This window comes from Aedes albopictus, chromosome 1, assembly GCF_035046485.1.
Source record: "Aedes albopictus strain Foshan chromosome 1, AalbF5, whole genome shotgun sequence".
NCBI classification, from domain to species: Eukaryota; Metazoa; Arthropoda; class Insecta; order Diptera; family Culicidae; genus Aedes; species Aedes albopictus.
Window position 1 is genome coordinate 147,267,090 of NC_085136.1, and position 71,244 is coordinate 147,338,333.

The 71,244-nt window shown below is 39.6% G+C and overlaps 5 protein-coding genes and 2 long non-coding RNA genes across 10 annotated transcripts in view; 1 reads left to right on the forward strand and 6 right to left on the reverse strand.

Moving 5' to 3' along the window:
- Positions 1-4,266: 4,266 nt before the first annotated feature.
- On the forward strand, positions 4,267-4,926 carry LOC134285764 (uncharacterized). Its single transcript, XR_009996609.1, has 2 exons — positions 4,267-4,514; positions 4,605-4,926. It is a non-coding gene; the product is annotated as an uncharacterized LOC134285764 (long non-coding RNA).
- A 20,455-nt stretch (positions 4,927-25,381) lies between these two features.
- Positions 25,382-27,355, reverse strand: LOC109421869 (CLIP domain-containing serine protease B4-like). 2 transcript variants are annotated; one of them, XM_019696440.3, is made up of 5 exons: positions 26,798-27,355; positions 26,599-26,738; positions 26,182-26,537; positions 25,833-26,125; positions 25,382-25,770 (listed from the first exon to the last, which is right to left on the reverse strand). In XM_019696440.3, exons 1-5 carry the CDS (start codon positions 26,880-26,882, stop codon positions 25,466-25,468), a joined length of 1,179 nt encoding a protein of 392 aa, XP_019551985.3. In that variant the 5' UTR covers positions 26,883-27,355; the 3' UTR covers positions 25,382-25,465. The 2 variants fall into 2 exon arrangements, with proteins under 2 accessions (XP_019551985.3, XP_019551984.3); XM_019696439.3 differs by having other exon boundaries at positions 25,384-25,770; positions 26,599-26,747; positions 26,798-27,348.
- A 7,999-nt stretch (positions 27,356-35,354) lies between these two features.
- On the reverse strand, positions 35,355-37,149 carry LOC109413797 (CLIP domain-containing serine protease B4). The gene is made up of 5 exons (XM_019687523.3): positions 36,799-37,149; positions 36,602-36,741; positions 36,157-36,539; positions 35,806-36,098; positions 35,355-35,740 (listed from the first exon to the last, which is right to left on the reverse strand). Exons 1-5 carry the CDS (start codon positions 36,881-36,883, stop codon positions 35,439-35,441), a joined length of 1,203 nt encoding a protein of 400 aa, XP_019543068.3. The 5' UTR covers positions 36,884-37,149; the 3' UTR covers positions 35,355-35,438.
- A 3,537-nt stretch (positions 37,150-40,686) lies between these two features.
- LOC109621444 (uncharacterized) lies at positions 40,687-41,250 on the reverse strand. Of its 2 annotated transcripts, XR_009996213.1 has the most exons (3): positions 41,113-41,250; positions 40,940-41,058; positions 40,687-40,876 (listed from the first exon to the last, which is right to left on the reverse strand). It is a non-coding gene; the product is annotated as an uncharacterized LOC109621444 (long non-coding RNA). The 2 variants fall into 2 exon arrangements; XR_009996212.1 differs by lacking the exon at positions 41,113-41,250 and having other exon boundaries at positions 40,940-41,104.
- A 2,140-nt stretch (positions 41,251-43,390) lies between these two features.
- Positions 43,391-45,359, reverse strand: LOC109413796 (melanization protease 1-like). The gene is made up of 4 exons (XM_029861749.2): positions 44,441-45,359; positions 44,086-44,378; positions 43,735-44,027; positions 43,391-43,673 (listed from the first exon to the last, which is right to left on the reverse strand). Exons 1-4 carry the CDS (start codon positions 44,654-44,656, stop codon positions 43,624-43,626), a joined length of 852 nt encoding a protein of 283 aa, XP_029717609.2. The 5' UTR covers positions 44,657-45,359; the 3' UTR covers positions 43,391-43,623.
- Positions 45,360-60,567: 15,208 nt separating this feature from the next.
- Positions 60,568-63,076, reverse strand: LOC109421870 (melanization protease 1). The gene is made up of 4 exons (XM_019696443.3): positions 62,809-63,076; positions 62,454-62,746; positions 61,627-61,928; positions 60,568-61,561 (listed from the first exon to the last, which is right to left on the reverse strand). The coding sequence occupies exons 1-4, from the start codon at positions 63,004-63,006 to the stop codon at positions 61,263-61,265; spliced, it is 1,092 nt and encodes a 363-aa protein (XP_019551988.3). The 5' UTR covers positions 63,007-63,076; the 3' UTR covers positions 60,568-61,262.
- Positions 63,077-70,094: 7,018 nt separating this feature from the next.
- LOC109421871 (melanization protease 1) overlaps positions 70,095-71,244 on the reverse strand; it is a 1,766-nt gene continuing 616 nt past the window's right edge. For both annotated transcript variants that reach the window (XM_029861411.2, XM_029861410.2), the window contains exons 3-5: positions 71,080-71,244; positions 70,676-70,977; positions 70,095-70,608 (exon numbers count right to left, since the gene is read on the reverse strand). The exon at positions 71,080-71,244 is cut by the window's right edge and continues 185 nt beyond it. In XM_029861411.2, coding sequence (XP_029717271.2) covers positions 70,310-70,608; positions 70,676-70,977; positions 71,080-71,244 — 766 coding nt within the window. In that variant the 3' untranslated portion in view covers positions 70,095-70,309. The remainder of the gene's footprint in view (positions 70,609-70,675; positions 70,978-71,079) is intronic.

The following is a 71,244-nucleotide window of genomic DNA, read 5'->3' on the forward strand; positions in this document are numbered from 1 at the left end:
AGAAATGCTGCATCATCAGCGTGGTGTTGGACAGGATCTATGGTGCGAACGTTTAGGGGTAGGGGAGACTGAGGAGACTTGATCCCTGGGGAGACTTGTTCCCCCCATATTTTCTCGGAATCAAAAACAATTTTCTTCTAGCATATTTTTTCCAAAACAACATCTGGAGAGACGACAATGTTTTGGCAACAATTGATTTTAATTGTGTATTGCATTATTTTTTAATGGCTGATGGTTTGTTTTCAGTCCTTCAGAAATCTTTTAGGCGATTCCGAAAAATCTCAATAACTTTGTGAAAATTGAACCAAATCGTGTCAAAATTTCACAGCACATAGTATAAATAAAATACTATCAATCGTATTTATCCAAATAAGGTTGTTATATAAATATTTCAATTAATGTAGCTTAGTGTATACAACAGTGACATGGGGAGACTTGATCCCTCGAGGATTACACACACATTATACATGTGAAAAATAAAACTCTATTTGGAAGTCTCTATTTACTCGGAATTCTAGTGTATTCAATGATAAAACTTGTCAGATAATTATTATTTTATTACACACCATTAAAAGGGGGATCAAGTCTCCCCATTTTCCAAATACGGCATACCCTTAACAATTTAAGGAAATCTTATAATTTCAAATACACCATATTCATAAAAAATGTAAGAAAACTTGAAAAGAAAATGAACAGGAAGCTTCTGGAGCTATTTTCCCTTTAAATTAAACATGTACTCAAAAGGGGATCAATGGATCATTGAAGCCGACTTTTCCACTACCCACCGCATCAAAACAAAAGCGCCACCGTATATGGACGCTAACACAGTGACAACAGTCGAGTTACGTCAAACACACAAGGCTACGGTGGCGCTATCTTTTCATTTCATAGCGGCCGTTTTAGTTATTTTAGTGATCCATTGTGACCCATTTTTGAAAAATACATCATAAGACATGCCTCCATAAAAACACAGTTTTGAAAACTTTAACAATAATTTAAAGTCCTTATGTTGTGTATAAACTTGCAATAGATGTTTACCTGCCATTCTGTACGAAAAATGGATCTAGTTTTGTGTTTTTTCTTAATGTTACAGGCAAATTAAGAAAAAGGGATCAAGTCTCCCCAGTCTCCCCTAATCATACCATCTACCAGAGTTGCGGCAACACACGTGAGCTCGGAACAGCTTTTATAGTGACGGGCGACATGCAGAGGCGCGTGATCGGTTGGTGGCCGATCGACGACAGAATGTGCAGGTTGAGGATCAAGGGCCGATTCTTCAACATCAGCATAATAAACGTGCACGACCCTCACTCCGGAAGCACTGATCGCTCACCTCATCGATTTTGCCGCCTCGAAAAACATGACCATTCGTAGTACCTTTTTTCAGCATTAAACAAAACACCTGGAGATCACCATAGCAAACGGAATCGCAAATCGACTACGTTCTGAGTGATGGACGGCACTTCTTCGACATTATCGACGTCAGAACCTATCGTGGTGCTAATATCGACTCTGATCACTACCTGGTGATGGTCAAACAGCGCCCAAAATTGTCCGTTATTAACAATGTACAGTACCGGCGGCCGCCCCGGTACGATCTAGAGCGACTGAAGCAATCGAATGTCGCCGCTGCATACGCGCAGAATTTCGAGGCAGCGTTGCTGAAAGAGGGTGTTCTCGATGTGGCCCCTCTGCCGGACTGCTGGGGTAAAGTCAAAGCAGTTATCAACAACGCAGCCGCGAGCACTGTCGGGTACGTGGAACGGAACGGACGAAACGCTTGGTTTGACGAGGAATGCAGAGCGGTTTTGGAGGAGAAGGACGCAGTGTAGGCAGCATGAAACCCGATAGAATGTGGAGCGATACAGACAGAAAGGGAGGCAGCAGATCCGCCTCTTCTGGGAGAAAAAGCACCGCCTGGAAGAAACGGTGTGCGAGGAAATGGAACTGCTGTGTCTTTGGTGTAGCAGAGGACGGGAATGGACCAACTCCCACGCTTAGTGAAGTTAAGGATGCCATCCACTGGATAAAAACAACAAAGTAGCTGTTAAGGACGGTATCGCAGCAGAACTCATCAAGATGGGCCTGAAAAAGTGGGCCACCTGTCTGCACCGGTGACAACTAATATCTGGGAAACCGATCAGCTACCGGACGAGTGGAAGCAAGGGATAATCTGTCCCATCCACAAGAAAGGCGACAAGTAAATTTACGAGTACTTTCTAGCGATCACCATTTTGAATTCCAACAACAAAGTGCTATCCCAGATCATCTTCCGTCGTCTTTCACCTAATGTAAATGGGTTTGTGGGAAGTTACTTACCTCACCGCTCAGACTAAGGCCTGAGTGACCTCTGTTGTACATAGGAGTTGCCTCCATTCTACTCGGTCCATGGCTGCGTGTCTCCAGTTCCGCACTCTGCGAAGGGTCCGCAGATCATCCTCCACTTAATCGACCCACCTAGCTCGCTGCGCATCACGTTTTCTTGTACCGGTCGGATGACTCTCGAGAACCATTTTAGTCGGATTGCTATCCGACATCCTGATGATGTGACCCGCCCACCGTAGCCTCCCGATTTTTGCGGTGTGGACGATGGTTGGTTCTGTCAGTAGCTAATGCAGTTCGTGGTTTATTCGCCTTCTCCAGTTCTCGTCTTCCATCCGTTACCAAGCCGGTTTCATACCGTACGGCAAATCCTCCAGAAATGCCATGAGTACCAGGTCCCAACGCATCACCTGTTCATCAACTTTAAGGCGGCATACGACAGTATCGACCGCACAGAGCTATGGAAAATCTTGGACGAAAACAGCTTCCCCGGGAAGCTTAGACTGATAAGAGCAACGATGGACGGTGTGCAAAGCAGCGTAAGGATTTCGGCTGAACTATCCATTTCATTCGAATCTCGACGGGGACTGCGACAAGGTGATGGACTCTCCTACCTACTATTCAACATAAACCTGGAAGGTGTTATGCGACGAGCCGGGTTCAACACCCAGGGTACGATCTACGGGGTACGGATGTTATTGCTAGAACATTTGGAACGGCGACAGAACTGTACACCCGCCTGAAATGTGAAGTGGCAAAGGTCGGACTGGTGGTGAATGCGGCTAAAACAAAATACATGTTGGTAGGTGGGACTGAGCGAGACAGGACAAGCCTTGGCAGCAATGTTATGATAGACAGGGATACTTTCGAGGTGGTAGAAGAATTCGTCTACTTCGGTTCCGTGCTAACGGCTGACACCAACGTTAGCCGTGAAATATGATGGCGCATCGTCAGAGTAAGTTGTGCCTACAACGGGCTCCAGAAGAAACTACGGTCAAAAAAGATGCACCTCCGCACCAAATGTACCATGTACAAGACGCTATTAAGCCCGGTGGTCCACTGCGGTCACGCGACATAGACCAGCAAGCACTCGGAGTTTTCGAGCGACGCGTGCTTAAGACATTCTTCGGTGGTGTGCAGGAGAACGTTGTGTGGCGGCAAAGGATGAACCCAACATCCTGAAAGTGGCTAAAGCTGGACGGATACGGTGGGCAAGGCATGTTGCAAGAATGCCGGACAACAACCCTGCAAAGTTGGTGTTTGCTAACACCATCCGGTTGGTACAAGAAGGCGTGGAACGCAGAGAGCACGATGGGCGGACCAGGTTGGAGAGCAAATCGAGTACACTGAAGTTTTTTTTACGACGGTAATGGTCCCGCGTAAAAAAACCGCGTTATTTAAAAAAAACGTCGTAAAAAAAACCGCGTTATTTCAAGACCCGTCGTAAAAAAAATCGCGTTATTTCAAAAAACGTCGTTAAAAATACCAAGTCACGTTAGATGTGGTGCTGACTATTTTACGCGTGTTTTTGAAAAAACGCGGATTTTTTTTACGACGGTTTTTGAAATAACGCGGTTTTTTTTACGACGGGTCTAGAAATAACGCGGTTTTTTTTAGGACGGACCGCGTAAAAAAATCCGCGTAAAAAACCGCGTAAAAAAAAACTTCAGTGTATTATGGCGGCAAATTGTTGATTCAGTATTATCATTAATTTGATGTTGAACTAAAAAATGAAATGAAATGAAGTTTTTAAGGCTCAGTAAGTTTCTCAGCATAGTTTGATACTTCTCCTATAAGGGCTGTTTGCAGTTCAGAAAAAATCGCTCGAGAAACTTCTTGAGATGGCTTTTCAGGGCACGTCCCTAGAGCTATATGTCAAAAAACACAGTAGGCAGCAAGGTTTCTACATACCTACTTTTACAAAACATTGCTGCACATGTGCAAAAACAAAACAGGTCATTGAAAGAAAGCTAATAAAAAAGAAAGTGCTTCGAACAAGTACAATAATGTCTTAAGTTATTGCTATGCATTAGAAATAAAACTAATATGTAGTTCGTTATCAGTTTATTGCCATCGACATAAAATATTATCGCAAATGTAAACGCTGTTCTTGTTTACATACTTTTTACCATCATTATCTACTAACAAATCGCAATTTTGTTTGATGAAGCTTTCCGATGTCGTAAAACCGAGTAAGTATCATCCATTTATTCATCCGTAATTACCCCTTACCACCATCAAATCAAGAAAAACAACTAATAATTTCTGGTGCTATAAAACAGATCCGAGGAAGGATTCCCCGAAATCATTGCATATTTTTACAACTCCGTCGAGATTGGAAGCCGGTCCCCTTCCCGAACCCAACCAATTGTCGATGGCTGCTGGTGGAAATCGTCGTCGGTATACCTCTTTGAAGCCGGTTTCCAAAGATCGAGACCGCATTTTACCAGGCAATAGGAATTGCATATCTTTTGGCCGCCCCGAATCAGTGACCATTTGCTGCTGCTGAGGTCGGCTTTTTGTTGTGCATTTATGGCGGCTGCCGGTTTGGTACTACTGGTGCAATAAAAGTATCCTTTTCCCAAACCGAAATGGGCAATGTTTACCCCGTGAGTCTTGTAAATCGGTTCGCAGCGGCGGCGTGTTGGTGTCGGTTTCAGAGCGGTTTATTGGTAAGTGAGAAAAGAAAACTTCGCTGTGCTGTTTGATTGTTTGCTTCGGTGAGATTCGACTTGCTGTTTATTTGCATAGTAGATTGAGAAAAATGATGGATGCAGAAACTTTTTGATTTGAGATGAATTTGTATAGGATTGCATTCGTCCTCATGTTCAGGTACCAAGTCTTACCCTTCCAAGAACTGGAAGGATTTTGTGTTAAAATCAACTGAAACGAACGGTAAAATGTTCGGTTATATTGCACCTAATTTTATGTTACAGATTTTCGTAAATCAGAGCAGAGCATGAAAGAAAGTTACGAATTATTGCCTCAGTGATGTATGGAGAGGCAAAACCTTTCCAGTCCACTAAATTAAAAAGAAGAAAGGATACTTCTTGAAGAAGGACACGGATGTAAGGCAAATATAACTGTACGCTGACAAACGAACGGTTAACCCAATTTTTTGCCCGAGTTTTGGTCTATCTGTACAGTTAGAGTTGTAAATTATTTGTTTCATGTTTACGGTTTCGTAGGAAAAAGAAATGCGGGTATTATGTTACGCTTACGATGCATTGCATACAATTTTCCCATTGTATCACCGTTGCACAGAGGGACATGACGTTTCTCACAATAAGGATCACATTATCTACACGGAAAAATATTATAACCCAAAGAATAAGTTTTAAAAACTCAAATTTGGCTAAACTGCTTTTAGTTTTAACTCAAAGTTGGGTTGTTTTCTCCCTCGCCCCACCGCAATGTTGTCGAAAACAAAGAGAGAAGCACCGACGCATCCGCTGCTCTTCCGTGGAAGAAGCCAAATTTGGGTTTTCTTTAATTAACCCAAATTTGCGTCATTTGAGGCCTCCGTTGGGTGAAAATAACTTACCAGTGGGTTAATTTTTTTGCCACTCTCAAACGAGAACTACTCACTCACAACTTTCGCTGTTTGACGCAAATTTGAGTTATTCCACGGAAGACCGGGATTGCGTCAAAACAACTTAAATTTGGGTTAGTTTGTAGTTCCGTGTAGGCATCCTGTAGAAAGTAGGGTGGTCTGAGGTAGCATGACGGTTATCAGGTTAATTTGTACTAAATCAGACCAAACATTTCAATAGGTCCTATCTGCATTTGAGAGGCTCTCTTTGTTCACTTTCTCTTTCAATTATTGCAATGTAATGGAACACTTTTCAACTACTTTTGCAGTACAAATCAAAAGACGGTTGTTTTGACCATCGTTCAATGCAAGGAGACAGTCTTAATACAAATAAACAGCCGATATATTACGAAAGAGAGGGAATTAAGGGCGCCTTTGATTCAGTTTCCATAGGCATATTGTCAGAAAAACTGCACAATAGTGGACTTCCAGGAATTTTAAATAATTTCTTGTATAATTTTTTGTCAGAAAAACATATGAGCTTCAACCTCGGGCAACTGACAACTTCCAGAATTAGCTACATGGGCCTACCCCAAGGCTCATGTTAGTCCCTTGCTTTATAATTTCCATGTGAAAGACATTGAAAGTTGTTTGGAAGGCCAATGAACGCTGAGACAACTTGCAGATGATGCTGTGGTGTCTTCAAAAGGCCCACATGCAGAAATGTTGCAAAGACCATTGCAAAATTCCCTAAATAATCTTCCGGTTGGGCAAGAGGTTTGGGGATAGAGTTTGCTCCGCAAAAAACTCAATTGGTTGTTTTTTTCTAGAAAGCGGAATCCAGCCCAATTTAAACTAATGCTTTTGGGAACAGAAATCGAAAATTGAACTTCGAAATACCTTGGGGTCTTTTTTTCCCTTCTAAACCATAGGGGGATAAATCTGCTCATCAGACACCCTAACAGGAAGGTTAGGGTAGTGTGGGGTTAAGGCCGTCTTCTACAACGCCGGAAGAAGCCAGGACTACTCTCTCCTCGACCCACTAAAACACATTCCTATGGTCGCCAAACCCTACGTCTCTCCGGAACCACCATGAAGGTATTGCTTCAGAGAGGAACTAGTGCATATCGCACCCTCAAGGTTAGCTGCCGTAGCCTAGCAGCAACGAACATCGATGACTCGCTCTGGAGAGTCCATCACGATAGCATGCTGGCGCTTAGCCAGTTTCCCGAGTGGTCCTCGCCACTCCCTTTGTCCTCGGAAGGCGGGCAGGGTCAACCCCGCCCGCGCCCTACTGCTGAGCGGACATCAAGGACTGATGCCCACGTGCAACCCGATCTGACCTGCCCGCAAAGGAAGGGTATCACTACCCTTCAGGCCCTATCAGATGCACCCGTAGGTTGCAGACAGCAGGATCTCACCTACCCCGACCCTTGCCGGGGACCCCTTTCCAACCGCGGGCTCAGATCCAACCCAGTAGACCGACGCCACGACAGCACCGCTACCGGGACTTCCTCTCCGCGGCCACTTAATCGCTGTAAGGGTCGATCTCGACCGCAGGGCACCGGTATGACCTACGAAGCCGACTTCGAACCCCTGGACCACCTCTTGTGCTGCATCTGGACTAGCCATTCTCCGAGTCCACGCGCCACCTCCTCTGTAGCTCCCAGACGATATGGGTGATAGCCGTTGAAACGGCATTCCAGCTAATCTCATCCCTACACATTCTCTGGACCAAGTTGTCCGGAGTTGTGTCCTCCCCGCATGTGGCAAGCATGCGGTCACGCATTGTGCGAAAACGCGGGCACACGAACAAAACGTGTTCCGCCGTTTCCTCTAAACCATTGCACACTGGGCATTCGGAAGAATCCGCATGCCCGAAACGGTGTAGATACTGTCGGAAGCAACCATGACCTGTAAGGACCTGTGTCAGGTGGAATGTGACTTCCCCATGGCGCCTATTAATCCAACTATCTACCCTCGGTATCAACCTATAGGTCCACCTTCCTTTGGTGGAACTGTCCCACGCGCGCTGCCATTTGACCATAGAGGCCATCCTGACAGTCCTGCGTATGCCTCTTGTGCCGCGCATTTCGAAGCACTCCATGTCCTCACTGATAAGAATGCTGATAGGCACCATACCAGTAATGACGCAGAGAGCGTCGTGTGACACGGTACGGTACGCGCTCGCAACCCTCAGACACATAAGCCTGTAAGTACTTTCCACCTTCCGTCGGTAGCATTCAGTACTTAGCGCGGTACCCCACGCCGAGCCGCCATACCTAAGTATGGACGGAGCAACACTAGCCAGAAGCTTGCGCTTACTGGCGTACACCGCAGAGCTATTGGACAGACATCGAAGCAATATTGACGATGACACCACTAGACTTCGCCCGTCCCGCCACAATAGTAACAGGAGCACAAATAACCATTCCCGCCATCATGATGCGCAAACTCTTCCACTGGATAAGGACCTGCTAGCAGCTGCGAAAGTAGCATTCTCAAAGCCACCTTCGGCGCACCGAGGCGTAAAGTTCCATAGAGGTGAGATATTAAATCCGATTTGTGCAGACTGCCAACTCCCGCAAACGAGTTCTTCTACCAGCTGTAATAGGACATTAGGCGATGCGAAATTCTTTCAGTAATTATTGCTCATCGTGTTCCTGTCAACAATCGAGTTTTTGAATAATTTGACGCTAGAGACAGAATGTTGTCAGATATCTTCAGGTATTAACGCAATCAATAATGACAATCTTTCAAAAACTTCTTCTCAATCTCATACCAATGAAATTCTAATATACTGTCAAAATTTTAATCGTATGAGAAGCTCGTTGAAAATCAAGCAGATTCGTAAAAATTTATTAAGTTCATCTTTTTCAGTTGTTCTCGGTACTGAAACAAGTTGGGATGAAGGCATAAAAAGTGAAGAAGTTTTTGGAAGTGATTTTAATGTTTTTCGAGACGACCGCAATTTACAATTGTCACAAAGAAAGTCAGGAGGTGGAGTTGTTGTTGCAGTGTCCTCTAAATTCAACTCGGAATTGATAAACTCATCGAAAGTTAAGGAGTTTGAACATGTTTGGGTTAAAACTTGTATTGCGGGTGAAACACATGTATTTGCATCAGTTTATTTTCCTCCAGATTTTGCAAATAAAACGGCATATGAAGTCTTTTTCGCTAACGCTGACGAAATTTTATCACAGCTACCCCCAGAAATAAAACTCCACATATACGGTGATTTTAATCAACGCAATGCTGATTTTATACCAGACATAGACAACGAAGGTATTTTGTTACCAGTTGTTGGGGACAACGAAACATTACAATTTGTGTTCGACAAAATTGCCATTATGGGATTAAATCAAATAAATAATGTAAAAAATCAACAAAATTGTTACCTGGATTTATTATTGACCAATGTTAACGAGGATTTCTGCGTTAATGCGTGTGTTTCTCCTCTATGGAAAAATGAAGCATTTCATACTGCCATAGAATATTCTCTATTCGTCCACAACATTCCAAGATCTAATGACTATGAATATGAGGAAGTATTCGAATACCATAAAGCAAACTATGACAACATAAAGCATAAATTAAATGTGGTAGACTGGCAATCAATCTTGAAAAGTGAAGATAATATTGAAAATGCGGTTGGTACCTTCTATAAAATATTATATGAAATAATCGACAAAGAAGTTCCTACTAAAATGAAAAGGCGTCATGGAAATTTTAAACATCCAGTCTGGTTCAACAAAAATATCATAAATTTAAGAAACCGGAAGCAAAAAGCTCACAAAATGTATAAGAAGAATAATACTGATGAAAATCTACAAAAATATTTGGAAATATGTGACCAATTAAATACAGCCATCGGTATAACACTCGAAGAGTATAATGCGAAAACTGAGAACGAAATCAAGTCTTGTCCAAAAAATTTCTTCAATTATGTTAAGACTAAATCAAAATCAAGTAATTTCCCCTCAAAAATGATATTAGATGAAAAAACGGCTGAAACCTCTAAGGAGATTTGCGATCTCTTCGCTATATTTTTCCAAGATATCTATACGACTTTTTCCGAGAATGATCGTAATCTAGAATATTTTTCATTCATGCCCTCATTTTCAAGAGATGTTCATGTAAGTCATATCAATGTGGAGGACGTTTTAACAGGTTTAAAAAGTTTGGACGCTTCAAAAGGATCAGGACCGGACGGAATTCCCCCAGTATTTATGAAAACTCTTGCAATTGAGTTGACATCTCCTCTATTTTGGCTATTTAACATGTCCCTTGAATCATCTGCATTTCCCAGTATTTGGAAAAACTCATTTTTAATCCCTATATATAAATCGGGAAAAAAGTCCGACATACGAAATTACCGTGGAATTGCAATTATTTCTTGTATCCCAAAACTGTTTGAATCCATTGTTAATAAAAAAATGTTTAATCAAGTGAAAAACAGAATAACGAATTCTCAACACGGGTTTTTCAAGGGCCGCTCAACTGCAACTAACCTGCTAGAGTTTGTAAATTTCACAGTAAATGCTATGGACCACGGCAATTATGTGGAAGCTCTATATACTGATTTTAGTAAAGCTTTTGACCGCATAGATATCCCTTTATTGCTGTTCAAACTCTCGAAAATAGGAATTGATGATAAACTGCTTTCTTGGATTCAATCATATTTAACAAATAGACAACAAACAGTACGTTTCGAAGGTAGCAAATCTCAACCCATTAATGTAACGTGTGGTGTCCCCCAGGGTTCACATTTAGGTCCTCTTCTTTTCATTTTATATGTGAACGACGCATATTATATATTCAAGCATTCAAAGATATTAATTTATGCAGATGATATGAAGATTTTCATGGAAATCAAAAGTGAAGAAGACACTAGTATATATCTAAACGAAATACGTTTGTTCTACATATGGTGTAATAAAAGCTTGCTTCAGTTAAACGTTAAAAAATGTAATTCTATCACCTTTAGTAGAAAAAGGAACCAGCATATAACTAGTGTGACCTTAGGGGATCAAATCGTTGAACGATGTGAAAGAGTTAGAGACTTAGGTGTGATCTTAGATACTAAAATGAGTTTTATCGATCATTACAATACAATAATTCATAAAGCTACCAAAATGCTGGGGTTCATAAAGCGATTTAGTATCAACTTTAACGATCCATACACTATCAAAACATTGTACATTTCTTATGTGAGATCGATTCTTGAATATTGTAGTATTGTTTGGTCCCCATTTATGAAAACTCATGAAGAACGCATAGAATCGGTGCAGAAGAAATTTTTGCTATTAGCTCTACGTAAACTGAGATGGACAACTTTTCCACTTCCTTCTTATGAATCACGTTGTATGCTTATAAACATACAAACTTTAAAGGAACGTCGTGAATATGCTATGATAACATTTGTAAATGACATTGTTTCGCAACGTGTAGATTGCAGCAATCTGCTATTCTGTTTTAATTTTTATACTCCGACTCGACAATTAAGAAATCGAAACATATTTGCGGTCGGTCATCATCGTACAAATTATGCGAAATTCAGCCCAATCAATAGAATGATGTTAATTTATAATAAGCATTACGAATCTATCGACTTGACCATGTCTCGTGTAAAGTTAAAACAATATTTCAACTCTGTACGATACAATAGAATATAGAACAAATTATGTATGTATGTAGTCAACGGTTGACGAAATAAATAAATAAATATCATCCGGGACAGTGCCGCAATAGCTGTGGAGGCTCTTTTACAGGCATAATCGACGTGGCTACCGAAGGTAAGCTTATCGTCGATCATCACGCCCAAGTGCTTGACAGAGCGCTTCGACAGGATAGTGCATTCTCCTACACTGATCTCCGTCTGCTGCGCCGACTGCATGTTGTTAACAACCGTCACCTCTGTCTTGTGGTGAGCCAGCTCCAGTTTTCTGGACCGCATCCACGCCTCCACAACCTTGATCGAGTGGTCGGTAGTCAACTTCACCTCCTCGATCGTTTCACCGTAGACTTCGAGCGTAATATCGTCGGCAAATCCGACAATCACCACTCCCACTGGGTACTCTAACCTCAACACCTCGTCGTACATGACATTCCATAACACCGGACCCAGGATGGAACCTTGCGGGACTCCTGAGGTTATGTGAAAGCACTTCCGACCCACCTCCGTGTCGTAAACTAGTACGCGATTCTGGAAGTAGCTTCCGAGAATCTTGTACAAGTACTCCGGTATCCCCAGACGCAGGAGCGCATCGGCAATAGCAGCCCAACTGGCGCTATTAAATGCATTCCTTACATCCAGAGTCACTACCCCGCAGAAGCGAATCCTCCTCCTCTTAGGCTCGAGTGCTTTCTCGGCGGTTTTTGTAACCGACAAGATAGCGTCTACGGTGGACCTCCCCTTCCGGAAGCCATACTGGTTGCTCGAGAGACCATTTACGCCCTCAGTGAACCTCAACATTCTATTGAGGATGATCTTTTCGAGCACCTTCCCCGCCGTGTCAATCAAGCATATTGGTCTATATGCCGACGGGTCTCCCTGGCCAAGTTCGCAGGGGTTGACGGTATTAAAGTGAAGGAGTTTCATTTTGATTATTGTAATGTAGTGTTCTTTAGTGAAACATATCACCTTTTTAACACTTTAATGCGCCTCCAACGGTTCATCACGAACCGGCTGCTGCAGATGGAGTATGGCTGATCATATGCATCAGACATGCTCGATAAACACGGAGGAACCGTCAGGGCTCAGTAGAGTCTATTCCTAAGCAATAGTTCAAAGTCGGTTGGATTTGAGAAGGTTTTGATGATCGTTACAAATCCTAATAAAAGTATTATAGGATTTGTGACAGGTTTTGGAACCTTTAACAGCCAGCTGACTTCAAAATGTTGTTTGGGCTCTATTTCTCACGTTTCTCGGTTGATTTTGATTAGTAATTTATTAATGTCATAGTCGCTTTTTCGATTTTTTACCATGTTAGTTGGTCATATTTTCTTTAAATAATGCAATTAAAATCAACCGACGAATTAATAGTGGGAAGGAGATTTGCAGCACTTAATTGTGCTGATAGATTCGAAGCTAACGTGCGAACATTTAAACGCATTGTTGACATCAATGCGTTCGACGTGACATTTTGGACAAAGGCTGACTGCTTTTTATTAACTGAACAACGTTACTTTTGTATGATTAGGTTGACATTTCTAGGCCACGCATGAGAAATTGACATGGTTTATCGAGGTAGGACCGATAGGACAGAACGAATTTGAATATTTTTCATAGTATTTGTTGGGGGATGAATACATAATAGTTGACAAGCAATTTTTGTTTTATTACAATCAACTGACCAACTTGGCGTATTTTTGTTTATCTCTTAGATGGTGCTATGACATCAACAGAAAAATATCAGGAGTTCAGTTACATGTTTCTGTGGGTTTTTCACCGATGACAATTTAAGGACACAAGAGATGAACACAGAGAAGTAGAAATCAAGAAAACAATTTGACACAGAATCGACTATATTTTAACATACGGGTTCGACTGATTCGATGAATCTATCTAGAAGGATCTAGAAGACAATTGACGCTGAGATTGAAAAAAAAAGCTTGCTGTTGGGACTAGACTAAAATAGTGGCCGATAGGAAACAATGCGCTAGACAGCATTATTATTCATTTTTTTAATATTTACGCGTAGGCTTTTCGCCGGTTGACAGTACAGTATTTAGCTGTGTACGAAGATACGGATTAGTTGATGTACAGATGACAGGGTTCTCACGGGAAGTGCTTCAAGCGAGGCTTACATAAAAACTGACAATAAAGAAACCTATTTTCTTTGACTTTCTACGCAATGGACATCCGACCGAACACACGTGTTTTCGTTAATCTCCTAGGCATTATTAAGACATGACATATCTGCATGACGGAACAACTAGCAGGTTACAGTTCCAGACGTCTCTTTTTATTAACGACATTCAGCATATTTCCAATAAAACTACACTTCAATAAAGCAAAGACTAAAGCTGCTATGATAGAACAAATCAGAATGACTTAATTGACTATTACCTTGGAGATCTACTTCGAATAACTGACAAATTGACAAGAACCTAACTGAATACATGGACCATACTACAACAAACCAATTGGCATAAAGAAAAAAAGGGAAAACTTTTATCAAAACTACTTTTGTTCAACGCAGGCCAAAACAGTGTTGACTTGGGCCACGCACTCCTACGTACTTCTGTGTGTTGAAACAAAAATAGAGGCTCTTAGAAGCAAATGTAGGGAAAGGGTGCGGTGTAGAACATAAGCACAGTGTTGCTACCGCCGTAATCACTTTGAAAAAAAAAAAAAAATATGCCGACGGGTCTCCGGGTGGTTTCCCCGCCTTTGGCAATAGTACCAGGCTCTGCCTCTTCCAAGCTTCTGGGAAAACTCCCTCGTCCAGGCATTTCGGCATAGCAGACCTGAACATCTCGGGAGCTTCTGCAATAGCTACTTTTAAGGCCAGGTTCGGAACTCAGTCCGGACCTGGGGCCTTACCTACGCTAAGGGACTTAGCTATCCCCGCAAGTTCCACATCGGTGACCCTTTCCTCATCCGCTGTCTGCTGTTGCTGTAGTCGATACTGTAGCGAACCGCCAGGTGGTCGCTGTGAGTGTAGCCATCATCTACTCTCCAGTTCGAACTACTTGTTAAGCCAGGACTACAAAAGGTCACGTCAATGATTGACTCCGCTCCATTTCGACTATAGGTACTCTTGGTACCGACGTTAGCCAAGTCGACATCTAAGATGGCCAGTGTTTCTAGCAGGATCTGACCCCGCTGCACAGTGGCCGGAAGCCGGACAAAACCTCAAAAACCGACTTCAATATTTTATTTTTCTAATATTTTTCTCCCATTATAGATACTTCAACTAAGAAAACCTTAAATTTTCAAGTCATTTGGTAGAAAATTCAGTCTTGTAGATTTTTTCAAAGTTGAAGTTTTATGTGCTACAATATTAGTATTTATTGTCTTTATTTTATGAGCTTCCTTTATGAGTTCGTTGTAAAAGTTAGGAAGACTTGAATAGTGTGACAATATTTTTTATGTTTTTGGGTATGAATAACCACCACATTTCAGGGATTGTTTGCGATTCAATCACAAATTTTGTATGTTTTTACAATATGCAAACATAATGACTTTTATGAAATTTTGGAGAAAAACTTCGTATTACAGAGATCCATTACTTGTTTAGGAAACATCAGAAAACGACGCCGTATCCCGGATCTGACGTGCAATTTTGTCTAGTTTTTGGCTATATAGGTCACTGTTTGCGCATTTCTGCGCTAAGCGCGAAATTTTTTTTCTACCAGGTCACAATGGAGCCGCATGGTTGTGGAGGAAGTGATATTGTTTGAAGTTTAAATTTAATCTTAACGTAGCTTAATTTGACTTCAGAATACTAACAGTTTAGTGTAATTTTCATTATTGTAAGAAACTTTCACCAAGTCAGATGGTCATAGGAGGAGGGGGAGGAGGGGTTTGATAATGTAATTGCCACAGCTTTAACGTTTTTAAATATTATTATTTTAATAATATTTTATTTTTTGACAGAAAAACACAAGAATGTGGGTGCTCCAGTTAAAAACAGCAAGCTGGAGAGAAAAGGAGTGATGACTTAGTAGCCTTTATTCACTTAGACATTACCTACATGTTGCTTCACCAGATACAACTAAATATTAAGCTTCAAAATAAAAGAAAGACAAAAACAACCGTGAAAAACATGTAAAAATAACTACGAACCATTGCTCATTGATTTTCTTAAACTGATCGTTTCTTCGATTCATCTTAATCGTTAGAATTGCTCAACAAACTTGGAAGCAATCGCTTTATGAACTTCTATCGAAGATTCAATATACAGTGACACAAATTCGTCGACATCTTCGCGTTTCTTTCCTACGCGCACATCGCTACAGTTCAAAGCAACAACCATCTATAAAATATAAAAGGAATTCACTAAACGGCGTAAAACGCTAAGATAAATATTTTTCTGCGTAAACGTTGCGATCAACAAGGCAATCTTTGAATATTTTAATCGCAATTTTATGAAACGAACATTTTACGCTCTTTAGTGAAACCCCTTATATTGGTTTTTTAAACTTGAAGTTTTATTGTATGTTATTCATGCGGTTTCGTTAAACACATTTCTACTGAACGACACACAGAGTGATAAAGATTTTGAAAATATTTGCTGGAACCCTACTGTTCATCAATATGATTACCGATCTCTGATGATCGTTTATCAAAAACTCCCTTCAATATTGCGGATATGAATTGTGTATTCATTACAGATGGGGTAGTTTCGGTTGCTTCGACAGGTGATAGCACAGATCGTTGTACCTTACAACCCAAACTCGGAAGAGCATTTTTGAAGTTGTTGAAACGAGATTGATAAAAAGCAGTTCAAATTTCACGCAGTTCACTATATTAGACTATCCGACCCCATAACGATTGAATTGACACACCTCCGTGTACCCACCGTAAAATGTCATGGTGTCTATGGGCAGTCCCTGAGAATAGACCACGTTTTGTCAGCCAACATTGGTGTGTATCTGAATTGATCCATTAGAAGGAAACGTAGGTAAATGATTTTTTCTAATGATTTATGTAGTTTTGTAGATTTTGGTCCACCCTAACAGCAACAAATACACAATTATAGTTTATTTCAATACCAATACATGATTTAAGAACCCCCAAATGAAAAGGTTAATCAAAAACGTTCAGGAAGCACATCGTGATAGCTTATTATCGATTATTTTTACATGCTTTCCATAATCAGCAGATTACAAAATTTTGAACCACCCTAATATAGTAAAACCAAAATATATGAAAAGTCCTATATCAGAAATAGATTTAGGGAACTAAAATCATCATAACCTATGAATTTTAGCAATTTCGGTTAACATTTGAGGTTTTGTCCGACTTTTGTATGGAGGCCCGCCACTGTGCGCTGGTTCGTGAAACGGCTTCCCCATTCCACAGCCCAGGCATTAAAGTCACCCGCTATTACTACCGGCCTTCGCCCTGTTAGCACGGTCGTTAAGCGGTTCAGCATTTGCGTGAACCGCTCGATCGGCCACCGCGGAGGCGCATAACAGCTACAGAAGAAGACGTCGTTTACTTTTTTTTTTATTATTTGTTTATTTGGTAGGCTCGTTCGTGTATAACACATTGCTGAGCCGCATACGTTATTGTTAGTTTTACAACATTACAATATTAATTGTATATTAAAAACAAAGAATTATTATTATTATTATCTTTATTTAAGAGATTTGCAGCCCTAGGCTGGCTCATCTCTGAAAAAAAAAAAACAAAGAAAAACAAATCAATCATGAAAGAAAACTATTTGGTCTAACGGAACACCAGCGGCTACGGCTATCCTCTCCTTATCTTCTGCAATCAGCAATCGTCGTTCGCTTTCATCCTCTATCCAATCGTACGTTGCGACTCTGTACCTAGCCTCGGTGGGCGATGCATCACGAACAACAGTCACCGCACTGCTACCGCCATCGCTAGGCGAAGGTTGGTCTTTGCTTCGCTTCTTCTGTGCCTGGTTAGACACAGAGGCTGACTCCGGGTCTGAATCCAACGAACGCTGCCGCTTCGATTCCGTTTTGTTCGCTTTGTGTTCCTTCTTTTTACTTTTTTTCTCGAAACTATTCTCTGTCGCTTCAACCATTTTATCTGCTTCGATGTCTGCTTCTTCTTGCTCCCTGCCAAGGTCATCGTGTGCTGCCGTATTCAATCGCTGTTCTTCATTTTTTCGTCGCTCACGCTGGAGTGGACATAACCTTTTCAGGTGTGTGTCTGACTTACAGATGAAACACTCTTGTTTCACCCCCTCATAGTAGACTCTACCTTTTCGGTTACCAAAAAGCAGAATCTCGGGAATTTGCTGCTCGATGTCTATATAGACACCCCGAATTCCGGTGAACATATTCAACTGAAACTCGGCCGGAAAGCGCTCGCGAACGGTACGCTTTACTGCTCCGTATTTCGCAAACGCTGATGCCAGATCGTTGTCTGAAATTTCCGGTGGTAGGTCGAATACACGGACATAGCGAGTATTCCCTGCTACTGACATTCGGACCATCACTCTTTTTCCGCTATTGTAGTGGAAGGGCAACGACTTTGCATTGTTCGCAAACACAAAGTTCATTGCTTCCTGACACTTGAAGCGAATGAACACTGATTTTTCGTCAGAAATCTTGTATGCCGTCTCCATCATAGATTGATCTCCCTTCAGCGTTCTGATAAAACACGCCATAACTGCTACATTTGGCTGATCAGCATCTCTGGGAAACAGGAATGCCAACGTATTCTTCACTGCTACTTCACCTGCCATGACGCTCGGAATTCACACACACCGCGTACCACCAAAGACACAACGAAAACAAGCCAGCGACCGAACAAAGCGTCTGTTCACATCGAGAGATGGGCATCAACTGACTCCGTTTACTTTGGCGACCACGAAGCCCTCGTAGGTAGTAGACACCAACTCCTGCACGGGGTATTTACCCGTCGTCCATATCGCCACCATTTTCCTGGTCCCATCCGAGGCCCAGTTGCCGTTGCCGGCGGGTACTCGGTATGGGTCCGAAATGATTGCGATATCCGTCTCCCACTCAGAAACCGCCTGACAAAGCAGTTGCTGAGCCGCATCACAGTGGTTCAGGTTCAGCTGCGTTACCTGCACTGTGATTTGTTGTTCACTGCGGCTTTCTTAAATGCCGGGCACCCTGGACCACCCATCGTATGTCTGTTTTTCGAGGTTTTCCCGGTACAGATCATGCAGATGGGCGGACTCGTGCAGCTTTGGGCCTTATGACCTTCAGCGCCGCATCGCCTGCACAGTTTGCGCCTGTCGGGGCCTTTGCAGTCCCACGACTTGTGTCCTGGTTCCAGACACCTGAAGCAAACCTCTGGTGGCACGTGGAATGTCAGGTGACATACACACCAGCCCACCTTTATACTTCCTACTTTAACGGACTTTTTAACATCCGCCACAGGTAGCTGAACCAAGGCTATCTGTGTCCCTGTTGGCCCTCTCCGTAGCTTAACGGCTGCGGCGGCCACCTGCACATCGCACTGTTGCCGCAGTGCCGTGACGAGCTCTTCCACTTCGGTGATCTCGTCAATGTCTTTGACCTCAGAGTCGCCTCATGTGTCAGAGCCCTCACCTGCACACCCTCACCAAGGACCTCTTCTGCCAGCCTCTTGTAAGCGGCGCCCTTGTGTTCCTTCTGGCGCTTCAGCTCCAGGATCATCTCACCCGTACGAGTACGTCTAATACTGCGTACGTCGGCTCCAAGACCCTCAAGCTTGGCGTCGCTTCGCATCGTCTTCAAGACGTCCGAGTACTTAGACTGTTCGGTCTTGATGACAATAGCGTCGCCTTTCTCGCGCCTGGCACCTGCCTTCCTACGCCTTGGCTTGGCGTCCTGCACTTCTGCCTGCGGATTCACCTTCTTCTTCCTCTTCCGCTCTACCTTTGTCCAAGGAGGGTCCTCTCCTTGGATCGCCCTGATCTGTGGCTGCTGAGGGCCCACCATCGGTCGCAACCCCTTGTTCCCATCATTCCGGGACGGGCCGGCCTTTTCAGGCCCACCCTTCCCAGCTTTCCGGGAACCCTGGCTGGGGTCCGACTTTCCGGCATTACCACCGGCTTTCGGGGTTATTATACGCCTGGCCTTGCGGGCGCCGCCAGACAGCTCCTCACCTGACGGCTGCCTCGCCCGCTTCTGCGAATGCTTGTCACGTTTGTCACGAGCATTCGCTTCCACACTCTTCGGACTACCTGTGAAGGAGAAGGCCTCCGTTTGTGTAAACTTAGACGCTTTCTCCTTTGCGGGTTCCGCCGCTGCTGCAACCAGCAACGCGACCGCGTGCTCCTGCATGGCCTCATCGATAGACGCTCTAAGCCGAAGCAAGGCCGTTTTCATGTCCTTGCTTATATTCGACTTAGTTGTCGCAAAGTCGATAATTTTGCCAAGCTGCTGCTCAGCTACCTCTAATGCGGGCCGTCCTTTTCCTGCTACTTGGCTGATGGCCCTCAGCAACCATGCTCCGTCCATAACCTCCGCTGGATGGCTTGCCGTGAAGTGGACAGGAGTTCCCACGCTTGAGCTGCGTAAGCAGCTTCCAGCACCTGACTCCTCGCTTCTCCGTGTTGGAGACCTCATCAACCCGCTTCTTGCGAAGGGGTTGATCGCACCACTACTACCTGCTACACTTGATTTCTGAATTGGTTTGTAACTCATATTTTGTTCCCACGAGTCGCACGAGAAAGAATGTCCACCACGCCAGAGCTCTGCATTAACGCGGTAAGGGACAGCTTACTGTGGGGGTGCCCAGGTGCCCCACAGGCTCCGTTAAAGATCGAGCATCTTTTTCACCCCCTCGATCACTCATTCCTCGGCACGGGTCGCTTGACACCTTGAATTGGGGTTAGTAGTTCTATTCTTAGCCGGCAACTTCGCGGCTGACTCGCAAGCGGGGGGGGGGGGGTGCGTCAGGCCCCAGGACATACGTCCCTGCTGCCCCAATACCTTGGGGTCTGGTTTGATTCACAAGGCATTTGGGGTACCCAAACTAGGTATTTGTGTGTGTGTGTGTGTGTGTGTGTGTGTGATCCAACTAACCCCCACTGTCCGGCAGTGGTATTATGGAAGAAAGTTTTCTGCAATATCATTTTGGTGCTTTTGCAAAAAGCTTTAGTCCGGGAGTTAGAAGGTGATAGCTCTATTGCAGATTCAGAGACCCATTTCAGAATGGCTGGAGAGACACGTCCATTCAGAAGTCACTTTCACTAACAATAAGCCCCGCATGTGTACATTTCCGTTATCAGTTGGATAATGATAATGCAGACACACTTCCTGATTCAAAGAGAATCTTTGAAACTGGCGCGTATTTAGTTCATTTTATTGTAGTAAAAGTAATCGGAACATTCTCACCGGAATCCATCCAATCCAAGGTAGCGCTGCCATCAGCAAGGCAACGTCTTCGTCTCGCCACCGTTGCGCTTGCAGTCAGTCATCATTTGAACACACGTCACTTTAGCTCCCACGAAATTATGAATGTTGAGCCACACGGGAGGATTCTCTAATCCCTCGTGAATCACCGATGGCATGGCGGTAGTTTAATAGCCACATACGTAAAAAAAAACACGGAACAAAACTGCAGTCATAGGGACTTAACAATAAAAAACTACTGGAAGGCGTAGCGCCATTGACCGTTCTACGTGAAAACGCAAAATAGACGGCACATTCCTACACTCTCGAAACGAATTTCTGCACCGACCGTTTCCGAACCCAAGCTACTTTAGCAGCGGCATCGAAACACACACAATCTTTGAAACCCCCCGCTATCGCACGAGTAATTTGGAAAAATGATGATTCTTTTCGAAATCAATAAATCCACTACTGAAATTCTCACAGAACAAGCACTCTTTCACACGCGGAAGCTATCCGGATGGCGTAGCACCGGCCAAACCGTCAGCAGAATCACAAAAAAAAAATAGCGAACGCGAAAGAAACGCGACGAGCAAAACAAAACACGTCTGCACCTGGGGTACCCAAACTAGGTATTTGGTGCAAAAATGTCAACAAAGGATCAATTTTATACGAACAATTACCGGAACATGTTGGGGTGCTCACCCGGAAGACTTCATAAAACTTAACAAAACTACTATTCTCTCTGTTATTGAGTATGGCTCCTTTCTGCTTCCACTCAGCAGCAAACTGCCACCTAATAAAGCTGGAACGAATTCAATATCATTGTATGCGTATTGCCCTCGGTTGCATGCACTCAACGCATAATGCGAGCCTAGAGGTCCTGGCAGGGGTAAAACCTCTCCAGAAGCGCTTCTGGAAGCTCTCGCTAAGGTTACTTATCAAGTGTGGAGTGAGCAACACACTTGATATTGAAAACTTCGAAGAAATGCTCAGTCTGAACACTCAGTCAAAATTCATGAGAATCTATCTGTTCTACATGTCATCTGACATAAGCCTATCAAGTTATAGCCCTCCTCGTGTACACTTCATTAATGACGATTCCTCTGTTAAATAGGATCTGTCCAGGAAACAAGTCATTCATGGAATACCAGATCAACTTCGATGTATATCTATTCCTCACATTTTTAACGAAAAGTACCAAAATGTCAATTCCTGTAAGAGATTCTTCACTGATGGGTCTCGCATAAATGGATCCACTGGTTTCGGTGTCTTCAATGAAAATTTCTCCGCCTTCCGCAAACTTCAGGAACTTTGTTCGGTTTATGTTGCTGAGCTGGCAGCAATCAACTTCGCTTTGGAGATGATTTCCAACATGCCCGTAGACCATTTCTTCATCTTCTCGGATAGCCTTAGTTCGATTGAGGCACTCCGGTCCAGAGATGCCAGATGATTTTCTGTATCACTCGTTCAAAAATCTGTATCCCATACAAAATTAGGGTGAGAAATCTGCATCCTATACAAATGGAAAATCTGTATTTCATATAAACGCTATTTGTACCGATGCTCAAAAATCTGTATAATACAAATAAATCTGTGTATATGGCATTCCTGCTCCGGTCGATGAAACCTGTTAAACACCCATCTTACTTTCTTACAAAACTAAGGGAGCAGATGGGTGCACTGGTCGAAAGATCATACAAGATTACCTTTGTATGGGTCCCCTCATATTGCTCAATTTATGGCAATGAGAAGGCGGACTCTCTGGCAAAGGTGGGCACACAGGAAGGTGAGATCTATGATAGAAGAATTTCACATGATGAATTTTTCCATTTTGTTCGCCAGAGTTCTCTTCAAAGTTGGCAAAATGATTGGCGAGATGGCCAGCTGGGACGGTGGTTACATTCCATTATTCCTAATGTTTCTTTGCGAGTGTGGTGGGTGGTAAGGTTTGGATGTAAGTCGCAATTTCTTTCGAGTAATGTCAAGACTTTGGACCAACCGATAATGACGCCTCCAGAGCACTACTTTTGGATACCCTTGAGGCCCGAGGTAGACAACCCTTTGTTCTTGTGAGAGATGTGTTGGGGACCCGCGATGTCACATATATGGGATGTATTTTCGACTTTCTTCGCTCTGCTGGTATAAAAGTTTAATTCGCTTGTGTTTTCTTCTCTAGTTTTTTCTTTGTTTTATTCTCTTTGTGTTACCAAGCTGCTCCTGGCAATCCGGAAGACCAAGTCCCACAACAAGTTGGTACCAACACCACAAGGCACCCAATACGCTAGCAAGATGCGATTCACCCCCGGATGAGCTGCAGTGAAACCTTTGGCCCAATCCTTACCCTGTCTATGCCTGTGACCTTCTAACCTCGAGCTGCCACGAGTACCCTGGCTTCCACCCATTACTAACAGATATCATCAAAAAGTTATTACTCTGAATAATGTATACTTTAAGGTACAAAAAATGATCTTCGGGTCCGCAAAGCGTTATACGCGATTGAGCCCCAAATAAATGAACTAGATTAAAAATAAAATGAAAAAGAAAGAGCATCGAATGAGATTGCATGAACTACGTAGAAATAGAACTTCTCAATTCAGCGTACAAGATTTTGTCCGGAATTCTGCTTAACAGGCTGGGATCGATTGAGGAGTCCTTCGTCGGCGAATATCAGGCAGGTTTTCGTGAAGGCCGATCAACGACGGATCAGATGTTCACCCTGCGGCGAATTCGCGATAAATCTGTTTATTATTGGTTTCAAGGCGGAGGCATACGGTTCAGTGAAGAGAAACGAGTTTTTGCAGATTATTTTCGAACATGGTTTTCTGGGGAAGCTGATAAGACTGATACGTGCGACGCTTGACGGTTCGAAATCAAGTGTACGGATTGCAGATGAAATTTCGTCATCGTTCGTAATCTTAGACGAAATGAAGCAGGGCAATGCTCTTGCAAACTTACCGTTCAACATAGCACTGGAAGAAGCGATAAGGGGAGCTGGTGTGCAAGGAAGCGGAACCATTGTCACACGGTCGCATATGTTCCTTGGCTTTGTATATCGACATCATCGGGATCGACCATCGGGCCGTGGAAGAGGCGTTCGTTCCCTTAACATCACAAAGACAAAGTACATGATTGCTGGTGGTCAACGTCGGTCCGACTGTGGTAGTGGTGACCCAGTGGTGCTTGGTAGTGAAAAGTTTGATGCTGTTGATGAGTTTGTTCATCTTGTTACTCTATGAATCGTGGACGTTGAGAGAAGTTGATCAGAGAGCTTTTGGAGTCTTAGAACATTAAGTGCTGCGAGCAATACTCGGCAGCAAACTAGAGGACGGAATCTGGCGGCGTCACATGAACTGCGAATTGTATCAAGCTGGAGGAACGACAAGCTAAAGCTATATTCAGCAGAAAACTAGGAACGGGCTGTCGATTTAGTGGTAGGCCGCGCACACGTTGGCCTTTTGTAGTTGAGGAGGACCCAAGTACTCTTAACGTCTTAGCGGGTGGCTGGAAGGGTTTGGCCCAGGACCGAGACCAGTGAAGGCGACTGCTTCGTTGGGCGTAGGCTCACCGCTACGGGGTGTAGTTTATCAAGTATCAAGTATAATGTTCCAATAGTTTCGGTATTCGAGTGAAGAATGGAATATGTGACATGACATGTAAACTTCCTTTAAATGTCATATAGGGTATGTGTGCCATCAGTAATCTCACGCTCTCATATTCATCCTATTCGAGAACAAGCGATGAAGGCACCGATTTATGCCGTTCTTTTTGTTTTCATGGGTGCTCACTTCTAACAAAAAATACAAAAATAAGAAACAAAACAAACAGCGCTTCAATCCTTTGTTTTTTGGTAGGATGAAAATGGGAGCCACATGCTTAATAAGGGAACTAATACCCTAATCAAGCATGACTAAGAGTGATCACATATAACACAAATTTACAACATATATCATGAAAATTATCAGAACTGGATTTTTACACGAATAAAATTGTGGGCTTCGTGGCCAAGCGGTTAGCGGCGTCAGTCGTTTAGGTGTCTCGTAAGCCTTGGAATGTGGGTTCGATTCCCGCTCCAGTCGGAGAAAACTTTTCGTCAAACAGAAAATTCTCCACTGGGCCACTGGGTGTAATTTGTGTTGTCCATTGTCAAGTGTTACTATTGTTCAGTCTGCAGAGGCCGCAAGGTCGAAGACGGTGTAATTGTCTTTTTAAAATAAAGTTAACATGACGAAAATAAAGTTTACAGAACATGTTATCTTCATTAGTTTTATCTGTGTGGGTTTAGTAACATAAAGATAATTTTCACTATGACGACCACCATCGACCTTATGTGATGAACTAAATTTAGTAGCGAACATAACAAGGATGGGAACATTCACTTGCAAACAGTGCATACATAATTTCTTGATAGTGCGCTTCTGAGCTGAGACAATAGCATGTGAGTATAACTCTTTGCAAGTGAGTGTTCCCATCCCTGGAGCAATGTATTTATCAACCATTGTGGAAATTTGGAAGTTAAGAATTATTATTATTTTTCAATTATATTCAAATATTTATTGGTATATTGAAACGAGTTTCATGTTGACGGTTTCAAAATATTGATAGTGACTGTTACATATACTGTTTTATTGATTTCAATATCCATTCCATGTATGACGTGACTCTGGTGTAAACCGCTGGTATCGTATATTCTCCACAACGAGGTCCGTGGCTGATAATCCCAATGAGATAGTACGTACCATTTATTTGAATTTGTAAGGGACCTCCTGAGTCGCCAGTACAGGAGTCACGATAGGCCTTCGATGAGGATTGAGCAGCCATTTGATTATCTTCTATTGGTTTTCCTGTGACATGTTTATACTTCTCATTGCTTATAGTTGTAATCTCTGCATACATTTTGTACCGACTTGTGGTTACTAAAATAAATGAAAATAACGTTTCGAAATATTCACTGAAGTTTTCATACACTACACCATACCATTCTCTGCTCGCCCCCAACCAACAACACTGACATTTTTGTTGGTAAAAGAATTGTGAATGAGATCAGTTGCATTTGGCAAACATATGGGCAAAATATGTGTCGTGTAATTCTTTGGCAGAGGTTGCTTCATCCTTATGAGCGCAATATCGTGACCATTTCTTCTATATCCGGGATGAATAATTATCTGGCTCACTTCCGCAAATATAACTTCAGGATTGCAATCTTCTGGATCGTCATTTTCGCAATCTTTATGTTGATCGATATCCCATTCACCCAAGCGAAGAGTAAGACTAAAAGACAAAACAAAAATTATATAGGAAAATTACTATCCGATCATTGTCCTTACTCTTCTTCTCGCACTTTGCCTACACAATGTGCTGCAGTCAATACATATCTTGTGTTGATCAGTGAACCTCCACACCGAACGCCTTTTTTGCTTGGGGAATCGAAATCCAAAGCCACCGTCCATCGAAATTGATCTATTTTAGTAACATTTCCACCGATGATTCGTTCCACTCCGGGTTCCAAGCCACAATCATTCTCTTCCGGTAGTAATGATGAATCATCATTATCAGATTCAAGCATTCTATTACTAGGAATAATGTCAGTGGTGGGTATATCTTCATAATCAGATTCAGGAATGCTTCTACTAGCAGTAGTGGTGGGAGCAGTGGTCAAAATCATTGGCGCTTCACAACAAACCTGCAAATTCAGCCATCTTAAAACCCAATTGAATTTGCAGTCATTCTATCAATCAACTCACATGGTCTCCACATGTATGTGCCTCGAGATGCTTTTTCTGCTTTAATGAAATTGTTGGACTCATGGCAATTTTGAGTAATGCTGGACAGCTCGTGATTAAAACAAATTTACCTTGGTGACCATTAGTTGCTGTACATTCACCTGTAAGCACTAAGAAATCGTGAGAATATACTGTACAATCGACTCAGAATAAAACTAACCTTCCAAATTACACATTCTTTTTGAATATGTCCATCTTGACATCTCCAAAATACAACACATAAACAAACATGTAGTTGGCTTCATTGCACGTTCATAACAAAACCTCAACGTTCACTAAACTATGCTTTGCAGTATAACGACACTTAAAAAAACGATGGGCTATTCTGTTTCCAACTTGTTTGATAATAAAAACAAAAACCAAAAGCTAAGAAAGAGCTACAAGTTCTGTTATCTTTAACTTTGATAGAATCATTAACAAAGCACAAGAGAATAGCTGTTCGAAGCAGTAATAACAACTCGTAGGTACATCCAGTAAAATGCCCCCTTCCACGCTCACTTCTGTCTACTTACTAGAAGAAAAACTCAACCACACAGTGGAATTAATCCAGGGGATCCCCCAGAACAACGCAACATATAGAGCAAGTGACGACGATATGCAACATTCGAAACATACATAAATCAATGCTTATCGCAAAACGTTCCTTCTTGCGTAAAACGTTAATCAATTTAGCCAGTCGTCTGACGACACAACAAACCAAAAAACCGTTATTCAAAAGCTATCACTACAACACACTCTCCCTGCAAACTTGCAGAGAGGCGGGCTCAACACAGTCCATTTAATCAAGGCGAACTTTATAGACTGCTTCAGAAATTATAAATACACTTGTAATTACACGATTGACTGCCATCAGTGCTCAAAATTGAGTGAATATGAATGGTACGATCAGTCATCAGCGCCAACCATCACTACGAACGAACACGCACAGGGAGCAAAGAAAAACCGAAACCAACCGCGACCACTATTCCTCATCGGTCGGTTGGCTGGTGAAGCATATTGACTGGTAACGATTATTTCTCACTTGCTACGGTGAGGCTGAAGATGCGTAAATGATTCAGTGGATTTATTTTTAGCTCAAAACTTGTAAAAATAATCAATTGGCTTCTTTAGTGGTGTTGAGATAATTCCATATTCTGAATCTGCATGCCAAACTGAGCCGAAATCCAAATTTTCATCAATTTTGGTGCCCGGGAACCTATTTAAAAATCAATTTTAAATTTGTCTGGGAGCGATTTGTCGAATCACCCCTCGTCGCATTTTGTACTGAGCGGAGCTGTCAAGCAGTTGCCCAGCTGTCAAAAGGTGATTTCAAAAAATCTCTTTGAAATTGATTTTAAATACCAAAATAAAGTTTTTAAAATCTGAAAAAAAATCATAGCGGCTCAGAAAAAGGTGCTCTTTTGTTTAAAAATAAAAAATCATTGAATTTTTCTTAATTTAAAAAGCCAATTTATCCATAAGGGAATGATGGATGTGACTATTATAATCGATTTAATTCGAATTTATGTCATTTGCACTGTAATAACGAGATAAAAATCAAGTATATTCATTGCCGTATACACCGGCGAAGAGAGAGATTCAGAGAGCCGCACGGCGCTGAATCGTCGTTCCTCACTCTCACTTATATTTTTTATTGCTCCCGCTCCCACTTGCTTCTGAAGCATGTTAGCCAATGAAGGTGTATTGCTACCGCTTTGGGTTGAAAAGCGTCGGTCAAAGAAGAGCAAATTTTGATTCGTCTGAGGTAAAACGCTTCAATTTTCAAGCGCTGGCTGCCATTTTAATTTGAGCACAATATTGTCGTGCCGTCGCCAAACCGTCATTTCGCGACGCGACCGAACTCGCGACGTTTTTGAATCATGTCAAAAAAAGTGCGCGCGCATCCTTCCCGTTGTTGTGAGCGCAATAGGCCTTGACGGCGCCGTAGTGCTGCCGCCTGGCGGGAGTCGTATGGAAAACGTGAGAAAAAACGAGACAAAACACGTTTGTTTGTACTTCTTCACGCACACGATTGCAGATACAAATGGGATTTCCCATTGGAGTGAGTGCATTTTTGCTGCCGTCAGAGCCAATACAGCGCACTAGATGCGAAACAGTTGCGACGCTTGTTGACTAAATTAGTAAATTGAAATTTTTGATTGAATGTCTGTCTTGATTCCAACCGGATATATAATGTCCAAGAAAGTTTCTACTAGCTCTTATAGAAAACAACGTATCATTGGAGACGAACCAGCCTTGGGCTGAAAGTCTCGATAATAAAGACAAAAAAAACACTAGAAGCCCAGCTCCAGAGGCACGTTATCCTCCATTTGGGACATTTGTGCCATCGCCATAATAATAGCCTATTTCATCGTCTATCTGAGGGAACAGGCAGGAAGTGAGGATGAGGATAAGGACAGGTAGGGAAATAGAAAAAAACGCATAAGTACAGACAAACAGACGTAACACTTGCGGAATTCCTATCGACCACGCTTTTAAAGATCATGTTAAATCTTCATAGTTGTGGCTTTCACAACCAGAGGCGCGCGCATAGTTTTTATTTGCGTTTGACATTTCACACTAGCGCTTTCTGTTGACGATATTGCGCAAGGCAGTGTTTCGTGCAACATTTCCACCAGGTGATGGTAGTGTAAAGTGGGCGATGGATTTTCACGAAAATTGTTCTAGGTGTTACGTCTGTTTGTCTGTGGCATAAGCGTGCCACAATGGGTTCAAACAGCGCCCTGAAAAGGGCACTGTAATAACGCAAACAGCGAAAAAGAGCCTTTAGTTCTTTACCACAGCGGGTTAAGAACAACAGAATATCCTGAAGATTCAGGTTTCTGAAGCCAGTTTCACTTAACCTTTCAGGACGCATGTCATCAAGCAGCTGAAACTGTACCGCGCTCACGCTGTATACGACGAGCGAGGTTTTTTTGGTAGTGTTGCACTTTTTTCAACGGCGTGCGCGCTGAAGCGTTAATAAATGTTTACCGAATACTCGGAAACGCAGTTGCGCAAAAACTGGACAGCTACACTTCGATATTGGAATAGCTGGCTCAGGGCCAATGAAGTCATGTGATGCTCCAGTGCGAGCTAACTCATCAGCCATTTCATTTCCAGCGATGGAAGAATGGCCAGGTACCCATACAAGGTGAACAGCGTTTGCTGAATTTAGCTTCTCGATTTGAGTTCGACAAGCGATAACTATCTTCGACCTGGAGTTGGCCGAAGCAAGTGCTTTAATAGCAGCCTGGCTATCTGAACAGAAGTATATTACTTTGCCCATTACATGCTGCTGAAGTGTCGATTGCACTCCGCACATAAGAGCAAAGATTTCGGCTTGAAAAACGGTGCAGTGTCTACCAAGTGAGTAAGACTGATACAGCCTTAGCTCACTAGAATAAACACCAGCCCCTGCTTGACCTTCGAGAAGGGAGCCATCAGTGTAACATACGATGCCGATGCCGTCTGAAATACTTCTTTCCAGATATCCACTCTTTCCGGGAAGGGCATTTCGTGGAAAATGTCCTATATGGGAAATTACAAGCAATTGCAAGATCACTTAGGCATGGTACACAAATTACGTAACGCTGAAATCAGCGATTTCAGACTCCCCCCTCCCCCTATAGCGTTACGTAATTTGTGTACGATGCCTTAGAGCAATGACAATTTTGTCCCAATGCACCAAAAGTGGAAACAACGAGGTGTGTGTTGATGTGCGATTCACGGGTGTTTCCTCTAGTAGACCGAGTACCCATAGGCGGTAAGTGCAAGAAAGTGCTTTTTTTGTTGAAAGTGCTTCTTGTTTGAGATGAATGTGTAGTGGACGTCAAAGAGAACTTCTAGCGCTGCCGTGGGAGTTGAAGAGAACGCTCCAGACATAGCCATTAAGCACAACCTTTGGAGATGGGCTAACTTTGATTGGATCGTTCTCAATTCGCCCCTTTGCTACCACACAAGACATTCATAGGCTAATATTGGCCGAACAACAGTTGTGTAAATCCATTTGAAATACTTCATTTTAGACCCCAAGTGGTACCAAAAGTTCGCCGGTATTGCCCGAAGGCCATACAAGCTTTCTTGATTCTGAACTCAATAAGAGGTGTCCAGGAGAGCTTGGCATCAAGAATGACTCCAACGTACTTTACCTGTTCAGTCACATCGATTTCAGAAGCAGAGACGCAAAGGCTGAACGCCATTACGGTTTCGCCTTTCCGTGAAAAGAATAATAGATGTTTTACTCGGATTAACCGAAAGGCCATATTGGCGACACCAACCCTCAACTACACAGAAAGAAATCATGAAAATTAAACAGCACGTAAGTTAAGCATCGACTGAAAATTATAGCAGAAGCTACAAAATTACAGCCATTTATCGAGAGATAATACTGTCCGCTCAGTAATCAGCCAATCATGCGTACTGTTTACATTTTTTTGAGACATATTCGCTTGAAATTTACATGCAGTAATGTAAACGAGGACCAGCTACGCTCAGTCGTCTGCCTCGCTGCGGAGACTGCTCTCTCGCTCTCTGTGGCCGAAGCGGTACAACAGTTTGTTCCTTTATGGTGGAACATGTTTATCTTTGATTGCCTTCTCTTCAGTTTGGTGAGACGGCCTAGAGGGGTTAGGCGTGAACTCTCACTCGGAAGATCTGAGTTCGATTCTCGTATGAAGATTTTTTTTAAGTTTCTCTGAAAAGTCGGTGCTTAATTAACACTTTTCTCTCAGCAATCAGCAGTGTAATTTTAAAATCTCACATAAATTTCTATCGAACACGATGGAGGTCAATTTGTTACATTCAGTTCGTCATAAATTTACAGGTTCTGTTCGTACTGTGTACCTGAAGAGCGCTTTGCATCAGGTCGAAAAGGGTAGTGATACACATACCAACTAGCAATGTTAGGTAGTCGTCGGCAAAGCCATAAGTAGGAAAACCGCTCTTATTGAGTTGCCTCAATGGCGTATCTGCTACGAGATTCCATAAAAGTGGTGATAAGACTCCCTCTTGGGGGCATCCACAAACACTCAATTTCCTTATCCCTGCTAGACGCAATCTCGAGAAGAGATATCGATTTTTGAGAATTTGATGAATCCAATTGGAAATCATTGGAGATATACCATGACCCCGTGCGGCTTTCAATATGGCATCGAATGGCACATGGTCAAAGGCACCCTCGATATCTAAGATAACACCTAAACAAGATTGCTTTTGAGCGAATGCTTTCTCGATATCGTCGATTTATGTAAAAGAGTCACAGTGGACTTACCAGATTGGTAGGCATGTTGCTTCACATGAAGAGGCACGTTGGTCAGATGAGCATCACGGATGCGATACGTTCTGAGCATTTCAGAAGAAAAGAAGTCAAACTGATAGTTATGAAGCTCTATGCTTCTTCATACGACGCCCGACCCACTTTCGGAATAAACTTTACAGTAATATCCCGCCAAGATTTGGGAATATACCCTGTAGCAAAACTGCAAACAAGTAGTTTTTTCAAAACATGTTTGAAATAATCAAATCCCTTCTGAAGCAAAATAGGATAAATCCCATCTGCCCCAGGAGATTTGAAAGGAGCAAAGCTATAAAGTGCCCATGCAATCGATTCTATAGTTACAATTCTCCGAGCCGAAGCCAGCGAGTCATAACTACAAGAAAAGACATCAGGTTCATCCGAAGATGTAATATCCACTTCCAGGGAAGTGTGTGCTGAATAAGCATTCCGGAACTTCCCTATCAGAGGAAGTCAGATCGCCATTTGGCAAACGAAGTTCGTTCACTCGGAAATCTTTAGATTTTGCAAGGATTCTGTTTAACCGACTGGCTTCACTCAAACTGGAAACATTTGTACAAAGATTTTTCCAGCCGGATCGTTCAGCAGACCGGAGAGCTTTCCTGTAGGCCTTGCGAGCCGACCTGAAAGCCTCCGAACCAGCCGAACTTCGTCTGTTATAACTCTTTCTACATTGCATTGTTTCCTGAGTTTCGCCAGATCAGAGTTCCACCAAGGGGTTCCTCTTGTCTTCCTTACAGATCGTAGATGGCATGCTTCTTCAAAAGCTTCCATGATGAAGGTCGTTGTGGTATCAACGGCATCATCTAAATCACTTGGAGTGTCAATGGATGGTGAGTATCCATGAAATTTAACCGCAACCAAATCAGTAAAAAGATCCCAGTTTGTTGACCAAGGATTCCTGAAACGCAATGTTTGCGATGTAACATTTAATTGTTCAAAAAAAATGTAGCGATGGTCAGATAAAGATTCTTCATCTGACACATGCCAATTGGTCAGCTCGTGACTAATTCTACTAGAGTAAAGCGTAGACATAACGCACTTCCTCTCTAGCAGATACCATAAGGGTTGGGTGGTTGCCTATGTAAAGTAATGCAAGATCTGTACTACTTAAGTACTCCATCAAACTGGAGCCTCTCAAGATAATGTCTGAGCTGCCCCAGATGATATGGTGAGCATTAGCATCACTGCCAACAATTAGCGGAAGGCCTTTTGAAGTACAGTATGCGATGACTTGTTTGAAAGCTTCCGTAGGGGATGGTTCGTCATGCGGTAAAAACACCGAACAATAGACGTATTTCCTGTTGAGGTTTCCAACAGATACATCAATTGTGATAGCACATATGTACATCTCTGGTGGTTAGTTCAGAGATGAGTGTAGCAACGATTGCGTCGTTAACAAGCACACAGGCTCGAGGCATGACACGCGAGCTTGCCATTTCATGTTTACTGAGAGTAGCAAACACCGGGTTCATAAGGTTTCCTAGATAGAAATCACACTTACGAAAGTAAGGTTCTTTGACCAAGGTCACTTTGGCTGTACCATTTTGCATAAGTCTGCAAAGATTGATCGTTGCTGTTCTTTTATGCTGAAGATTTAACGCATCGCAATAACAGCACAACAAAGAACAGCAGCAATAAAAAGAGATCGGTATCGATTTGAAAACGCCAAAGGCGAGAATACACAGAATACACTGTGTAAATCGCATAATGCGAAACCATATAGGTGAAAATTTAAACTAATTAACAACATCTTCATAATCCCGCCCTTATTTAGCCTCAAGTGAGACTAAAGAAAGGCAGCTGATTGTCTCGTAGAAACACAATGTCCACTGCACTATTGCTCCGGTTAGTGCAGTAAGGGCAAAATACTGTGGAAAGCACCCTGGTACTCCACAGGCTCCGATAGCGGTTAGGTTTTTATTAGTTGATGGATTCTTACCACCGGAACTGGCGGTCCGTAGTGTTATTCTTTGCCAATTGAGTCAATCGCTACCGACACTACACAGCCTAGATAGCTGAACAAGAAAAGAAGTTAACATTGATGATAAACTTCATACGGGCTCGAACAGCCGACAAAAGTTTCTACTAGCTCTTATAGGAAACAATGTAACGAAGCAAATACATAATACAAACTTTGTTGATGTTTCTTGCAAAAGTTATAAAATAGGGCTCTGTAAACTGGAGGATTAAAAATTTATGTTGTACAAAACGGTTAGAAAATGTCGTGAAGAAGAGCAAATACAATATTTTACTTCCAAACACAATGAAAGCCCGAGCAGAAGAAAATATCAACAGCATAATAAAATATGTTATTTTGGCATAATAACTGTATAAAAGAATTAGTAATTTATATGTTATTACCATATCTTATTTTGAAATAAGCTTGTCTGTCATAAGCGGCAAAATAACTAAAATCATAACAAAAAAATGTTCCTGGAAGACCAATTTAATAACAAGTTTTATTAGATCAATAACATTTTAATAACATTGCATCTTGCAGTGAATTTGAGAACTTGTTGTTATTATGTTATAGTTCATCACATATTTGTATATATTCAATAATAGAATAATAACAAAACTTGATCTACAACAAAGCATATATTTGAAATGTTATTTAGTGGATGAATCTCAATAATTTGATCATAACAAAGTAAGATTGCCAGGCAAGACATGCTATAAAAAGTAATACTTAAGTAAAACTTATCGATTAATAATAACAAATTATGATATAAAACCATGCTATGTGATTCTGTTGTTATGAATTTGATATCCTCCTCTGCTTGGAAATACTGTATTGCTAAGAAAGGTGTTCCTTGATTTGTAAGAGTTATTTTAATTGTAATATCTGATCAAAAATATTCAATACGGGCCTTCCTAATGCAGGCATACCATAGTGCACAGTTGAGCTTAGAGTCCTTCCCTGGCACTCGGACGTAGATCAGCCGCCCCTAACATGGGGATCAGACGCTGTTGTGAGCCGCTCCTCCTGGAGAACAGACGCTCAGGTTTACCGAAGCGAACCCCCCCTTCCCTGTTAGCCTACGACCAAAGTTCCCAACGGGGTTGGTTACCCGATCTTCCCTAAGGTTGCTCATAGTTTCCGGCCGGTACCGCGTGGAGGTAGGGATAGGAGTTGCTGGGCAGAGGCTAGTGGATCACAATGGGATCTGAATTGCGCAGCATACCCAGCCTTTACCGTATCTTGTATTGCATACACAAAGTTATAATACAAACTATGCTACCACATTTTGACCGAAACACCCTTTAAAATACAGAGAGCTTTCTCAGTCATAGCACTCAAACCACACTCGCATTTAAAACACAATAGTAATTCTAGATAAGTCGAGATAAGTCAAACAAACGATGACGGCCACCACCATATGAAATTAAGTAGGGAACAGCAATGCAATGGTCATCCATTTTAAACATTTGGAAGTGATGAATTCCCTAAAATATATTTCTCATTTATTATTTTTTTTATATGGTATGCCGATGTCAAGTTCGCGGTTCCGAGTAACTGGTGTCAATCAGTTATATTTTCCAATATCCAGTCCTTGTATGACGTGACTCTGGTGTAAACCGATGGTTGAGGAATCCGAAAATCGCAGCGGGGGCCATGGATGACAATCCCAATAAGATAGTATGTCCCGTTCATTTGAATTTGTAGGGGACCTCCTGAGTCGCCTTCACAGGCGTCACGAAGGGTATCATTTGAGGATTTAGTACTAATTTGATTATCTTTTAGTGACTTTCCTGTTTCATATTTATACCTTTCCTGGTCAACAGTTGTTACGTTTGTGTATATTTTGTAACGACTTCCGGTTCCTAAAACAACAACAACAAAAATCTAATCAAAATTATCGCTTGAATATTAAAATGATGCAATATACCATTCTCGTTCAATCCCCAACCAACAACACTGACAATTACGTTGTTGAAAGATTCATGCATAAGCTCTGTTGAAAATGGCATACATATGGGCAAAATATGTGAATAGTAGGTCTTTGAGAGAGCTTGTTTCATCCTAATGAGTGCAATATCGTTGATTTTGTCCTTTCTCTTATATTCTGGGTGAATAATTCTCCGCTCTACTTTCGCTAATATAACCTTAGGATTACAGTTTCCATCACCGTCACAATCTTCGTGCTGTTCAATATCCCATTCACCCAAGCGAAGCGTAAGACTGCATAAAAAAGTAATATTTAAAAATCGATGAATAAATATCCAAACATAGTTCCTACTCTTGTTCACTTCGCAATAAGTCAACACAGTGCGCAGCAGTCAATACGTATCTTGTGTTGATTAGGGAACCTCCACAAAGAACTCCTTTCCATCTATGGTGGTTGTAATCCAAAGCTACCGTCCATCGAAATTGATCAATTTGGGTTGCATTTCCGCCGATGATTCGTTCGCTTGCGGGTTCCAAGCCACAATCATTCGCTTTTGGTAGTAATGATGAAGGTTGGAATAATTCACCATAATCAGATGCAGGCATTCTATTACTAGGAATAATGTCAGTGGTAGCCAGTGGTATATCAGCATAATCAGCATCAGGTTCAGGAATGCTTCTACTAGCAGAAGTGCTGCGAGCAGTTGTTGAAATCATCGGCGCTTCACAACAGACCTGCAAATTTCAAACATCTCAAAATCTAGTTGAATGTGTAGTCATTATGTCAAGCATCTCACATGGTTTCCAAGAGTATGTGCTTTGAGATGCCTTTCCTCGACTGTCGTAATCGTTGGCTTCCTGGCAATATTTAACAATTCTGGACAGTTCATAATTGAAACAAGTTTAGCGTGGCGACCATTGGTTGCTATGCATTCATCTGTAAAAGTGATGAATTACACAATATACTGTACAATAAACTCAGAATAGCACTAACTTTCCGATTTTCCCGTTTTTTGTGAAGACGTCCATCTTGACATCTCCAAAATACAACACAAAAACAAACAAGTTGTTAATTTCATCTCACACTCAAAATAAAGACTCAGCTCTATCGTACACTAAACTAAATCACGTAACACGAACTTTTATCGAAGATCCAGTGTTGTTGTTAGATAACGGAAACACGATCAAACGTTTACATTGGAATTTCGATAAACCGCTATGGAAAACTTTAACTTTGACAAAATATTAAAAACTGCAACTATTACGAAATAGTAGCTCGTTCTGTCATTTACACCTTTAATGACATAATTGATGAAAAACAAGAATACAATTTCAAACAGTAGTATTGTGGGCGGGTTCAGTACCTACACGCTCGCGTCAGAATACCCATTTTTTCATTGCTATCTCTATCGCTCTTCAAGAGGCTCCATCTAAAAATACCCATTTATGAGTTGGGCCGCCCAACTTGAAAATGGGTATTTTTAAATGGAGCCTCTTGAAGAGCGACAGAGATAGCAATGAAAAAATGGGTATTCTGACGGGAGCGTGTAATCGAACCTGACGATTCACAACACAATCGTCCTTCCTGTGATCGTCGTGCTAATGGAAGAGCGAGATGAGAAATAATCTGACTTATCTTTGACAAACTTACTGTTGGTGCAACACGAGCGAGGGAATCCACAATTGAAATAAAAAAAAAACTGCAATTACATCTTCGATCTAACTGTCACATGCATTGTCATTTCAATCTACACAACGAAAGTAACATTTTACCCTACAGTGCAGTTAAGCGACGGGGGTTTTCCGCACAACTCAGAGCGATGACGATGTTGAACAATCAAAACATGGTTCAACGCTTATCGCGAAATGCGTCTGTGGCAAACGTTTATTAAAGGTTATCACTGCAGACGCTTGACCACAGCATGGAAGGGAATTTTCGGAATTAGAAAATGTCAAAAATTGCATGCTGTTTGACGCGACACCTGGCGGTAGAACTTACGCTTTTAATACGGAAAATTTCAACCGTGTTGATATGATACTTAACCAAGATACTTTCGAGACAAAATGAATTTTGTTTAAAGCTCACAAAAAACGTTTGATTTAGGCTTATGCGGCATAACGTAGCCGAATTCGTCTTGGATTTTTAAACGATTTAATTCTACTGACTTTTTCACAATGTTAGTTTGGGAAACCGTACAACTCGGGGTTTGATCGAATTTACTTACATGATCTGTACTTGATGAGCTACAACTCGTAGTGGTGAGTTTAAGCCGAATGAAGCATTCGCCTCTACTATGCTGTAATTCTGCAAAATGACGTAAGCGACATTCCGAATTTCGACTTCTTTAGGTTACATCTGGAGAAATAACTACACTGTGGTATGCTCGATATGTTAGAATCCAAGATCTAGTCGTAATCTAGCATCCATGGAAGAAAACTTAGAGAACGGCCATACATTTGATGTACAATAACCCAAAATGTGTCAAAATTATCAATGTCGCTTACGTCACTTTGCAGAATTACGTCAGCACTGGTCTCGGTCCTTGGTCAATCGCTGCCAGTCACCCTGAACGTTTTAGGTCCTCGTCAACGGCAAAAAGCCAACGTTTGCCCGATCTTCAACGAATCCGACAACCTCTCCGTGGTTCCCTGATGAATAGTTTTAGCTTGTTATTCCTCCAGCATACGAGCTACGTGCTTATCCTATCGCAGCCTACTGTGTTTTACTCGCTTCACCATATCTATCTCTTTATATAACTATTTGATACAATTCGTAGTTCATCTGTCGCCGCCAGATGTAGTCCTCCAGTTTACCACGGAGTATTGTTGGAAGTACTTTATGTTCGACAACTCCAAAGACTCGGCGCTCTGATCAACTTATCTCAACGTTATCGATTCATGGCCGTATAAAGCGACAGGAAGAATCAGACTCCTGAACAATGCGAGTTATGACTTCGTTTGCAGGCTACGGAACTTAAGCTGGGTTCACAGATCGCAATAGCGCATTGCGGATTTTTAGAAAATTTTCCACTCAGCGGTAGCTGCCGAGTTCTAACGTAGCTGTCAAAGTCCTACCGCAGTCATGAAAATCATCGCATCATAGAAAAATTGGGCCAAATCAAAGTATGCTTGCAAAGTGAAATGTTCTGAAAACCAACAACAAATTATGATCATTGGCATCGTAGCCAAGGCTCTATCCAAGGTATCCTTGGACTGATTGATGATACCTTCGTGAAGATGATCAGTCTGACAGCTATGGTAGCTTTTCAATCTTCCGGAGAGTGGACATTTTTTTCTAAATTAGCAATAACGTCATTATCGCACGTCACGGAAGTGCCAAGATAAACACATTCGTCAACAACATCAAAATTGTCATCACCAAGCACCACTTCGTCACCAGTGCCACGGCCGCACCGATGCTAACTACTAGCAATCATGTACTTGGTCTTTGTAGTGTCTCCCACTTAAAAGGGTACGAACGCCTCTTCAAGGACCCGCCGGTTGATCCCACTATCGTTCGCGTACGAACGATGACCGATTACGCGCGTCTGCATGCCGCCCATCACTATAATAGCTGTTCCCAGCTCACGTGTGTTGCCGCAACTCTGGTCGATGGTATGATTACCTCTCAACGTTCGCACCATAGATCCTGTCCAACACACCTCCTGCAGCGCTACGATGCCGAACCCGCGGTCCTTCAGTATATCGGCGAGTATGCGGGTGCTCCCGATGAAGTTGAGAGATCTGCAGTTCCACGTACCGAGCTTCCAATCGCAAGTCGCTTTTCGTCGCTGTGGTCGTCGCCATTGGTATCGGTTCACATTCTTCTCTTGTTGATTTTCGGTGCTAGTCTTTTTAACGGCTGGCTCGCAGGGCCTGACACCATCCCACTAACCCAGTGGGCTGGGCTTACCTTTCCGGAAGCTATGGGTCCTGCATTGGCATTTCCTCCAACTACAGTGTTTTTATGGGTGTCCAGAAGATAATATTTTACCTGAGCTTCCACCTCTGGCGTTGGAGCGTCCACAGCATGTCCGTCGTCGTTGACTTGAATTATGTCTCTCTCTTCCTGGCAGCCACCATTATTGTTTTGTCTGTCAGCAAGTTTCCATGACGGAAAAAGGTGCTGTTTTTCTCCGGACGATACGTAGTGTACACATGGGCCGATATTCTACCGAACCGCTACGGCCTGCCGGCCACGCCGCCACTCCTACGCCTATTGTTGGTCATCTCACCAAAATTCTGGGTCTACTCCGGACGGAGGCAGATCGTGCCCCACCTGGACCGCGGCGACGGCAAACCGCTGTAGCCTGCCGATCCCGCCGCTTTGGCCTTTGGCTTCGAATAATTACGCAAAGTAAATCATAAGGTTTTCAGGTGATGCCAAACTTTTTGGGGTGCTGCAATATTCAATTGGGGTGTTGCAATACTATTATCATTATTAGAACTGTTGTTACGAGATTTTTTTTTCAAACGGGTTTTAAGAGTAGGGGAGATGGAGGATGTGGGAAAGTATACAGATAAATTGAATTATTTTGTATAACAATTTTCAATAACAATAATAATAGAATTAGCTTCAGAATTTGTATCAGTGTTTCACATTTATGACAGACAATGAAAAGAAGCACGCTAACCCTCAGCTACCCAGATTGATGTCAAAGCGACCCAGATCGAGCAAAACTGCAGTTACTCTAAAATGGGTAAAGGTGCCTTTACTCAAATCTGGGTTACCGATGTTGGCTGCAGAATCTGGGTAAAGGTTACCCTGATTTAGACGTTTCTCATCCGGGTATTTTCTACCCATTTTTACATAAATGAGCGTTCACATTTGCATACACAATACGATTCTCCCATAGTTTGGCCGGAAAAGAAAATTTAAAAATAAACTACAACATAACCGATTTATTGATGTCTCAAGTTTTCTACATTAAGTATTAATAAATTTATCGCAAAACGGCTCCTTTGACGATGGAAACGATTCACATTTGCATGTTGCAACCTTCTTTCCCAAGCACTGTTTAAATTTTTGCTAAAACTTTCGCACCAAGCTGACACTCGAGCTGAGACAGATCCTAAATATGTGGGAAAATCTAATCAGCGATTAAATTAATCGATTGTCTAGAGAAAAAACATACCTGTGACCATTACAGATGGTGCCCGTTGAATATTCTTTCCGCCTGCATCGGAACCGAGTTCGGGATACTACTTCTAAGCTGACCAACTTTATTCCGGCCTGATAAGCTGCGTAGAATGCCTGAAAATTTTAAAGAATTAGTAGAACTTTTCAAGAACAACATGAATTACTTACCAGTCAGAAGTTTTCGCCATCTGAAGTTCCTTCATGCTTTTTTCGGATTAAACGCCTCGACAGACATGCGAAAAATTTCTCCAAGTCCAATTTACCCAGATCTTGACGTCTACACACAACAAGCTAAAATGGGTATCGAAATTCCCGTGAAGATCCGTTTACCCAGAATCAGAGTAAACTTTACTCTTCTGATGCGAGATCGATTACCCGGATTTTGACAGCTTCTAATGACATAAAAATCCGGGTAGAATCGACCCATTCGATGGGTAGTTTCAGGTTAGCGTGAGAATCAAGCAACACAAGCATGCAACGAAGTCGATCACGGGAGAGACCATGCTTCGTGTTTGGTGCGCTGGTGTTCGTGTCATTCGAGTGCAAGCAAAACTCGATGTACACAGCGCAACGAGTAACTTTCACGCAGCGACCGAAAATACAAAAGAATTTTCACACAAATTTGTGTAACACCGGATCAGCACATTTTTTGTGTTGATCCAGTCGTACACAAATATGAGTGAAAAATCCTTTGTCTTTTTGATCGCTGCGTGAAAGTTACTCGTGCGCTGTGTTGTTGTTTCATTTGAGGTTGTAGGATTCGTCATTGATATAATCCTCATCATTGAAAATGCAAAAGCAGTTTTCTCGTTCAAATCAGAAATGATGACGATTATATCGATGACGAATCCTTCAACATTAAGAGTGTGCATGAATGACGACGACGAGAACGATGATGACGTGAGCAGCGGGAACGAAGGAGGTGATGAAGACGGCAGTTTTGTAGGGAATGTTGTGATGGACAGTTTTGTGAAATTAGACGCTGTTGAGGAATTGTTGTGAAAAAATATAATTGAAAATGAAATAAAAATGTGTTTAAGTATTAATTAAAGAAGAATTCCTACAGTACCCAAAGAATGGGACCGATAATTGGCGGGGCATCATGTTTGTGTATCGTTCTCAAAACTCTCTGCAAAGTGATCGTTAACCGGATACGGGAGAGAATTGACGCAACTCTCCGACAGCAGCAAGCAGGATTCCATGTCGGACAGTCCTGTGAAAAAGCTTCAGACCGTCTCAACGACGAACATATGTAGGGAGTCCTCAGGTGCAAGAATGTCCCTGAGAAAATCATCGGCCTCATTCAAGCACAGAACGGGGCATTTTGGAAAAACCAGAGCTGCGAAATATCAGTCATGTCAGTTGACTACTGATTTTGCACCATCGTCACTATCACTGTAGGTCGATCAATATCAAAACGATAGTGACCGGCAACGACTCGATACTGACCCGTACTCCAGAGCACTATCAAAGCAACTAAACTGATATTTTGGCGATTTTAGCCAAAACTCAAGATGTTTAATGACCAACATACAAAACTTGTTATCCTGTACCACATATTTAAATTTCATCACTTTGAGTGTTTATTCTGATTTTAGAAATTCATTTTAAAGATGGCCTATCAGTGATAGCTACCTGCCATCGCAATCAGTCCAGTTGTGATGGGAAAAGAAAAGTGACGGTGACTCAACAGAGCACACGCTGACTTGGGTCGCAGTCAGCCTATCAAAATCGGCGGTTTGCCTAGCATTGATAGTGACAGAGAGCAACTCTGGGAAAAAGCAGATAGATTAGTCAACGCACCAAAATTAGAATTTTCAACTCAAACGTACAATATTTGCTTCTAAACGCCAGTGAAAACTGGTGTGTATCATTGGAGAACACTCAACGGTTGCAGGTCATCATCAATAGATGTCTGCGGTATATTATTCGTGCATGGTGACATCACCATTGGATCTCCATCGTCGATGTCATCAAGAGCCGATAGCAACAGAATTTCGGAAGCCAAAAGTGGAGGTGGGTCGGTCACACTCTATGCAGGGTTGTAAACGAAATTTTCAAGCAAGCGTTAAGTAGTAGGACATCGCAGAAGAGGTAGGCTCAGAGGCTCATGGCGTGCAGCTTCCACAAAAAAATATGGAAATCGACAGACATTTGATCTGGCCACAGGTCAATGTGGTGGTGAGCAGTCGCCCAGGATGAAGATCTTTTCATTTGGCCTTCTGCACCAACAAGGGAGCTCTGGTCTGACAGTAAGTAAGTAGCAGTAATGGATGTGACTCCTATAAACGGGGAGTCCATAGTTTACGGCAAATGGTTGTCAAAATCTGGATTCGTTGAGTATTCCCAACTCGATTGCTTTCTTTTTAACTTTTCGATGAATAGAAATTTATCTTTTGTGATAGATCCAAACAAGCATTATAATTGTGCTTCGAACTGGCTTCAGTCATGGATATTTTCCAATATCCAATCCATGAATGACGTGACTCTGGTGTAAACCATTGGTACCATAGTCCAATAACCGCAAGGTGATCCGTAGCTGGCAATTCCGATTAGATAGTACGTATCGTTAATTTGCATTTGTAGCGGATTTCCGGATTGGTCATTACAAGTGCCCCTTATAGTTTGAGCAACCATTTGACTATCTTCCAACGTTTTTCCTGTTACATATTTATACCTCTAATTGCTGATAGTTGTCATCTCTGTGTACATTTTGCGATGGCTTCTTCCTGAAATATAGATTAAAATGGTTCTAAATTGCTAAAGAAGATTTTAAATTATGCACTATACCATTCTCATTCTGCCCCCAACCAACAACACTGCCAGTTTTATCGGTAAAAGAATCGTGCATGAGTTCCGTTGAAAATGGCATACAAATGGGCATAATATGTGACGTGTAGGTCCTCGGAAGAGCTTGTTTTATCCTTAAGAGTGCAATATCGTTGATTTTATTGTTTCGCTTATATTCTGGGTGAACAATTATCCGGCTCACATTGGCAAATATTACTCCAGGATTACAGTCTCCATCATTGTCACAATCTGGATCTTGTTCGATATCCCATTCACCTAAGCGAAGAGTGAGACTAAATAACAAAATAATTAGCTTATACGAATAAGTTACTTTCTATTTATTGTCCTTACTCGTATTCTCGCACCCTGTAAACACAATGCGCAGCAGTCAATACATATCTTGTGTTGATCAAGGAACCTCCGCAACTAACTCCTTTCATCTTTTGGTTGTTGTAATCCAATGCTACCGTCCAACGATATTGATCTATATCTATTGTACCTCCACTTATGCTTCGTTCACTTGCAGGATCCAATCCACAATCATTTTCATTCGGCAGCAATGGAAATGCTGGAAATTCATTATAGTCGGTATCCGGTATAGTAGTAGTAGTAGCACTCGTTGGATTCGGCTCTTCACAGCAAACCTGAAGTTGCAAGCTTTAAAATGCAATTGAATTTGCTTTCACTATTACAATCCACAATTCACCTTCTGATCACCACAAAGATGCGCAGTGAAAAATCTTTGCTGACGTGCTGTAATCTCCGAGCTATTGGCAATTTTTAACAGTGCTGGGCAGTTCACAATCAATACACATTTACCTTTTCTTGCCATAAGTGTCATACAATCATCCATTTCTTGCGACGATGCCCATCTTGAGATTAATATAATGCACCACAATAAAACACATATAAACGACTTCATCTCGCGACCAGACCAGATCGTCAATGGACACCAGAACCTGCTGCACAACTTGCCTGATCGCCGACCGAACGTTAATTGAAATGCTCATACAAGAACCAAGATTATTATAGCTACTTATGTGGAAGCGCGAAATGATTCAATAGTTGATCATGACCAGATTAAAAAGAATAGAACGATGTCGTTTTTGTTTCACACTTTGGTTTTGGGTTTTTCCCTGGCAATCTTCTTCCTTATGGTTAACGTTTCAAAGGAGATCGAAAGGCAGAATGCATTAGTCTATTTCCGCTATATTATGGTTTACTGAAAGCTTTCTTGTAACGTTGACCATTTTGCATTCGATTATCGAGTGGCAGACACGAAGATACTTCTTGCATTCCAAATAATACGAAAAAATGAACCAATGTATAACATAACCCAGACACAACATGTGCTTGATAACGTTGGATTGAGTCAGTTCAGAATTTACGTAGTGCGCATCGTATTAACCACTGTTATCAATAAAACATGTTTATCAACTGTTTTTTAAAAGGTACCTCCGCAAAAAATCCTCTGGGGATTCACCCAGTAAGCCCATCAGGAGATTCTCGAAGAAACCTTTTGGGGAATTCCCCTCAAATTGCTTAGTTTGCTAATTCTACACTCATACCGTGAAACTGTGTTCAAATATTGAAAACACGGTAAACTGAAATTTCCTTTAATAATTTTTATTAGCATTTGCATTCGTAAAGGGATTTATTAATAAAGCAAGCGCGAGATTTTTTTCACTAGAATTGAGAAGGAGCTCCTTCAGATGTAAAGAGAAAAGTAGTGATAGTGCCTTTCTCGTTGCAAACTCTTCCAGTCGTTGTATGCCGAAGTGTTTTCTTAAAAGTTATTTTAAAAAATCTTGAAGGAATTCCTGCACAAAACCCAGAAGAAACTCCTGGAGGAATCCCGGACGGAATTCCTGGAGGAATCCCGGACGGAATTCCTGGAGGAATCCCGGACGGAATTCCTGGAGGAATCCCGGACGGAATTCCTGGAGGAATCCCGGACGGAATTCCTGGAGGAATCCCGGACGGAATTCCTGGAGGAATCCCGGACGGAATTCCTGGAGGAATCCTGGACGGAATTCCTGGAGGAATCCCGGACGGAATTCCTGGAGGAATCCCGGACGGAATTCTTGGAGGAATCCCGGACGGAATTCCTGGAAGAATTCCTGGAGAAATCCCGGACGGAATTCCTGGAGGAATCCCGCACGGAATTCCTGAACGGAATCCCGGACGGAATTCCTGGAGGAATCCCGGACGGAATTCCTGGAGGAATCCCGGACGGAATTCCTGGAGGAATCCCGGACGGAATTCCTGGAGGAATCCCGAACGGAATTCCTGGAGGAATCCCGGACGGAATTCCTGGAGGAATCCCGGACGGAATTCCTGGAGGAATCCCGGACGGAATTCCTGGAGGAATCCCGGACGGAATTCCTGGAGGAATCCCGGACGGAATTCCTGGAGGAATCCCGGACGGAATTCCTGGAGGAATCCCGGACGGAATTCCTGGAGGAATCCCGGACGGAATTCCTGGAGGAATCCCGGACGGAATTCCTGGAGGAATCCCGGACGGAATTCCTGGAGGAATCCCGGACGGAATTCCTGGAGGAATCCCGGACGGAATTCCTGGAGGAATCCCGGACGGAATTCCAGGAGGAATACCGGATGGAATTCGTGGAGGAATCCCGGACGGAATTCCTGGAGGAATCCCCGACGGAATTCCTGGAGGAATCCCGGACGGAATCCCTGGAGGAATCCCGGACGGAATTCCTGGAGGAATCCCGGACGGAATTCCTGGAGGAATCCCGGACGGAATTCCTGGAGGAATCCCGAACGAAATTCCTCGAGGAATCCGGGACGAAATTCCAGGAGGAATCCCGGACGGAATTACTGGAGGAATCACGAAAGGAATTCCTGGAGCAATCTCGGAAGGAATTCCTGGAGGAATCCCGGAAGCAATTCCTGGAGGAATCGTGAAACGGAAACGAATAGAAGTGCAGTGAAAGATTGTGTGAAGATTACTGTGAAGCGACACAGATCGCATCGTTTGATAACTTTTATATTGAGCTTCTCGAGAATATTTAACGAGTTTCTCTTCGACCTCTAGGTTGCGCGCCAGGGTATAATATGCACGGTGCTTCATTTACCGTTATTATCAAAAAAAAAAATATACCATCAAAACCTGAAGCGCCATTCTCTTTCTTCATCATTCCTACACCTCTGGACAAATTAAAAAAAAAATCGTTAGACGAAATTTTGAGTTACGCCCTTTTAAAGGACCTAACCCCTAAAAAATCAGGGTTTCTATAGAAAAACATCATATTTCATAACAGAAGCATGTATCTGCCATCAAAATTTGTAGCGCCATTCTCTTTCTTTATCATTTCTACACATCTGGACAAATTTTGAAAATAATCGTTTGACGAATTTTTGAGTTACGCCCTTTTAAAGGGCCTAACCCCTAAAAAATTAGGGTTTCTATAGAAAAACTTCATATTTCATAACAGAAGCATGCTTCTGCCAACAAAATTTGAAACGCCATTCTCTTTATCTATCATTCCTACACCTCTAGATAAATTTTTAAAATAATCGTTGGACGAAATTTTGAGTTACGCCCTTTTAAAGGGCCTTACCCCTAAAAAAATAGGGGTTTCTATTGAATACCATCATATTTCATAACAGAAGTATGCTTCAAAATCCAAAATAATGAACAGTATCATTAATAATGCTGTAATACTATGCACTAATATTGAATGCATTGTGTATAAAAATTAGCCATAACGCCAGTATAAGGGAAGTATTCTTTAACCTGTAGGATACGGACGTTGTTGGCTTCATTTACTATTATAGCCAGAACAATATACAATGAAAAACATAAACGACAGTTCATTTACTTTTTCATTTATATAGTTAATGCACACCCATAAACTGAATTTCAAAAATAATGTTGGTCAAATTCTCCAGTTACGCCCATTTGAAGGTCACAAGTACTTATAGTAAAATTATTATAAAACTTAGTTTCATTTAATCACGTTTATTCTTCGGTAACGTAGTTTAGCAGTTAAATATAGAACTATCATTACAATTGATCATCTCAATCCTTAGTTTTGTATGTTTATTAATTGAACACAGCAATCACCATTAAATCTAACGAATGAGATAGGCACATGCCATCGCTTGTTTTGTCTTTAAAAAAGCAATACAAAAAACTTACGTCCCACGGTATGAATGGCAATGGATACAAACATGATTGCTTCCTACATGTTTGAAAATACTTCCCTTATATTAGCGTAATGGCCAATTTGTATTCAAACATCAATACAAATAGCCAATATTAGCGCATAGTATCAAATTGTAGCATTATTAATAATACGTTTTAATATTTGGGACTTCAAGGCATGCTTTTGTTACGAAATATGATGATTTTCTAAAGGAAACCCTGATTTTTTAGGGGTTTGGCCCTTGGGCGTAACTCAGAATTTCGTCTAACGATTATTTTAAAATTTGTTCAGAAGTGTAGGAAAGATAAAGAAGGAGCATGGAGTTTCAGGTTTTGATGGCAGAAGCATGCTTCTGTTATGAAATATGATGGTATTCTATAAAAACCCCTATTTTTTAGGGGTAAGGCCCTTTAAAAGGGCGTAACTCAAAATTTCGTCTAACGATTATTCTAAAATTTATCCAGAGGTGTAGAAATGATAAAGAAAGAGAATGGCGCTTCAAATTTTGATGGCAGAAACATGCTTCTATTATGAAATATGATGTTTTTCTATAGAAACCCTGATTTTTTGGGGGTTAGGCCCTTTAAAAGGGCGTAACTCAAAATTTCGTCTAACGATTTTTTTTAAAATTTGTCCAGAGGTGTAGGAATGATGAAGGAAGAGAATGGCGTTTCAGGTTTTGATGGTATATTTTTTTTTTGATAATAACGGTAAATGAAGCACCGTGATATGCATTGGGCACTTTGCGACGATTAACTCAAATCCACATACCAGCGCACAATTTGCGCGCCGATTGCTTATGCGCCAATTTTTTCACTAGCCAAATCACCATTAATCAGAGGTTTAATGTAGTATAAGCGTTGTTACCGTCAATAATATCGTTGTTGTACATCATTTCCAGACATAAGGAAGACCAATGTTTTAGACAAAAAATGAATCCGAACCGTAAGAGGGATACAGCTCTTGGCGCGATCCATTTTGACACTTGTTTATTTACATTTTGTATGGCGCACAACCCGGCGCATGGGCTGTCGGCGCACAAGTTGTTGGCCAGTATGCGGATTTCAGAAAAGATTTGCAATAACTTGTAGGCGATAGTGTGATAGATTCACACTGTGCTGCAGCAATGAAACGGCTTGTTTTCAATTCGATTCTGGTTCTAGCGAACGCTATGAATATTCGTGATGTGTTTGTAGGGGAGCGAGTATAAATAAACTAGATATAAAGATACAACGTAAGAGGGAAGATATGAGCCAGGTTTTGAGCCAAGTACCTTCTGCATATGAATCAGAAACGGTAACCACTAGACCTCCAAGCTCGTCTAATATAAGACTGCTAGATGCAAAAGGGCCCATATAGCCGAGGCGGTAAACGCACGGGTATTCAGCATGACCATGCTGAGGGTGACGGGTTCGATTCCCGGTCGGTCCAGGATCTTTTCGTAAAGGAAATTTCCTTGACTTCCTTGGGCATAGAGTATCTTCGTGCCTGCCACACGATATACGCATGTAAAATGGTCATTGGCAGAGGAAGCTCTCAGTTAATAACTGTGGCAGTGCTCATAGAACACTAAGCTGAGAAGCAGGCTTTGTCCCAATGAGGACGTTACGCCAAGAAGAAAGAGAGAGAGAGATGCGAAAAAAACCCAGAATACACCGTGTAAAACGCTTAGCATATAAATACTACATTCATAATACGCCTCGAGTTTGGGACTTAAGAGAGGTAGTTGATCTCGCAAAAATACCAGGTAAGTTGCACCATTACTCCGGTTAGCGCAGTAAGGGCAGAGTACTATCCCAGTACGGAGGGTTAGCCTAACATTAGCCTAATGTGAGACTAACTGGCCAGCATGTTAGGCTAACTTTTTGTCTCACTTTTGCCTAATGTTAGTCTAAAATTAGACAGATATGACACACTTTTGTTAGACATGTTGCAAATTCGAAACATGTTTGTTAGTCTAACATTAGACTAACGTTAGACATGTTTTAGTATGGGCTGTTAGACGAATGTTAGGCATAGATTTTATGCTGCTTGTTTTCATTCCAGCTGTCATCCGAGCAAGAAGTGTGATTGTAGTAGTGAACTTTTATCGGCGTTCACTACTACAACCGTACTCTTGCCTCGAATGAAAGCTGGACGAAACATGTTTAATAAAAAAACTCGGAGCCCGTTTTAATTTTAATTTTAATTTTAATTTTAATTTTAATTTTAATTTTAATTTTAATTTTAATTTTAATTTTAATTTTAATTTTAATTTTAATTTTAATTTTAATTTTAATTTTAATTTTAATTTTAATTTTAATTTTAATTTTAATTTTAATTTTAATTTTAATTTTAATTTTAATTTTAATTTTAATTTTAATTTTATTTTAATTTTAATTTTAATTTTAATTTTAATTTTAATTTTAATTTTAATTTTAATTTTAATTTTAATTTTAATTTTAATTTTAATTCTAATTTTAATTTTAATTTTAATTTTAATTTTAATTTTAATTTTAATTTTAATTTTAATTTTAATTTTAATTTTAATTTTAATTTTAATTTTAATTTTAATTTTAATTTTAATTTTAATTTTAATTTTAATTTTAATTTTAATTTTAATTTTAATTTTAATTTTAATTTTAATTTTAATTTTAATTTTAATTTTAATTTTAATTTTAATTTTAATTTTAATTTTAATTTTAATTTTAATTTTAATTTTAATTTTAATTTTAATTTTAATTTTAATTTTAATTTTAATTTTAATTTTAATTTTAATTTTAATTTTAATTTTAATTTTAATTTTAATTTTAATATTAATTTTAATTTTAATTTTAATTTTAATTTTAATTTTAATTTTAATTTTAATTTTAATTTTAATTTTAATTTTAATTTTAATTTTAATTTTAATTTTAATTTTATTTTAATTTTAATTTTAATTTTAATTTTAATTTTAATTTTAATTTTAATTTTTAAATTTTTTTAAATTTAATTTTTTTATTTATTTCAATTTTAATTTAGTTAATTCAAAATTAAATTAAAATTGAATTAAAATTAAATTAAAATTAAATTAAAATTAAATTAAAATTAAATTAAAATTAAATTAAAATTAAATTAAAATTAAATTAAAATTAAATTAAAATTAAATTAAAATTAAATTAAAATTAAATTAAAATTAAATTAAAATTAAATTAAAATTAAATTAAAATTAAATTAAAATTAAATTAAAATTAAATTAAAATTAAATTAAAATTAAATTAAAATTAAATTAAAATTAAATTAAAATTAAATTAAAATTAAATTAAAATTAAAATTAAATTAAAATTAAATTAAAATTAAATTAAAATTAAATTAAAATTAAATTAAAATTAAATTAAAATTAAATTAAAATTAAATTAAAATTAAATTAAAATTAAATTAAAATTAAATTAAAATTAAATTAAAATTAAATTAAAATTAAATTAAAATTAAATTAAAATTAAATTAAAATTAAATTAAAATTAAATTAAAATTAAATTAAAATTAAATTAAAATTAAATTAAAATTAAATTAAAATTAAATTAAAATTAAATTAAAATTAAATTAAAATTAAATTAAAATTAAATTAAAATTAAATTAAAATTAAATTAAAATTAAATTAAAATTAAATTAAAATTAAATTAAAATTAAATTAAAATTAAATTAAAATTAAATTAAAATTAAATTAAAATTAAATTAAAATTAAAATTAAATTAAAATTAAATTAAAATTAAATTAAAATTAAATTAAAATTAAATTAAAATTAAATTAAAATTAAATTAAAATTAAATTAAAATTAAATTAAAATTAAATTAAAATTAAATTAAAATTAAATTAAAATTAAATTAAAATTAAATTAAAATTAAATTAAAATTAAATTAAAATTAAATTAAAATTAAATTAAAATTAAATTAAAATTAAATTAAAATTAAATTAAAATTAAATTAAAATTAAATTAAAATTAAATTAAAATTAAATTAAAATTAAATTAAAATTAAATTAAAATTAAATTAAAATTAAATTAAAATTAAATAAAATTAAATTAAAATTAAATTAAAATTAAATTAAATTAAAATTAAATTAAAATTAAATTAAAATTAAATTAAAACTAAAATTAAAATTAAAATTAAAATGAAAATTAAATAAAATTAAATTTTAATTGAATTAAAATCAAATTAAAAATAAAGTGACTCACCGACACGATGGAGATGAACTTAACGGAATCGGTCTCTGTTTTGGAGATGACTGGTTCCGGCGACGGTACGACGCGAACGATACGGACTAAGTGGCCAGGAGCAGCGACGATTAACTGACGGGTTGGACAACGGAACGACGGAAATGGTTCCTACGGGTTTAACTAATTGAGACGAGTAATTTTTTCTCCTTTTCTCAACCGACGAACGCGATTTTCAAGCTGCCGCAATCAACAAAGTTTTTTTTCCACTTCCATTTGCTCAACTGTCAACGATGCGCGAAAAAATCGAACATTCAGCATAAATTCGGGGTTATGATTTATGCTCTCCAAAAATTTTCGATGAGCAACATGTCTAACCAATGCCTAACAGTGTCGAACGCCTAACTTCCTCCGTGCTGGGATGGAGGACGTCCTGGTACCGCCAGCGGAGCGGGCTTTTATTCATAGCCGTGTAGTATACTTCATTTTTTTTTCAAATTCTAAAGTCGATAACAAAATAAACTTTGAAACACGCGTCCAATTTACAAAATCAAAATTTTACTTAGCAACGCGCGTCCGTCCGTCAGAAACATCGCCAACAGAATGAGGGAAGAATCATACGCGTATCTTCCAAAAGCAATCCAAAATCTATCGCTGTTCTGCTCATACACACTGTCCTCATGCTACCCGACACCTCTACAACATATCACCCTCTTTCTCTCAGTTCAATATACACACACACACACACACACACACACTTTTCTCCATCATTCAGCTCGCACGATCCAACATTCAAGCTGTCACTTTTCCTCTTTCTCCTCAACTGTTTCCTTTCCTTTCATTCATCTGCTCGGCATAAATCGCGTGGTCATCAATAGCAAAGTAAGCGCACGCATACAACTGGGCACAATCTTTATAATCATCAATGCCCTTCTAGTACTGTCTGCAAACACGCTCAAAAGATTTCAATCGGAGATACCTCATTCACTACATCCTTTCCCTCCTCTACTCTTTCGGGATGTATTTTATTTATACATATTTCAAATCTAACAAAGTAGCACATTTTCAATAGTAATTGGTCCTTATTTATCAACTCCTAGTAAAATTTACACTAACTCGAATAAATAATTTTAAAACTGTATGAACATTTTGCCAAATTTCACCTAAAATTTTTATTTTCAATACAAAATCATTTTTTTTTTGTATTCAGCGGCGGAAATCTGAAACCTCTAACCATTCCAATTTCAAGTCAATCCAATGCTCAAATTAAGTCTCCTTACAAATTCGAATCTTTGCAGAAAGCTTGATAGAATGCGATTGTTGAATAGAAATCAAATCCGAACTTTTTGTAAATCAAAGGCGATATACATTCAACAATCTGAAATATTTCGGTCACATCAACAAACAAAATATAAGTTAGTTTCCAAATTTTGTTTCAATATGATAAAATTTAAGTCAAATCTAATTCAAATGCAACCCAAAACCACACCAACTCCAATTCAAATAAATCCAAATTTAATCCAAATCCATACTAAATTACATCCAAACCAAATCAAATTTAACTCCAATTCAAACCAAATCTCGTCCAAACCAATCAAAATTCATTCGAAATTCAAGCTTAATTCAATGCCAATCCCAACCAAATCCAATCCGAATCCTATCCAAATTCAGTCCAAATCAAATCCAATCCAAACCAAATGCAATTCAAATCATATCATAATCCTATTCATATCCAATCCAAATCCATACAAAATTCAATCCAAATACATGTATTCTAAATTCAATCCAAACCGAAACCAACTCCAATCCAAATCCAATCCAACCTAAACTAGATTCAATCTAAATCCATTCCAATTCATTCCAAATCGAATTCAATCAAACTCAATTCAAATCCAATCATAATCCATTCCAAATCCAAACCAACCTCAGTCTTGATTCAATCCAAACCTAGTCCAAATCCAATTCAGATTCATTCAAAATCTACACCAAATTCATTCCAAGATATGTCTAAATTAAATCCAAGTACATACCAAATTATTTCCAAATCGAATTTAACTTCACTTTATACCAAATCTAGTCCAAACCAATCAAAATCTATTTCAAGCCATATACAATACCAATGCCATCCAAATCCATTCCGAATCACATCCAAATCCGGTCCAAATCCTAATCCAATCCGAATGTAATTCAAATCCTATCCAAAATAAATCTAAATTCAATCCAAATCCATACATAATTCAATCCAAATATATTTTAAATTCATTCCAAATCGAAACCAACTCTAATCCAAATCCAATCCAGATCCAAATCCAATCACAACCAAATCTAGATTCAATCTAAATCCATTCCAATTCATTTCTAAACGAACTCAATCAAATTCAATTCAAATCCAATCCAATCCTAATCCAAATCCAATCCAAATCCAGTCCAAATCCTACTCCAATCCAAATGCAATTCGAATCGTATCATAATTCTATTCAAATCCAATCCAAATCCATACACAATTCAGTCCAAATTTGATACAAAATTTAATCCAAATATTCTAAATTCAATCCACATCGAAACCAACTCCAATCCAAATCTAATCCAGATCCAAATCCAATCCAACCCAAATCTTGATCAATCAAAATCCATTCCAATTCATTCCAAATCGAATTCAATCCATTTCAATTCAAATCCAATCATAATCCATTCCAAATCCAGTCTTGATTTAATCCAAATCTAATCCAAATCCAATTCAGATCCAATCCAAACCTAGTCCAAATCCAATTCAGATTCATTCGAAATCCACCAAATTAATAAATAATAAAATAAATAAAATAAAAAATAAATGAAGTCCAAACCAATAAAAATCTATTCCAAATTCAAGCAAATTTCAAGCCATTTACAATGCCAATCCCATCCAAATCCATTCCGAACCCCAACTAAATCCAGTCCAAATCCTATTTTAATCCAATCCAATCCAAATGCAATTCAAATCCAAATCCAAACATAATTCAATCCAAATATATTCCAAATTCAATACAAATTGAAACCAACTCCAATCCAATCCAAATCTAATCCAGTCCAAACCAAATCTAGATTCATTTTAAATCCAATCCAGTTCATTCCAAAACGAACTCAATCAAATCCAATTCAAATTCAATCCAAATCCAGTCTAGATCTAATCAAAATACATTCCAAATCCAAGCCTGTTTGAATGTCAATCAAATCCAAATCCAATCTAAATCCAATCCAATCCAAATCCAGTCCAAATCCAATCGAAATCCAAATGCAATTCAAATCCAATCCTATTCAAACCCAGTCCAAATCAAATCCAATTTCAAATTAAATCTAATTCCAACAAAATCTAGAGTCAATCCCTATTCAATAATTGCCAAATTAAATCCAAATCCAATCTAAATCCAATCCAAACTCAAATCTAGTTCAAATCCAATCCAAATACACACCAAATCCAATCCAAATCAAATTTAGAATAAATCCAAAACCTTACCCAAAATTAATCCAAATCGTAAACAACTCCAACCCAAACCAAATCCAGTCCAAGTCTAATCAAAATCCATTCCCAATACAATCCTGTTCCAATCCGTATTCAATCCAAATCCAGCCGAAATCCAGTTCAAATCCAATCCAATCCAAATTCAATTAAAATCCAATCATAATCCAATTCAAATCCTCATCCATCCCAAATTTATTCCAAATCTAATCCAATCCAGATTCAATTAAAATCTAATCCAAATCAAATTCAAGTCGAATCAAATCCAAAACTAATCTTTGGTCAACCCAAATTCATTCCAAATACAATCTAGATTCAATCGAAATCAATTCAAATCTAATCCAAATCCAATCTAAGTTCAATCCAAATCTAATCCAATCCCAACCCAATCGAAATGTAATCCAAATCAATTCCATATCCATTCCAAATTCAATCCAAAACCAATCTAGATTCAATCCAACTTTCATCCAAATTCAGTCCAAACCCAGTCTAAATCTAATACAAATCAGGATTCAAACCAATTCTGAGTCTAATTCCATTCCAAATCTTATCCAAATCTCATCAGATTAAATCCAATGAAAACCCAATCTAGATTCAATTCAACTCCAATTCAAATCAACTTCAAATTCAATCCAATTCAAATAAAACCCTGATCTAGCCTACGTTCAATCCAAATCAATTCCAAGTATAATCTAGATAGAATCAAAATTCTATTCAAATCCAATAGAAATTCAATCCAAATCCATTCCAATTCATATACATACAAAATATAATCCAAAACCCATATAAATCCAATCGAAATCCAAGTCAAATTTAATCCAAATCTAATCTAGGTTCAATCCAAATCCATTCCAAATAAAATCTAGATTCAACTGAACTCCTATCCAAATCCATTCCAAGACCAACCCAAACCAGGATCCAAACACATTCCAAATTCAATCCAAATATAAACTAAATTTAATCCAAATCTATTCCAAATCTAATCCAAATCTTAATTAGATTGGTTCTAAATCTAATCAAGATGAAATTCAAATCGAATTCAATCCAATCGAAATGCTATCCAAATCCAGTCCTTATCCATACCAAACCAGATAAAATCCCAATCCAGATTTAATCCAACTCGAGTCACAATCAAATACAATCCAAATCTATTCTAGGTTCAACCCAAATCAGTTCAAAGTATAATCTAGGTTAAATGAAAATCCTATGAAAATCCATTAGAAATCCATTCCGAATCAATTCCAATCAAATTTATTCCATATCCAATCCAAACTAGATTCACTATACATAACTACAATCCAAATCTAAGCCAAATATGATCCAAATTAATTTCAAATTCAATCCAAATCTAATCTAGATCCAATCAAAATCTTAACCAAAATCAATTCAAATACATTCCCAATCTAATCCAAATTTTATTCAAAGCCTCTCTAAATCCGATCCAAATCAAGATTAGAATAAATCATTGATTTAAAATTTCATAAAAATCCAATCCAGTCCAAAATGAATCCAAATAGTATTCGAATCTATGCTTATTATTCACTTTACTGTGAATTAGTGCAATTCATTTTCTTTAACTGCCAACGCAGTTTTCTTTTCAGAGCTATGTAATGGTTATCTTATTTTGTAAATTCCGTTCGAAAATTTTATTTACAACAATTGTCCCACACAATAATGGATGTGATCAGCGTCCAAATATTTGTGTGTTAGTTTGCATAAGCAAAATTACTAAATTCATACACATTTTCAAATATATTTTATTCCATAGCTTTCTTCGTACCTGTTTGATGAATCTTTGTATTTGATGCGCTCATGAGCATTACGAAAAAATACACCATAATCCTGCAGACTTCACTCTTTGTTTTTTTTTTATGGCTAGGTACCCACACGTCCTGCCTTGTTTTTTTTATAGCGACAGATACCCACTCGTTCTGCGCTTTTAGGCGAGGTACCCACTCGTCCTGCCTTTCTGTTTTATTTAATTTTTCATAACTGCAGATACCCACTCGTTCTGCATGTTTTATGGCTAGGTACCCACACGTCCTGCCTTTATTTTATTTATATGTATATTTTGAGCGACAGATACCCACTCGTCCTGCCTTTTATTAATTTTCAATCATTTCTCGGCGGCGGATACCCACACGTTCCGCCTCGCCATTTTTGCTTCTTCAAAATCGACCATCCAATCACCGTTTCTACGTCACTTACCACCACCTTTTTTTATTAACACTGTTCGCGACAACATAAAGTTTAATTAAATCACTACCGAGCCGCGCCATGTAGTATACTTCATTTTTTTTTTCAAATTCTAAAGTCGATAACAAAATAAACGTCCGTCCGTCAGAAACATCGCCAACAGAATGAGGGAAGAATCATACGCGTATCTTCCAAAAGCAATCCAAAATCTATCGCTGTTCTGCTCATACACACTGTCCTCATGCTACCCGACACCTCTACAACATATCACCCTCTTTCTCTCAGTTCAATATATACACACACACACACACACACACACACACACACACTTTTCTCCATCATTCAACTCGCACGATCCAACATTCAAGCTGTCACTTTTCCTCTTTCTCCTCAACTGTTTCCTTTCCTTTCATTCATCTGCTCGGCATAAATCGCGTGGTCATCAATAGCAAAGTAAGCGTCAATAGTCATCAATAGCAAAGTAGTCATCAATAGCAAAGAACCCTTGTGGAACATGGGCTGGAGTAGCTATGAAAGCGATGTCCCCACGAAAAACCCTGGGTTATGTCCGGACTTTAAGTAAGCGATCTCCGATTCTTATCGTAAATCGTAAATGTAATCTAACGTAACTAACTTGCACAAAAATTGCATTCATATATACCACACAGTTGGACGCGGTACTTCGGAGCACCAAAAATATGACGTCTGGAGTTTGTCCAAAGTATTCATTGTTTATCTTTTTCTTATGCAATCAAAGACACCCGTTGGTTAGCTGCAGTAAATTAGTTCGACCGCGAATCAACCGTGTCGCTGCCGTCGGTAAAATGCGTTCGCCAGTTCAGCACCAGAGTGGGCCATATTCTTAATTTATTATATTTGGTACAAAGCTATCTACAGGGGATAGACAAAATGATCGGGACAGGCAAAATTTTCCCTTCTCAAAAAATATTCAAATAGCTGTAACTTTTCGAAAAGTGCATCAAATATTCTCAAATTTTTACTGTAAGTGGATCAACTAGTTGTATATCAGTGGACAAAATTTGAAAGAGATCGGGATATTCTGCACGAAGTTATAAAGATTTTAGAAAAAGGTATATTTATCCGATAGCCAACTTTGAGCTGTTGTATCTCTGGATTCGATGAACTGAATGCAATGAAATTTTGACCATTTACGACTTATATGATGAGCTCTGAAAAACGTTTGACTCAACTTGAAATTATTCACAAGAGAAAAAGTTATAGCGATTTAATTTATTTTATGATTTTTTAGTAAATTGGTCTATTTTTAATATGCATCCTTTTATTTTTTCAATGAATCGCCGGCTATGTTGCTATTTTCTTTCATAATATATTTATATTCAAGACAATTAGAGGGAATATAAATGACCCAGCCAGCAATTTGGTTGCTATATCGAAATTGCAACTCAAATAGTCACACATATATAGCAAAGAAATCGTATTCAATGCACGAAACAGGCATATACATACCGCAGACAGACGTTCTAGCTCGAACAAATTTATTCAAATTTTCTATGTAAATTTTCACTAGCGACACCTAGGCTACCGATTGCCACAGTGTAGTCGCGTGCAGTTGACAGTTTGAGAAACCACGTGCTTCCAGCCGCTTACTTACCACCCAATTCACCACCCACCGAAAAATAAAATCAAAACAAACACTGTTAAAATCATTCCTACATTTGCGTCACATTCACAAAGATTCCCCAATGCGAGTGAAGTTCATCCAAATGTAGTTTTATGCAAGCAAATCTATGTAAAATAAAAGTAATAATGTGTAAAATATTTTACAAGAGTCCTGCGCTAATTTGTGCAAAAGATTTTAGACATTAAATAAAAGTCATTTACGCTGCACAAATTATGTGGAAGCATTATTAGCGTGCAACACGTGCGGTCTTTTCCCACCATCCGGCTGGAAGACGACCGTGGTGACAGTTGTTGGTCGCAACGCACATGTGAGGCAGCGATTGAATATGAACGTCGCTAACGCCATCTGTTCGCTGATTGCCACTTGGCAATTTGTGGCGGCCATATTTTTTACACAAGCTGCTGAGTCAAACTTGAACGTCTTTCTGCGTACATACTAAAGTGGAGGCCATATCGAAACATATATACGATTACTGCGGTTCCGTCCAACATAATCTACGATTTCTCGAAAAATTTCTACGATTTCGCCGATTTTATCCGTCTAAATATACGATTTAACTTCGTGTAGAATAGCCCGATCTTTTCCAAATTTTGTCCACTGATACACAACTAGTTGATCCACTTACAGTAAAATTTGAGAATATTTGATGCACTTTTCGAAAAGTTACAGCTATTTGAATATTTTTTGAGAAGGGAGAATTTTGCCTGTCCCGATCATTTTGTCTATCCCCTGTAGGCTGATCGGGAATAGAAATAAATAGGAGAACAAAGCCCAAAATGCCAAGATGGGTTAAAATGGCCCAACTCATAAAATCATTCCTCAATGTGATTTGACCATTACTAAAGATGAATGGTTTCCAGGTTTACATAAAACATTTTTCTAGAAGCTAGACCGACATACCCACGGGAAATCTTTCGATTTCCCAATGAAAACTGGCAACTTCCGTTTTTTCATGCTTGCAATTAAGGTTTTCTGTCGATTTTTTATTACCAGCCAAGTGTTTCCAAGCAGATTGAGACACACATGGAGGCGCATGGTTGTTGATGTCTACGCTTTTCATGTTAGGGGTCATTCAAATATGACGACCATCGTTTAGCAGGGAGGGGGTGACACTCCATGTATTGAGCATACGAAAAAAGCGGAACAGAGGGGCAAAGGGAGTCAGAAATGCCCGAAACCAGTTTGAATGTATTATATAACCAGATGAAAATGTATTAGTTTAGTGAATATTTTTGCTGAAGTATCGAGCAAATATTGTCTTGTTGTCAACAGCAACTTTGAAAGCCTAGTAAATGAGGCTATTTATCATTGAAAACAATGATAGTTTGAAAAATGCCATCTTACCCCACTTTTCCTTATTGGTGATGAAACCTGGACAGTCAAAGAATAAAAAAGTAACACAATAAGCAAAATGACGACATCTATAAGTAGGAATTTCCGCAGTTCTATACTGAGAGCTTTCTCAGTCACAGGATCCATTTCGCCTGCATAAAGCATTGTAGAGGGACGGAACCCATCTCCAACAAAGTGTCCATCCTACTAAAAATGAAGCTTCCATGTGCTTTTTGATTTTTTTATATGTTCTGTTAGAAATTAGATAGCATGATGACAAAGAGAACATAATCGATGTATAAATCGTCTGTTTTTGAAGTAGGGTGAACATAGCGGTATACGTTCAAGAAGGATACTCATACTCTAGGTCCAATATTGATTAATTGTTGAAATTTGTGAGTGGGGAAATTCTAAAATTCTATTTTTATCGAAGTTTTATTTCTTCTGGTATATCGAAACAGTCTCAGCTTCACAGCTTAAAGTTTGGAGTAATTGAAATCAATCTGTGATATTCTCCAATATCCATGCCATGTATGACGTGACTCTGGTGTAAACCGCTGGTAGCGGAGTTAGGCCGCAACGTGGTCCGTAGCTGACAATTCCAATGAGATAGTACGTCCCGTTTATTTGAATTTGTAAGGGACTTCCTGAGTCGCTTCCACAAACGTCACTATATTTGCTCGATAAGGGTTTAGCACACATTTTGCTGTCGCTTATGGGTTTCTCCAGCTCTTTTTCGCACTTGTGATTGCTGATAGTTTTTATCTCTGAGTACATTTTGTAACGATTTCTGGTTTCTAACATTATAAAAAAATAACAGTTCAAGTTTTTGTCTGTGTTAACAAACAAAGCACTTTCTTACCAGGTACGGCCAGTCTCCAGCCAACAGTACTGACATTCCTGTTAGCAAATAAATCCTGCATGAGCGTAACTGACGTTGGCATACATATGGGTAAAATGTAGTTGGTGTAGTTTTCTGGAAGAGCGTTTTCCATCCTTAAGAGGGCAATATCGTTGACCTTGCTGCCTGTTCGGTCTCGTTTATATTCTGGGTGAATAATTATCCGACTCACATTTACAAATTTTGCTTCTTCATTACAGTTTCCATCCATGTCACAATCTGGATTTTCCTGGATGTCCCAGTCGCCTAGGCGAAGAGTGAGTCTGCAAAACAAAAAAATGAAATGTACACAGATAAACGTGTAAAAAAGACTCGGTACAAAATTCAAGAAATAAAAACAAAAAAAATGCATAATAAATCTCACTACGACGAATCATGCAAATGTTAAACGATGATATGGAGTTTTCATTTACGCGGCCGCTTAACCCTAAAAGGGATACCTGGGGTCCATTGGACCCCAGGCACCTTTCAGAGCTCGTCTTTGATGGAACACACTCAGCGAGGTGACGAAACTGAGGCCATGAAGGTATCCCTTTTAGGGTTAATATAGAAACCGCGTAAGTACAGTAATATTCCGATTTTATCGCGACTCCGCGTGTCAATCCTTCATTTTTCATTAATTTGCTGTTGCATTTGAAAGCAAGCTCTTCCCCTCTTCTTCAAATATACGTATAGATTTTGTAGAATATTTAAAAACAGTTTTGAAAAGGGGCTTGATAAAATCGGAACAATACTGGATAACTTAAAAATAATTAAAAACATCATTACTATCTAATCATTGTCCTTACTCGTATTCTCGCACCCAGTAAACACAATGCGCAGCAGTCAATACATATCTTCTGTTGATCAGGGAACCTCCACAACGAACTCCTTTTATCTTTTGGTTGTTGTAATCCAATGCTACCGTCCAACGATATTGATTTATATCTGTTATGCCTCCACTTATGCTTCGTTCGCTTGCAGCATCCAAACCACAATAATTTTCATTCGGCAGCAATGGTAATGTTCGAAATTCATTATAGTCGGTATCCGGTATAGTAGTAGTAGTAGCACTTGTTGGATTCGGCTCTTCACAGCAAACCTGAAGTTGCAAACTTTAAAATGTAATTGAATTTGCTTTCACTATTACAATCCACAGTTCACCTTCTGATCACCACAAAGATGCGCAGTGAAAAATCTTTGCTGACGTGCTGTAATCTCCGAGCTATTGGCAATTTTTAACAGTGCTGGGCAGTTCACAATCAATACACATTTTGTCATACAATCATCCATTTCTTGCGACGATGCCCATCTTGAGATTAATATAATGCACCACAACAAAACACATATGGACGACTTCATCTCGCGACCAGACCAGATCGTCAATGGACACCAGAACCTGCTGCACAACTTGCCTGATCGCCGACCGAACGTCAATTGAAACGCTCATACAAGAACCAAGATTATTATAGCTACTTATGTGGAAGCGCGAAGTGATTCAATACTTGATCATGACCAGATTAAAAAGTATAGAACGATGTCGTTTTTGTTTCACACTTTGGTTTTGGGTTTCCCCTGGTAATCGTCTTCTTAATGGCGTTGCGTATCAAAGGAGATAGACAGAACGGATGCATGTGTTAATTTTTGCTACACTATAGTTCAAAAAAAGATACGATACACCGTCTTTAGCCAAAGACTGAGCAGACTGAACATAAATTACACGAGACAACGGACAACGAATACAACAACCAGTGGCCCGAAGTAGAATCGAACTCACACTCTGTGGCTTACAGTTGCATTGCATCGCTAACCACATGGTCACAGCATCCTATGCAACATCATAACGAGTTTTTATTAGCTGGGTTATGATTGTTTTCTTATGCTGTACCATCAGTTAGTTAAAAATATTCGATGTACTCTTTTAACCCTAGAAAGGATACCTGGGGTCCATTGGACCCCAGGCGCCTTTCAGAGCTCGTCTTTGATGGAACACACTTAGCGAGGTGACGAAACTGAGGCCATGAAGGTATCCCTTTTAGCGTTAAGGATTGAGACAATCACATCAACGATAAAGTATAAGGTACCCCGGGGCAAGTGGGACCTAAAAAAATGCTAGTTTGGTTTTGTCATGCCAAAAAATTCTAAACACAAATAATTTTATAATTCCAATGGTTCTAAAAGACATTGTTGATATATTTCTTCTTATTAACGGGCATTAAAACTGTTACAAAGTTTTAAAATTCTGTATATTATGCATATAATGAAAAGTAGAGCAGATCTTCATTTACACCGTATCACGGGGCAAGTGGGACCTATTCGGATTTTTTGTACTAATGGCTTAATATAGTTGCATATATGTAAGGTAGCATAAATTATAAATATCTTATGCGAATAACTATGTTTAGCGATTTATGTTGGAAAAGTTTTGTGGTATCGTGCATAAATTACGTAACACATATAATAACGAATCACTGAGAAAAAAATTGATTTAACTCTTGCAGCTCGTGCAAAACAAATTGATTTTATTTATACAAAAAGCGTTATATGTTAAATGCCGAAAGATTTCCAAACTTATTTTTCATATTACGTAGTTGATGAATCTCGCCAAAAGATTTTTCAAGATTTACAGATGTTATGTTTTCCCTTACATAATTTTACGATCGTTAAATAAAGATTTTTAAATCGTGAACTTCGAATAAGTCGTTTTCAAATTTTTGCATACTTTATGGCCGGTTCCTTAACATTCAGACAAACTCATTATGCAGCGAAAAACGAAAAAATAATAGAATTTGCTTGAATAAAAATATGGAAAATAGATGATTTCGAAAAAAATATGTTCTATCAAAGACTTTACCATTTTAAACATTAGCTTCATCATCATAATAGAAGTAATTAAGTATAATTCAACGATATAAGTAAGGCGCCGATTTTTACTTCACTTTTGTGTAAATTTCGACATAGGCTGAAGAAAGCGAGATCAAACTATGAAATTGTGTTTGTTTACTCTCATAGGTCTCACTTGCCCCAGATGCTGAAATGCACTGGGACAAGTGAGAGCAGTTAACAAAACGTTATAAATGAAAATAAATTAAAGCTTTTTCGCTTAAAATAATTTGCAAGCACTCCAAATATTATCCTGAAACCGAAAAAGTTTTACTTTATTTGTTATTCTATTTTTAAATGACGAATGTGGTAGAGTACGTTAATCTCACTTAGTGAATTGAATACTACATACGAACAACAATAACATATATGGGCTTTTTATGGTGAGAACAATAACAATTTTTGAATTCAAAGTATCCGTTGGTGTGATACCTATGTTTTCTATGAAGAATGTTTGCTTTAAAACTTACAAATAAAAAAAATTATAGCTGTAGGTCTCACTTGCCCCGGATTCTCACTTGCCCCGGGGTACCTTATAGACAAAGAATAAAGTTTATAGACAAAGAATTTCTACTTTTAGTAGAACATTACAAGACTTACCGAAGTAATACCACCGAAGAAACGACGTAACAGTGGTGTTTTAAAACTGCCACCCCCCCCCCCCCCCTACATTTAACGATCGACCAGCAGAACGAGCGAATGCTTCTGTCAAATCTGCGCAGACACGAACCTTTCCCTATATGAACACATGGGGGTTTAGAGACAAGGTATCGAATCATTGCGAACCGTTATATAGGTGCCGATAGTGTTCGGCGGTTTTTCATCATGGCGTCGGACACAACAAATTTGAATTTATTTTCTCTAGCAGTCACATCGGTTCGTCGGTGGTAATACCAGCCCAGATGAATTATCTTGAAGTGTAGAAATGTAATGTGGTAACGTTTGGAATGGCATCAACAGGAACCCTAATAAGTTATTCCAGCAGAATTCGTACATATACATCCGGTGAAGCTTTATGACATTTTTTAGCTGGAATCTGTAGTTTTTAAACAAGGGTAAATAATATCAAATGATTTTTTTTTGTCTTGCATGCACCGTGTGTTTTATAGAGTAAGCTCGGAAATCATGAAGTGTGCATCGCATCAACCGCTGTTATCAATAAAATATGTTCATCAACCGTTCTTCTTTTCAGTAAATCCATTTGAAGATTCCCGCAGAAATTCTCTGGAGGGATTCCCCAGACAATTTCACTCGGGAGCTCTATCTGAGAGTTCTTTGAGGATTTTCATTTAGCGATGCCTCCAGGAGTAACTTGTAAAAAGATTTCCGATAGAGTATTTGAAGAAAATCATCGGTATATCAAAAACTTTCGAAATATGGAAAACATGAAAAAGTTTTTACTAGAATTTCAACTGAAATTTGTTTTAGTAGCTTTTAACAACAGGGTCTGGGACCATTTGGGCAGGAAGACCTATTTTGGAAATTTGCAGCTTCAACTCAGTCAATTTCAAACCACTATGAGATACTCACCGTATCCCCAATATCATGTCAATGGGACACGAACGGTGTAGTACTAGATTTGTAGTAATGAGCTGAATTTTAGTATGGTGAGAAGGTAAATTCTGCGTTTCTGCAATGAAATGGTGCAAAAAGCGTGGGTATTATGATTCCATGCCTAATTTGTCGCTGTTTGAGCAAAACTTTGGATAACTATGCTGTTCATGTTGCAAGAAATTGAGAAAACAACAACACTGTTGCACAATGTTTTGCTCAAACAGCATCAAATTAGGCAAGGAATCATAATACCTACGCTTTATGCACCATTTTGTTGCAGAAACGGAGAATTGACCTTCTCACCATACTAAAATTCAGCTCATTACTACAAATCTAGTACTTCATCGATCTGTCCTATTCCTTTAAGAATTTTATCTGGGATGCCTTCACGAATTTGTTTAGATTTTTTTTTCTGGAATTCCTTTTGGTTTAATTTGAGATTACCTTCGAGTATCCCTTCGGGGATTCCTCCAGGAAGGGCTTCGAGGATTCCTCTAGGAATTCCTTTGGTGATTCTTCTAGGAATTCCTTCGGGGATTGCTCCAACAAGTCGTTCAGATTTTTTCCAGGAATTCCAAAGGGAATTTCTCCATGAACTCCCTCGTGGATTCCTCTAGGAAGTCCTTCTTGGGATTTATTCAGGAATTATTTTAGGATTTCGCAAGGGATTCCTTCGAGGATTACTCCAGGAATTTCTCCAGGGATTCCTCCAAGTTTTCCTTCGGGGATTACTTCAGGAATTTCTTCCGGGAGTTCTCCAGGAACTCCTTCTGGGATTCCCACAGTAATTCCTTCCGGAATTCCTCTGGACAGTTTTCTTTCTGGATTCAACCTCCTTCCAGGATTCCTCGAGGACTTCCTCCCGGGATTCCTCCGAATTTACTTCCGAAACTGCTCCAGGAGTTTATTTCGGGATTCCTCCATGAATTTCTTGCTGGATTCCTCCAGGATTTCCTATCAGGGTTCCTTATAGAATTCTTTCTGGGATTTCTCCGAAAATTTCTTGAGGGATTTCTCCAGAAATGACTTCTGAAATTTCACCTGGAATTTCTTCTGGGATTCCTCGAGGAATTCCTTCCGGAATTCCTTCACGAATTCCTTCCGGTATTCCTCCAGGATTCCTTCCGGGATTCCTCAAGGATTTCTTTCCAAGATTCCGGGATTCCTTCAGGATTTCCATCCAGGATTCCTCGAAGAATTCCTTCCGGAATTCCTCCTTGAATCTCTTCCGAGATTCCTCCTGGAATTCATTGCGGAATTTCTTTCGGAATTCCTCCAAGATTTCCTTCCGGGATTCCGGAAAGAATTTCTGGAGGAATTCTGGAAGGAAATTCTGGAAGAAACTCTAGGATGAATCCTGCAAGAAAATTCCGTCCGGGATTTACTTAGGAAGTTCTTGATCTCCTGAAGAATTTTCGCAAGGAACCCCGAAATAAAATCCAAGAATGAATTTCTGGAACCACCCCAGAAGGAACTCTTTAAGCAAATCTTAAAGAAATTGCTAGAGCAAACTTGGAAGCAGTTCTGGCAGGAGTCCAGAAAGGAGTTCCCGAAGGAGTTTCGAAAGAAAATTCTAGTGAAATGACAAAAAGAACCCTTGCAAGAATACCGAAGGAAAGCCCTGGAGAGATCCAAGAAGAAATTTCTAGAGAATTCACGGTAGAAACTGCTAGTTGTTTCTCGGTAGAAATTTTTGATGCAACCTCTGGATTAGTCCCGGAAAAGAATTCTTGTGGAATTTCAGAGGGAAATTCTGGGTGAATGCTGGAAGTAGATATGACGGAATCCCGTAAAGAAACACATAGAGAAAGAAGGAGGAAGAGACTTTTGGAGGAAGAAACACTACTAGAGGAGTTCGTGAAGCAGTTTTAGAAGAAATCTCGGGATGGATTTCTTGAGGAGTCCCAGAAGACACTTCTAGGAATACCGGATATAATTCCTGAGCTAAACCGCAAGGGTTTCGAGGGGGAATACCGAAAGGCACTGCTCGAGTGATCTCAGCTACTTTCAGTTAACATGAAATGACAAACTCGCGTGTCATGCCTCGAGCCTGTATGCATGTCAACAACGCAATTGTTGCTACACTCATCTCTGAACTAACCACCAGAGATGTATGCGCTATCATAATTGACGTATCTGTTGGAAACCTTAACAGGAAATACGTCTATTGTTTGGTTTATTTACCGCATGATGAACACCTTCTACGGATGCTTTCAAACAAGCATCTGCACTTCAAAAGGCCGTCCGCTACTTGTTGGCAGTGATGCTAATGCTCACCATCCCAGTCAACCAGTGTTCGTATAAGATGTTGTATAAGATGTTAGATTGGAGGCGATATGCGCACATATTACATCCGCCTAAATGGAGGCATGCACGCATATGACCTCCACTTTATCATCTTATGCAACATCTTATACGTGGTTGTCTGGGACATCTTATGGTTGTCTGGGATATCATCTAGGGCAGCTCAGACCTTAACTTGAGCTCCAATTTGATGAAATATTTAAGTAGCACAGATTTTGCTTTATTTAACATGAGCGACCGCCCATCCTTCATGGTATCTGCTAGAGAGGAAGTGTTAGATATAACATTTTGCTCTAGTAGAATTAGTCACGAACTGACCAATTGGCATGTGTTAGATGAAGAATCTTTATCTGGCCATCGCTACATCTTTTTCGAACATTTAAATGTTACTTCGCAAACCTTGCGTTTCAGGAATCCTCGGTTAACAAACTGGGATCCCTTTACTGATTTGGTTGCGGCCAAATTTCATGGATGCTCACCATCCATTGACACTCCAAGTCATACGCGCCAACTTGTGACGTAGTTGGGAAGGCAAAGCTCTTCAAAATTAAACAAAATGAAACTTTTTTCAACTAAATGCGCTAGTTTCCACGTGAATATACCTAATTTGGATAAACTGTATCGATGTTGATAGTATTCAATTGGTTTTGAGAGGCCTTGCCCCACCAACAACGTCACAAGTTGGCGCGTATGCTCCAAGTGATTTAGATGATGCCGTTGATACTACAACGACCTTCATCATGGAAGCTCTTGAAGAAGCATGGCTTCTACGGTCTGTGAAGATCTCAATAGGAACCCCTTCGTGGAACTCTGATCTAGTGAAACTCAGGAAACAATTAGAAAGAGTTGGAACAGACGACGTTCGGCTGGTTCGGAGGCATTCAGGTCGGCTCGCAAGGCCTACAGGAAAGCTCTCCGGTCTGCTGAACGATCCGGCTGGAAAAACTTTTGTACAAATGTTTCCAGTACGAGTGAAGTCAGTCGGTTAAACAAAATCCTTGTGAAGTCTAAAGATTTCCGAATGATCGAACTTCGTTTGCCAAATGGCGATCTCACTTCCTCTGATGAGGAAGTTCTGGAATGCTTATTCAAGACACCATTCCCTGGATGTGTGGATATTACATCTTTGGATGAACTTGCTGTCTTTTTTTGCTTGGGGTATTGTAAATTAATAGCTCTGCTCCGTTCAAATATGCGGAATCTCCAAAAATGACCACGTGGTTTATGGACAGCCCCATAGAAGTAGATATTGGACAGTCGAAAAATAAAAAAGTAACACAATAGATAAAATGACGAATTCTATTAGTAGGTGTTTCCGCAGTTTTAAACAAAGAGCTTTCTCAGTCACAGGACCCATTGCGCCTGCATATAGCATTGCAGTGCAACGAAACCCATCATTAACAAAGTGTTCATCCTACCTTATGCGAGGTATGCACTTCAAATGGAATCACTCAAGTAATTTTCGTTCAGTTTTTCCGTGACCGGAATGGTCAAGAAATTTAACACAGCGAGCCCCATTTGATTTGACCTTTCGTTTCAGCTCCGCTTTATTATTTCTTGAGCGATTCCTTGCCTGAATTTTCCACGCATCGCGATAGGCCAAGACATTTCTTGCGATCAGTGTACTACCCATAAAACGGAGCTTCTAGGCGCTTTTTGTTTAGTTTTTTTTTATATGTTTTGTTAGAAATTAGATAGCATGATAAAAAAAGAATATATTCGGTGTCTGAATCGTTTGTTTTTGAAGTAGGATCAACATAGCGGCGCTATAGGATGAAGAAGGATTCTCATTCCCTAGGTCCAGGATGGATTCATTGTTGAAGTTTGAGAAGAAGGAATTTCTGAAATTCTATTATTCATCGAAATTTTGTTTCTTCTGGTATATCGAAACAGTCAACTTCACAGTTTAAAGTTTTAATTGCTTTCAATTTATGATATTCTCCAATATCCATGCCATGTACGACGTGACTCTGGTGTAAACCGCTGGTAGCTTAGTTGAGCCGCAACGTGGTCCGTAGCTGACAATTCCAATGAGATAGTACGTTCCGTTTATTTGGATTTGTAAGGGACCTCCTGAGTCGCCTTCACAGGCGTCACTATAGTTGCCCGTTAAGGATTTGGCACACATTTGACTGTCACTTATGGGTTTCTCCAGTTCTTTTTTACACTTGTGATTGCTGATAGTGGTTATCACGGAGTACATTTTGAAACGATTTCTGGTTTCTAAAATAAAAAAAAAAAATAACAGGTACAGTTTTTTGTCTATGTTTTTAAACAATGCACTTTTTACCATTTCCGTCCGATCCCCAGCCAACAATACTGACATTTCTGTTGGCAAATAAATCCTGCATGAGCGTAATTGACATTGGCATGCATATGGGCAAAATGTATTTGGTGTAGTTCCCTGGAAGAGCTTTTTCCATCCTTAAGAGTGCAATATCGTAGACCTTTTTGGGCTTCCTGTCTCGCTTATATTCTGGGTGAATAATTATCCGACTCACATTTACAAATTTTGCTTTTTCATTACAGTTCCCATCACTATCACAATCTGGATTTTCCTGGATGTCCCAGTCGCCTAAGCGAAGAGTGAGTCTGCATAACAAAAAATAAAATGTACACAGATAAACTACTATCATTCTGTGTGTTAAAGTAGGTATAACAAAAAAAAACATCCAATCAAAAAATTGTCCTTACTCGCTCTCATGGGTGCTGTAAACACAATGCGCAGCGGTCAATACATATCTTGTGTTGATTAGGGAACCACCACAACGAACACCTTTTTTGTTTGGGAGATTGTAATCCAAAGCAACCGTCCATAGAAATTGATTCATATCTGTTTTTTCTCCGCCGATGATTCGT

Excerpts from the sequence above, each read along its gene's own strand:
- LOC109421869 (XM_019696439.3), bottom strand. The coding sequence starts at position 26,882 with ATGAAGCCAACTACATGTTTGTTTATGTGTTGTATTTTGGAGATGTCA. Across the intron at positions 26,538-26,598 it reads CACATACATGTGGAGACCAT|GTTTGTTGTGAAGCGCCAAT; the intron begins GTGAGTTGATTG and ends CTGAATTTGCAG. Across the intron at positions 25,771-25,832 it reads TTGGGGGCGAGCAGAGAATG|TAACCACAAGTCGGTACAAA; the intron begins GTATGGTGTAGT and ends CATTTATTTTAG.
- LOC109413797 (XM_019687523.3), bottom strand. The coding sequence starts at position 36,883 with ATGAAATTAACAACTTGTTTGTTTTTGTGTTGTATTTTGGAGATGTCA. Across the intron at positions 36,742-36,798 it reads AAAAACGGGAAAATCGGAAA|ATGAATGCATAGCAACCAAT; the intron begins GTTAGTGCTATT and ends TCACTTTTACAG. Across the intron at positions 36,540-36,601 it reads CACATACTCTTGGAAACCAT|GTCTGTTGTGAAGCGCCGAT; the intron begins GTGAGATGCTTG and ends TGAAATTTGCAG.
- LOC109413796 (XM_029861749.2), bottom strand. The coding sequence starts at position 44,656 with ATGAAGTCGTTTATATGTGTTTTATTGTGGTGCATTATATTAATCTCA. Across the intron at positions 44,379-44,440 it reads ATCTTTGTGGTGATCAGAAG|GTTTGCTGTGAAGAGCCGAA; the intron begins GTGAATTGTGGA and ends TTGCAACTTCAG. Across the intron at positions 44,028-44,085 it reads TACAGGGTGCGAGAATACGA|TCTCACTCTTCGCTTAGGTG; the intron begins GTAAGGACAATA and ends TTTGTTATTTAG.
- LOC109421870 (XM_019696443.3), bottom strand. The coding sequence starts at position 63,006 with ATGAAGTCGTCCATATGTGTTTTGTTGTGGTGCATTATATTAATCTCA. Across the intron at positions 62,747-62,808 it reads ATCTTTGTGGTGATCAGAAG|GTTTGCTGTGAAGAGCCGAA; the intron begins GTGAACTGTGGA and ends TTGCAACTTCAG. Across the intron at positions 61,929-62,453 it reads TACTGGGTGCGAGAATACGA|ACTCACTCTTCGCCTAGGCG; the intron begins GTAAGGACAATG and ends TTTGTTTTGCAG.